Source organism: Phocoena phocoena, chromosome 19 (assembly GCF_963924675.1).
Source record: "Phocoena phocoena chromosome 19, mPhoPho1.1, whole genome shotgun sequence".
Classification (NCBI taxonomy): Eukaryota; Metazoa; Chordata; class Mammalia; order Artiodactyla; family Phocoenidae; genus Phocoena; species Phocoena phocoena.
This window is the reverse complement of record NC_089237.1, coordinates 22,460,155-22,524,831: the sequence shown is the minus strand read 5'-3', so window position 1 is coordinate 22,524,831 and position 64,677 is coordinate 22,460,155. Positions and strand designations below refer to the sequence as shown.

Genomic DNA, 64,677 nt, shown 5'->3' with positions numbered 1-64,677 from the left:
AATACATTTCTCAATGTCCTCAGTACCTGGCAAGTTGCCAAGCTTTTTTCATTGTAAATTCCAGTTGCCAAGTAAGCACCTAAAAAGCCAGTCTCAGACCCAAGAAGAAAACAAGAGCAAACTCACACTAAACCAGCGTTTCTCTGTAGCTGCTTTCTCAGCCACACAAACTCTCGGTAGCGGCGACGCACACAGGAAGTCTTAGCAGTAAAAGCCTTGCTGTTGGTCTACAGGAGGCAGCACATGAAAAGGCTTTAGTGGAAAAGCCCAAGTTCACATGAACTCCCCATCGTCACTCTCACTAAGGACCCAAGCCACCAGGCCACAGTCCTGATCGAGGGCTCCAAGCAGAGCAAGATGCCACCAGGCAGCCTGAAAACAACTCTCAGGCAAACCTCAGGCTCTCTTTCCTCTCCTCCCTCCTTTACTTCTGTCAAAACAACCATAAACAGATTCTGCCTCAAGACTGGCCCTCAGCCCTGGAGGGTGCTGACCCCAATATCAAAATTGGATGCACTTACATGAAGGAATATCTTATAATCCACGTAAGAATTCCCAGGAGCCCTCATTCTGCACGCGGGGGTCCTGAACACGCACAGTGATCACCTCCTGGAGGGAAGAAATGCTCCTTCAGCTTCAGCACAGCCACACAGTAAGGTGGCCTCGGCACAAAGGTTACCAGATTTTTCCACTCAACACCAACTTTCATTCATTTGTTCATTTATTCATTCAGTTCGGCAAATATTTATTGACCACCCTGTATGTGGCAGGCACTGTGCTAAGGCACAACAAGAACAAGAGACAAAAAGCCTTGCCCTTATGAAGCTTACATTCTAGTACATTCCAACGAATGGAGAAGTTAGTGAAAATGGAACCTCATTTCCCAGTAATGCCTTTACTACTGATTTCCCTCTTCTGGCTTGACCTTGAGCTCATCAGAACTACCAAGGTATTAGTGTCAGAAGAACACCACCAAGCAATATCTGAATCTCCCAAATCCCCTCAAACATTTACCCCACCTGTTGCCCAGAGACCACATGCTTACCTCCTGCTCTTGGTTCTCCAACATTCTACACCAAAAGCCCATTGGAAGAAAACATCTGATGAGGGACAGAAGACACAGGATCAATCACTGTTAGTATGCGTCTACTCTTTTCTCTTGGCCAGGACAAAACCCTCTGAAAATTTTTTTTTTTTTTTTTCGGTACGCGGGCCTCTCACAGTTGTGGCCTCTCCTGTCGCGGAGCACAGGCTCCGGACGCGCAGGCTCAGCGGCCATGGCTCACGGGCCCAGCCACTCCCCGGCATGTGGGATCTTCCCGGACCGGGGCATGAACCACTGCGCCACCAGGGAAGCCCGACCCTGAAAATTTTTAATCGACACCCCCCTGGGGAAATCCAGGCAACTTTTTTGTTCTTGTGTAAAACTTAAGAGGAAGCAAAAAAAAGTCCCCTACAGTGAGCTAGGTGCCAAGCTAAAAGCCCTGGAGGATTTGCCTTCCTTCTCAGACCATGACGGGGACCCTGAACCAGGCCACCTCTAGCCAAAACATGTTCAGGTCTACACACTGTCGCCTCAGGCAGCCAGAACAGGCAGGCTGAGTTATAAAACCTTTCTGCCTGAGAACTGCAGGCACAGCAGTGTCTGTGGGCACACACAGCACAGCTCTCTAAGTGAACCTAACATTGCCCACCACCCCCCGCACCCCCCCCCCCCCCCCCCCCCCCGCTGTTTAGAGACAACCAAAACCCCACAAACGCCTTTGCTCCTAGGTCTCTCTTTGTCTTGCTAAGCACAGTCAGTCACCGCCCCAGAGACAGATCTCAGAGTTGGAGAGTGCCGGGGGCACCTGAGTGGGTTGCCCAGTTGTGACCTTCCCTTATCTAATCCCATCTCCAGAACCCAAGCCAATGGTTCTGATCATTTCCTCTCTCGACATGCGGTTTATACCACTGCCCAAGCACCCCACAGCTGCACAAGTCGACTCAGGATGTTTTCCACTCCTTTGCAAAGATTCATTAAAGCCTAAGCCACTGATTTCCCCCAGTGTGGCAGTTTACATGTGCAGCAACATCGCCCACTCCAACAAGGGGACCATGAAGGCTGCAGTACAGGGTTACTCAAGTCCAAAGGCGCCCATGATGTCACCTTCTGTTAAAATACAGCACTGATCTTTTTACTCCTAGAACCACTCCAACAGCACCCACTCTGGCTGCCGCCTCCACCCCATTCTCCTCTCTTAAGAGTGGAACAATAAGGTTTAATTTCCCTTTCCAATTTACCTTGAAATGAAAACTGACTTCAGCCAATATGTACTGCCAACAAATGATCCAGGCTGGCTCCTGGGAAAACAAGACTATCTCTGAGCTCTCCCTCTCCTCTCCCCATGCCCATTTACACACCCACTCATTTTTACAGTCCCACAATTAATTTTAAACACATTCTCTTATTAGTTCTGCCTTACCGTTAGAAGAGTGTGTAATGAGTTTCCTTATGTTGTGCTCACACGGCTAACATTTCAAGAGAAGGGGAACTCATTTACACCATAAAATTAGCAGAGCACACAGCTTTTCCAATCTTTTTCAGTATACCAGAAGGTCTCTTCACACACAGACACTGCACGCAGAGATGAAGCTGCATGATATATGACAAAATTGGGCTACACAGTCGAGTAAACTGGAAATTCTGTGGTTGCAATGCCATCTTCAACAGTATTCTTGCTGACATTCTGATTTTTCAGCTGATGCAGTCACCACTGCAAAGGGGTCCTGAACTGAAAGGCGAGAAATCCCAATTCCGTAACAACTGATGTATAACATCCTGGATGTAAGCAAATGGCTGTGATCAAAAAGAGCAGGCCAACTCACTGTGAACAATTAACCTCCTAAGATTTAAACAAAAATTTTTTTCTCTTCTCTTTTCAGGCATTTGGTAACTTGCCAGCACAGGAGCAGAGTTAAATACACTTTAGTGTCTTTCCACAAAAGTAACCATAGGAGAGATGATGACAAGGAAATCCACACCTCAGTAGAGCTCACACATCTCCAGTGCCTTGAAAGGTTTGCCAAATTCAGAACCATAATTTAGTAACTAAATGGTCATCATTCTCAGGCTCAAGGAGAGTTTGCCTATGGCTCCGAGAGCAAGCTCCTCTCCTTTGGGGCTTATACCACTTAGAAACAAATAGCTATAAACTGGCTTTAAAAAAAGCCTAGGACCCCCCAAGATGCTATATACTTAAAACTAAGTTTAAAGGGCACTAAAAATGTTTCAATTGTAACTTTCCTTAAAAACAATGGAACAAACACAAAAACCTATACTTCAAGTAATAATTTCTAGCAACTACTATTCTCCCAGCTCCCTCCCTGTAGGTGCCACTCCTCAGGAGGAAATGAAGCTCATTTCTACCCTTGGAGGGGAAGGAGGAAGTTCTTAATTTTAGCAGTATGATCTGGAAGATGCATCCATGTGTCATCCAACTAAGGATAGAGTCAGTGATCCTCTCAGCTACTTAATGCAACTCACTCAGCACTAGCTACATTTCCTGGGCCCTTTCAATCACATGTGAAGTTTCCTTTACTTTCTCCACCTGTACCAGCACCAGTATCTCCGGGTAAAATCCAGCTGTTTGCTGTTTACAAAGTAGATTCCTTGTAAAGCTTTCCTATGTCTAAACAATTCAAGGCAGCAGTTCAAGGCTTCAGCTCCACCATTTTCACTCCCATTTAAACTACTTAAAGAGACATGTTAAAAAAACAAATCAGGTGATAACTTTTATATTGAGCCACGGTGGCTCCCATCCTTTCTTACTCATTCTTCAGCCCTTTGGTGCCAGATGGCAACTCAAAAAGCTCTCCTTCCGAAACACCCACAGGTGGTAGAAGCAGCTCCCCTGTCTGACCAAGCTCTGCCTATTCTTTGCTCCATTCTTTTGTTCATGTGTAACTTGCCAGTCTTTCCACTTGCAGATTAAGTAACAAGGCAACCACAATCTAGCACAAGAGCCTTCTGTGTCCCCGTAAAATACCTGCCATTACTCCTAGTCCTAGTGTTTGGGTAAATGTAGCCAAACTCTTTTACTCCGGCCACACACACACACACACACACACACACACACTACGACCCCGTACTCCTAACGAACTAGGAGCAAAAAGGCCATGTGGTCCTTATTCCCCTTTGCCTACTAAACTTGGGGAGTGGGAAGGAAAGATGCTTTATACTTTAAAAATAAATGGAAAAGCTGGGTTTCCTTCCTTGGATCCCAAGTAAGCACCCGCCTTCATCCCGGGAGGTGAGACCGCTCGTTCCCTAGGATGGCCAGCGAGGTCGCCACCCTAAGCGCCACTGCTGACGCTCAAGCCCGCAGCCTGAGCGTAGCGCCCACGTCCCCTCACCTGAGAGCAGCACCCACTCCCCCCGGGCCCGCCCACGCCCCCTCACCTGAGAGCAGAACCCACTCCCCACAGGAACACCGCCAGCGCCCCACTCTACAGTAAGACTCTAGGCTTCTCCTTCCGGGTGAGCGGCCGGCGCCCCGGTGCACGACGGGAGAAGGTTGCCGGCACGCCAATCCCGGGTGCCCAGGACGCCCGGCCCCCGCAGGCCGGGGCTCTTAGTGGCAGCCCCGCTCCCGGGGCGGAGCGCTCGACCCCGCCCAGGCCCTGGTTGGAGTCGGGATCCCGCTCTCACTTGGGACGCTGCTCGGTGGACGCGGGCGAGGGAGGAGAAGGGGCTCTGACGTCCAATCCGGAGCTGCGTCCCTCCCATTGTTGTCAGACCCAGCCAGTCAGCGGCCAGGAAGCGTCCCTAGAGGTCCTAAAGAGGGTCTGAGGGCAGAGATGGTGCTGAGAGTGGGAGGGTTCTGAGCGTGGAAGCCACGCGAAATCTGGAGAGAGTCCCCGGGGAACTGGAACCCGTAGCTTCCAGTTCTCCGGCGGAGTTATCAAGGGGACGCCAACTCAGATTCGAAAACCAGATTGTCCGAACAAAAACCGAACTGAGGACGGTCCAGCAAGCACCAGTTTCACTTGCGATACAAGCCTAAGGAAGGATCGTGTAGCTACTTAATAAGAAAGAAATATCCGTTGACTATGATGAAGACTTTTTTTTAATGTTGTTGAAATGTCTTTTAACTATCTGCTTAAAGGTAATTTTAGCAGAGGTAATTTCAAGGAAAAAGTTATAGTCACAAATACAAGCTCTGGAGTTAGAAAACCGGGGTACAATACCCAGCACTACACTGACCATGTGGCCTTAAACTGGTCTTAAATCTTTATGTCTTAGTTTCCTCTTCTGTAAGGTGGAGCTAGCTGATAAGGTAAGGTGCACGTACCACAAAGCAGCTCTTCTCAAACGTGTTGGTCTCAGGATCCTTTTACATTCTTACAAATGATTAAGGACCCCAAAGAGCTTTTGTTTATGTGGGATGTTCACCAGATTAGAAATTTAAATTGAGAAATTAAAAAACATTTACTAATTCTCCTAAAATTAATAATTAACCATTACATGTGAACATAATATGTTTTATGAAATATAACTACACTTTCCAAAAAAAAATTGAGTAGAGGGGCATTATATTACAATTTTTCAAATCTCTCATGTTTGGCTTAATAGAAGACAGCTGGATTCTCATATTTGCTTCCCCGTTCGCTCTGTTATCCTGTTGTTTTGGACTAGGAAATGCAGAAAATCTGGTCTCACACAGATACATAGCCGGAAAAGGGAGAGGTATCTTTAGCCTTCTCTGATAATTGTGGATACTCTTCTTTTTTAATCCAAAAATGTCATATTATTAGTCACCCTCTGAGCTCTTACATGGGAGCAAGTGGGGTTTGTGTGGGGACCGTTGATGGCAGGGGCCTCTGGGTTGCCAGGGGTAAGTATACCAAGCTCACACTGGACACCAGGCTGTCTACCAGATTGGAGAGATGAAGGAGTTTGGAGAAATTTGTCCTTTTATCTGGAACGATCTGAGGCAGTGTCCTGCTGCCAAGTCTTGGAGCCAGCCATGCCTTTCACCTCCAGTTCGTGTGAGATGCCGTGGGTATCCTCACAGGTGGCCCCAACAGTTCTGTGCTGAAAAGAAAGTTACTATTTCCCAGATGCTACTAACAGTGGAAGAACTACAGGAAAGGTTCCGTGGTGATGGCAGTCAGGTGGGCCCCTGCAGAAGGCTGTCAGGGGAGCATGAGCACCTGTGAGGTGTGGAGTGCCAGCGTCCTCCTCCTCAGAGGGAGGGCAGCCAGGAAGTCATGGAACTCATCTAAGAAGTGTTCTGGATACAGAACTTACTCTAGGCCCCGCTTGGGATGGGGCAGTTTGTTTACTAACTTGCAAGAAGTTACTTCTCAGATTGCTCAGCCATTTCATTTGGATCACTTTTTTGGAATTGAGGCATCAGATTTTCCGAGTGAAAGTATCTCATTCATTAGGGTCAGCCAGAGACCTTTTCAGCATTCTTCCAAACTTGGAGAATGCAGGGAGTGTCTAGCGTCCAGCCACTCTCAGTGGGTCTGCCCACCCCATTTCCATTTTGCTTTTGTTAGAGGCAACAGGGAAGTTGGCCATAGTCTGCTTAGGGCTAGAAAGCATCAGGCTGTTCCTGGAATCTCTATCCAGTTGGAAGAGTGGGACAACCCCATGGGGTACCACAAGGTCAGTCTTGATGTGGAAGACCCCGTTGATGGTGGCTGATTTCTAAGTAGGAGGGCAGTCGGTGCAAGGGGTGTGAGCCTCTATGCTCCCCACCCGTGAGCAGCTCTTTTAACCATCTTATATGCTCAGGATTCACTTAACAAGTTTACAGAAAAAACAGGGACTTCCCTGGTGGTGCAGTGGTTAAGAATCCGCCTGCCAATGCAGGGGACACGGGTCTGAGCCCTGGCCTGGGAGGATCCCACATGCCATGGAGCAACTAAGCCCATGCGCCACAACTACTGAGCCTGCTCTCTAGAGCCTGCAAGCCACAACTACAGAGCCCGAGTGCCACAACTACTGAAGCCCGCATGCCTAGAGTCCATGCTCCGCAACAAGAGAAGCCACCACAATGAGAAACCCGCGCACCGCAACGAAGAGTAGCCCCCGGGGCTTCCCTGGTGGCACAGTGGTTGAGAGTCCGCCTGCCGATGCAGGGGACACGGGTTCGTGCCCCGGTCCGGGAAGATCCCACATGCCGCAGAGCGGCTAGGCCCGTGAGCCATGGCCGCTGAACCTGCGCGTCTGGAGCCTGTGCTCCGCAGCGGTAGAGGCCACAGCAGTGAGAGGCCCGCGTACCACAAAAAAAACATAAGCAGGTTTGGAAAAAAGAATTCCCTTCCTCACACCGAAGTTTTCAGTAAAAGAACAAACAGATCTTTTCTTCTCTCTGGGGCTGGCTTTTTTCAACTGCAAGGCTGGTACTGGCAGGTCCACCATCAAGGGGGAAATAGATTTCCTTAACATTCCTCAGGATCGCATCTCCACTCTGGCTGGAAGGGCTCAGTCCCTGTGGGCTCTTGACATTGCCCAGAGCTCTGGAGACGTGTTTGTCCACTACGCTGCTAGCTGCTAATATCCCCTTGGAAATAGGTGAAAAGGACACAGCAGGAATTCCACTCTGTCTTGATAGGGCTTTGCATCTGGACAGCTGTCTCCCTCACTTCTTCCATCGTGACACGGGGGATCGCTTAATTCTCGACCATCAGCGGAGACAGAGCAAGATGCTATGGCCGGGCAAAAGTGCGTTTTGATGGCCAGAGCTGCGAGAGCTGCTTGAGCCGCTTTAAAGCAGCCCAGACCAAGCAGGGCCTCTGGATACTCTTATTCGATACTAGCAAAACTCAAGAAATGGTAGATTCTTTTAAAAAAATATATTTATTTATTTGGCTGCGTCGGGTCTTAGTTGCGGCATGGGGGATCTTCCGTTGCCGCGTGGAGGATCTTTAGTTGCGGCATGCGGGATCTATTTTCCTGACCAGGGATCGAGCCCGGGCCCCCTGCATTGAGAGCATGGAGTCTTAGCCACTGGACCACCAGGGAAGTCCCTATTCAGTATTTTATTTTATTTTATTATTTTTTAAAATTTATTTATTTATTTTATATTTATTTTTGCTGTGTTGGGTCTTCGTTTCTGTGCGAGGGCTCTCTCAAGTTGCGGCGAGCGGGGGCCACTCTTCATCACGGTGCGCGGGCCTCTCACTATCGTGGCCTCTCTTGTTGTGGAGCACAGGATCCAGATGCGCAGGCTCAGTAGTTGTGGCACACGGGCTTAGTTGCTCTGCGGCATATGGGATCTTCCCGAATCAGGGATCGAACCTGTGCCCCCTGCATTAGCAGGCGGATTCTCAACCACTGCGCCACCAGGGAAGCCCCTAATTCAGTATTTTAAAAATCACATTTATTTAAATCATCACTGATCCCATCCCTCTTGCGAAGACGTCAAAGTCACTGGTGGATACCACATTTTCCTGTAGGATCAGAAAAGTTTTCCCTTCTTTTCTAGGTTCTTTAGCTGGTCCGCTAATTAAATTGAAGTAAGATAAATTAACAGGAGAAAATACAATTTCGTACTTAGGGGAGCTGCATAAAAATGAGACCCAAGGACAAGTTAGGCAATTGAGACTTATATGCCATCCTGAGCTGAAGACTGGGATAGGGGCCTGAGGCTTCAAAAGGGGTAGGGCAATTCACAGGACTAGAAGAAGAACAGATGTTTGGTAATTAGAAGTTTGCCCAACCATGCTGGTAAGTCTTTCAGATAAAAAAGTTATCTCTGGTCGTAGCTCTTTTTCTGATACATACCCTGTATCTAAATTCTATTAGGTAGTTAGGGACAGGTAAAAGTTTTTCCTAAGTCTGCTGGGTGTTACTACCTTCAGCTCGAAATAATCCACAGGCCAAAGTACCATATTTAGGGGTGGCATATTCTGCTCCCCTTCAGCACATATTCCAAAATTATAATTTTGGCTTGAAAGCTCAAATTTTATCATTGGCAGAAATACTTTCTTTTCCTTAAAGTGGTAGTTTAATTTCATTCAAATACCCAAGTCAAATAACCGTAGTTTTTGTCATTCTTTCCCAAAAAATGGTATTCTATGAAAAAAAGCAGCTAGTTCAATTCACACATCTCAGACAATTGCACAATTGTGTACTTCAGTAATTCGCAGAAGTGCTTTATATACATGTCACATTTCATCATGTAGAACATTAAAAAGACACATACTCTAGGAGAGAGATTTCATAAAATTAATCATTTGTACTGCTTCATCAAGGATAGTCTTAAGTGGGACTTCCCTGGTGGTGCAGTGGATAAGACTCCGTGCTCCTAATGCAGGGGCCCTGGATTCGATACCTGGTCAGTGAATTAGATCCCACATGTATGACGCAACTAAGAGTTCGCATGCCACAACTAAGGAGACTGCCTGCCACAACTAAGGCGCCCACGTGCTGCAACTAAGGAGCCTGCTTGCCGCAACTAAAACGTGGCACAACCAAATTAATTAATCAATTAATTATTTTTTTAAAAAAAGGATAGTCTTAAGTGAAAGTGGCTTCTTAATTCTTTTACTGCCTAGGTGTGGCAGTGAAGAATACAAGTATAGGGACTTCCCTGGTGGCACAGTTGTTAAGAATCTGCCTGCTAACGCAGGGGACACAGGTTTGAGCCATGGTCCCGGAAGATCCCACATACTACAGAGCAACTAAGCCTGTGCACCACAACTACTAAAAGCCTGCACTCTAGATCCTGCGAGCCACAACTACTGAGCCTGCATGCTGCAACTACTGAAGTCCACGCGCCTAGAGCCTATGCTCTGCAACAAGAGTAGTCACTGCAGTGAGAAGCCCGCGCAACGCAACGAAGAGTAGCCCCCGCTCGCCACAACTAGAGAAAGCCCGCGCAGCAATGAAGACCCAGCGCAGCCAAAAATAAATAAAAAAAAGAATACAAGTATAGTACAAGTTGGTGCCACACTGCCTTGATTCATCCTAATATGCCAGCAGTTTCATCCACTTTTCCACAATCAGTGAAAATACCAACACAATGAAAAAGAGCAAATAATGTCTTAATATCATTATGAAAATAGTTTTGACCATGCAGACTCCCTGAAACCATCTTAGGCACTCCCAGAGTGTGTGGACTATACTTGGAGAACCACAGAATATATCTGTAGAATGTATCCACTCATTCAACAAACATTTATTGAGCCCTTTCTATGGTCTAGGCACTATTTTAGGCATTAAAAGTAAAGCAGTGAGCCAAATAGGAAAATACCCTGATCTGCTGGAGCTTGACTCAATAAGTGTTTTAAAATAAATTCATTAAATAACTTTAATGAAATATAGGTTTCACAAATAGGCAGTGCCCCATCTCTGGCTCATTTTTTCAACATTAATTCCTAATACTTGGTAATGGGGCCCATCTTTTTTGCACTTGAAATGCTAGCAAATCACAGCACTCCAAGCAGTGATCCCTTCACGTGAGTAAAACCAATCAGTGTCAGGGCTATGGGTGCATGATTTGAGAAGTATAGGTAATTAGAGTCCAGTTACTACCTGGAAGTCACATGAGAATCAGACTGACCAGGGGAGGTAAGAGAGACAGATCGCTCTTAAGTATATTTGCCTTTTAAAAGAGAATGCTTGTTAACCCCAAATGAATAAAACTCTTTAACAATAGAATTTCAAGTAGTAGTCAAAATGAAACAAAGAATCTCATACCCATTAGGATGGCTGCTATCAAACAAAACAAAAAACAAGACAACAAACGTGTGAGGGTATGGAGAAATTGGAGCTGTTGTGCACAGTTGGTGGGAATGTAAAATGGTGCAGCCACTGGAAAACAGTATGGATTTCCTCAAAGAATTAAAAATAGAATTACCAATGATCCAGCAATTGCACTTCTGGGTGTATAACCAAAGTAATTGAAAGCAGGGGCTGGAAGAGATATTTGTATACCCATGATTACCTAAAACCTGGAAGCAACCCAAGTGCCTAACTGAAATGCCCACGGTCACGAGACCCCTCCACAAGACCACCAGAGACAAGAGTCAAAGCCAAACGGCAAGGGTCATTTATTGCAGGTTCGAACCTGGACCTCCGCGCACTCGTTGCCGGTGATGCTAAGAGGTCCCGATGGAGTTTAGTACAGCTCTTTTATAGACAGGTACAAACAAGCTCGCGACCTTCAGGGGTGGGGGGTACTGATTGGCTAACTTTTAAACAAAGACATTAGTCACTGATTGGTTAACTTTTAAACAAAGACACTAGTCACCGTCTGATTGGTTGGATGGTTGCAAAAGGGGGTTCAGCAAGCATAGTTACAGAAGCGAGAGCGGCTGGTTAAGTTTCGGTTTCCTGAGGCTTTGTTTTTCAATTAGGAATACTTAAGATGGGGCCATAGTTACAAACAGTACAAACAGGAAGATCGATGCAATCCTAGCAGCACTACGGCCTAATGGCAGGGCATTAATTCAGTCCTATTTCTACCAAAGTAGAACATAGCCCTTCATAACAACAGATGAATGGATAAGCAAAATTTGATATATACAAATGGTGGGGGCTTCCCTTGGTGGGGGCTTCCCTGGTGGCACAGTGGTTAAGAATCCGCCTGCCAATGCAGGCGACACGGGTTCAAGCCCTGGTCCGGGAAGATCCCACATGCCGCGGAGCAACTAAGCCCGTGCGCCACAAGTACTGAGCCTGTGCTCCAGAGCCCACGAGACACAACTACTGAAACCCGCGCACCCCTGCTCCACAAGAGAAGGCACTGCAATGAGAAGCCCATGCACCGCAACAAAGAATAGCCCCACTAGAGAAAGCCCATGTACAGCAACGAAGACGCAACGAAGACCCAACGCAGCCAAAAATAAAATAAATAAATGTATTTTTTTTAATGGGACATTCTTCAGCCTTAAAAAGGAGGAAATTTTGACGTATGCTATACCATATGTCCATATGAATCTTGAGAACATTATGCTTATGAAATAAGCCACTCACAAAAAGACAAATACTGTTACGATTCCATTTATATGAGTACTTAGAGTAGTCAAAATCATGAGACAGAAAGCAGAATAGTGATTGCCAGGGCCTGGAGGGAGGAATGGGGAGTTATTGTTTAATGGGCATAGTTTCAGTTTTATACGATAAAAAAAGTTATGGAGATGGATGGTGGCAATGGTTGCACAACATTATGAATGTATCTAACTTTTTTATGTTTTATATATTTTACCATAATTTTTTAAATTGTGGAAAAAATTAAAGAATTTCAGACAGTGCAGAGGAAAATATTTTAAAAGTCCTGTATTTCCTCCACTCCTTGAATCACATTTCAGAAGCAGCTATCTACTGTACTTAAAACAACTACTGTGTACTGAGGGCCAGCTATGTGCCATTCCCTTTACACATTACTGTTAATCCTACAGAAATGCTGCATGTTAGGTCTTAAATAATACTTTCATATTTTAGATTTTCATGGAAGCTGCTGAGGCTCAAGAAGTTAAGCGGCTTGTCCAAAGTTACACAGCAGGCAAATAATAGAGACAGAATTGAATCCAGTTCAGCCTGATACCAAGTCCTTGTTCTTTTTTGCAACATCACACTTCCTCCTTTCCCCTCATTCCTGTGATTCTGGAAACTTCATATGACAGACATATTTCCTGTTAGGCATGAGCAATGTCACTTCGAATGTTGTCTTGAGCAAGATCATCATGACTGAGGTGCCGTTACCCTTAGAAAGAAAAGAAACCCTGAAGGTCTGAATAGTTTGAAATGTCATCATTCTTATGGGAAGAGAAAAGAACTAAATCCATTTAATCCCAAAAGACTTTCAAAAAAGATTTTGTTAATGCAGAAACTTGGAGGCTTGAGAGTTTGACATCCATCCCTGGCAGAATTCCAGAACAGATGATTAACAAGAGACCTCTTAGTTGATTGCAGATTAGCATAAACCTGGTGGCGCTCTGCTACCTAAAAAGAGAAGGTGACCTTTGACTCCCTTAATTCAAGAATGATGTAGAGCACCAGGGCCATGATGGCTCCCTCTACTTTGAAATATGCTTATAAGAGGCAGAATTTAACAAACTAGATGTGCTAGATCTGAAACTGTTGTCCTATGATATACAGTTTAAGAAAATGGTGACATTTAGCTTAGAAAAGAGAGACCTTAAGGAACATGAAGGCGGAATTTCAATACTAGAAATACAATATGAAAGAGGAATTAGGTTAACAGAAGAGAACTGTGTGCTGCTACAGAAGCCAGAAGTAAGGAAATAGATGGCATTTACATGGGGAAGCAGAATTCAGCTCAGTATGAGGAATTGGGGATAACAGCATTTTATACAGGCGGAAATATGGTTTTGGAGTTAGAAATAACATCAAATCTTGATTCCAACACTTTCTTGCTTAATGCCATTGGACAGGTTACACAGCCTCTGAGACTTTTCTGCAAAATAGAAATAGCAATTCCACCTCCTGGGGTTGATGTCAGGATTAAATAACATTAATCAAGGACTTAACAAAATTCCTAGCTAGTAGCTAATAGTATTACAACTAAGTTTCTCATCATTAAAATTATTAAAAACAGAATAGGGCACTTCAGGAGGGAATGAATAGATGAATTTTTGCCTCTTCATGGACACCCAACCCAAAAATGTCTCAGGAAGAACTGCCCTCTTCTCTGCTCTCACAGCTCTTTTAGCAAAACTGTTTTATGATATTGCTGGGCTGGGTTTCTTACATGGCAATTCTCTAGAATCCTGCACAGTACCTGGCACAGCAAAACTGCTATATAAATGCAGACTCCTGCATTCTGGGGTGGAGTGCAGTAGACTAGTTGCCTTTTTCCTTTCCCTCTGATTAGGAGGATGTTTGAATTCCAGGTAAGGGGGAAAACGTCACCTTGGTGGTAGAAGTTCTATTTGGTTCCTGATTGGATAAGGAAAAGCAGAGTAAGGCGGGGAGATCGAAAAACCCCACAAATATGATGTGAAGAAAAGAGACGAAGGAAATCTTGATCACCTACATTTTCTGTCAGGTAGGAAAAGAACATATTAATTCATTTAATCATTTAGTCAACAAATGTTGATTGACTACTGTATGCTAGGGATTGACTACTGTATGCTAGGGGCTGAACTGGGCCAAGGTTTCTGCCCTTACTGGAGTGGTGTTTTGAGTCCAAGAGAGAAGACAGACATGACAATAAAGTGGGGTGAATATTACGATGAGACCGAATTCCCACGTGAGCGGGTTTGGGGACGGTAATCTAGTTATTAGAAGAATTAGAACACTTGTCCCAAAGAATAAGAAACATGTTTTTTTGCCTATTTCTGTGTTTCTTTGGGGAGGCTGGGTGAGGGAGGGGTGTTCATGGATAATGGGGGTTTTGTCACTAAAGCCACCCATTGGTGCAGCCAATGAGATACTATGAAGACGCCTACCAGGCGGACCTACCTAGCCTAAGGGGTCAGGGAAGGCCTCGAAAGGGAAGTAGTGTAATCTCAACGCCGAGACGTAGGAGCCTTACAGAGATCTGGTGAGAAACCTGTTATAAGATGCAAAATTTTCAAGGATGTGAACTACTGTCCAGAAGTGGTTGATATTTCAGACCAAGCATCAGACTCTCTTGTAAAACCACACGTTTTAACTTCCTAGGTTGCAGCTTTCTAAACTGCAGTCGCTTCGGCGGCACTAGCTATCGAAGAACTAAGTAAAACTCGAAACCCTAGCAAACTGTGCGTGGCGCCGTGGAAGGCGCGCAGCGCTTCGGGTCTTGTAGTCTGGGACGGACTTCGAGTCCCATAGCGCTGTGCGGCGGGACGTCGCGCCTGCGTGATGCGGGCGGCGGGCAGCGCAGAGTGCGAGGCTCTTTTGTTCGGCTGAGGGGAGGGCCGCTGTCCGGGGCCTGCGGTACGCCGCTTCAGTGAGGGGCTCAACCGCGGTCAACCGGCTTGTTGCTTTTCTGGTCGCCACTCCCCTGGCCAGCCCGACAAGACGCGCTAGTAGCGCGGCAGCGATTTCTCTCGGGCTCGTGGGCGCTGCTCTGAGGTGAAGAGCCCGCTAGAGGCGGGGGAGCGGGGGGGAGGCGCGCGGAGGCGGCGGCGGCGGCGGGAGCCCTGGATGAGGGGCCGCGCGCTCGCGGCGGAGGTCGGGAGCGGGGAGCGTGTCTGAATCCCGCGCCCTTTCCCGCTCCGAGCCCTCCGCCGGGCGCAGTGAGTAGGACGACTGGCGCGAGAAGGATGGAGAGGGCGGGGCGGCGTCTCCTGAGCCAGAAATTCAAGCGATTCTGGGTGGGCCGAGCACTTGCGGGTCGCCCTTCGGGCCTGGGTAGACCAAGACAATGCTCCTAGGGTTGGGTGGGCGGCTGCGGGATTGGGCTGGAGAGAAAACACTGGGTAAATTGGGAAGGGGACGGACGGGGCAGCCTGGATGCTTGGACAAGCGTTGGGAGCGTTGATGACTGCGAGACCCGAGGTTTAGAAATGTAACCTGAGAATATTGGGTCCAGCCGGGGCTGCCAGAGGAATTCCTCTTGCAGGGCTGGGGAACGGTAACTTCGAGGAAATTGTAAGGGTGGGCCGGGCGGCCCAAAGTGTGCTACTGGGGGAAGAGATCTGTTGAATAAATCGAGGAAGGGGCTAGAAGGAGGGGTAGTATTTGCCTGGCTTGGCTCGGGTTGGGGGGCGGGGGGGAGGCGGGGAGAAGCTGTCAGGGCAAGTGGGGCGGAGGTCCCGAGAGCATTTTCTGTGAGGTGTGAAGAAGAAAAGGGGGAAACTGGCCACCCCTTGCTTCCTGGTTGATCGGCAGTAAGAATAATGTGTGAAGAAGAGATGGAACACACTTTTTTCTTTTTTCCAGATTTTCTACTACCTTCACTCCTTGATTCCTTTAGGGAGTTAAAAAGTCCAAGTGCAGCTCTTGCTTTGATTCCTAATTAGTTCCATACGTTTTTATCTGAGATTGTTGCTGGTCACAAGTTCACTGCGGTGAAATTGTAGAAATGTGTAGATGAGTTCATATTTAAGGAATGAAGTTAACTTAGTGAGAGATTATGAGACGGTGTGGGAGGTTGAGAGAGAAAGTGGAAAAGTTCGTAAGATTGTGAGGTTTTTTTCCTTGGGCTCTTAAGTTTTTTAGGCAGCTTGTCCTTGCTGGAAAATTTGAATACGAAGGGAGCAGTACTTTACCCCTTTTCCAAAACTTAAGATGAAGATTTTTCATGGGTTGTTGCTATATTCAGACATGTATTGGTTGAGCTCAATTAAGGTGGAATTTACAAAAAAATCAGTTACACTAGAACCTCTGGCCAGGGGTAAGCTATCCTCAAATGTGTTAAGAATCAGGTCGCCATTTTGGAATAGTTCTAAAAGGTCCAGGGTTTTGGAATGAATGCGGGAATACAATTGGGAAATTAGTGCCAATGCTCCAAGGTGCTTACAGGTATTTACATGGAAAGTGATATGACTGAAGTGCACAGTGTTGGAATCGGCCACACCTTAATAAAGCTTCAAGGCAGTTGAGAATCTTCAGTCATTTCCAATTTTCCCTCTGGTGCCATTTTCTTCATTGGCTGCTATAACCTAAATTGTTTTTCACTAAAAATGTAAATATTGTGTAGCTTGGTGTTTCTAGCTTCTTGATTAAAGGAGACCAAGTAAGGGCACCCTATCCTTCTGCATTTTGACTACAGGATACTAATATTTTTATAATCATCTAAAGAAAGGAAGCAACCATTATATCTTCTGGTGCCCATTTTAGAGACTAGGAAAATGTTTCTTTTTGAATTCACACCACTTAAAGAGAATTGATGAATTTTTGTCATTTTCTAGTAGTTTATCCATTGAAATCTTCCTTTTCCATATACTCTTTCTCGTGGTATAACAGATTTTGCATTAGATTTGATGGCTTTTTTGCATCATAGGTTATTTCGCTGAAGAGATTTTGGAATAAGATGCTAATGGCTAGTTTATGGCCTATATAAGATGGGGCCGTGCCTCTTGTTCATTCAAGTGTCTGACACATAGTTGACCATTCATATTGTTGAATGAATGGATAGGGCTTTGAGATCTTTTCTGAGAATCCCGTATTAGTAGAATGGCCTGATGTGCATTTATGTAATCAATTTGCCTGTTTTTGTTCTATGACGTTAGGCAGAGTAAAACTGTTGCCCTTGGCATGCTTGCCTTAGCCTGTGTTTTTAATATACTCACCCTGGTATTAAATACAGAAAAGGTATGCAGATTGTGCAAGTGGCAGTTTTAAATACCTTAGGCAAGTACTAGGAGAGGACCCAGGTTCTGGGTTTCAACAGCAAGCTATATAGTATTTTGAATATTTTCTGTTATATAAGTATCTTGAAAAATCATTTGTGTCCTTTGTATAGAGTTAATAAGTATTTCTCAATGGCGATGTCTACTGAAAAATTGAATAGCCTTTCCACGGTTAATTGGAGAAGTTGTTTGAATGAGGACAAAATTCTGATCCTGTAAGTATTTGAATAACTTGTTAAATCTTTCCTGCCTTTTAAGCTTTTATGATTTACTGACCAAAAGGGGGCAGCCTAATTTGTCTGTGAAATTGTGCCTTTCTTTAATAATAGCAAACACATTGAGGGCCTAAGAGAACTATGGTATTTGAGAAGTTAATGTCACTGCTCTGGTTTTGTTTTGTTGTCTATGAATCCTTTGGTCTCTGCTCTTATTCTGGTCTTGCTTTCTAATCACTTTTATTTCATTTTAAACTAAAATATTTGCTTCAGGTATCACTGTGTTCTACTAATATTTACAGATCCCTATGGCCTCTAAACCCAAGCCATATCTATAGTTTCATTTCTATCAGCACCACGAAAAGGAGTTAGCCAAGCTTCTGGACACGTCTCAGATAAAATTCTAATTTTATTCACACACTGGTATTCTAGTCCTAGATCCTGGAATTCGAGGACAGGGATTTCTTTAAAAATGAAACTCCTGCCCACCCGGTATGTGGCACAAGTTCTTGTTTTCTGCTCAGTAAAGTTTTCCATCTGGAAAGCATTTGCCTCACAAACAGCCACAGCTAACAAACTGAAAGCAGTTTAGAAACATGAGTTAGGAGGACTACAAACTGAATATACTACACACGGCTTCACCTGCCTTTTGATGACTGGTATGTAGTTGCTAATGCTCAGCAAGGATACTTACTTCTTTGCAGATCCGATTTATTTGCTCATCATTCCCTAAAAAGCTGACAACTTTGGACTTCTGTTCCCTCGTTATCTCAATCTGAGACATCCATTCTTATTGCCCATATAGGGTTCAACACCTTACACTGGGTCCAGACCTACCTTTGAGTGTCTGGGTAAAAATAGAAACAAAATGCTTTGGGAACCACAAGAAGAAGAGAAATAATATTTAGCTAAGTTGGGTAAGCATCATGGGAGAAGTAGCATTTGAGCTAGCTCTTGAAGGAGGGGTAGGATTTTGACTACTAGCCTTGGACAGGAGCACACTTCTTAATAATGAGCAAATCCATGCATGGAGGAAATGTGCAGGATATGTTCAGGTTGTACTTTTCTGTTTTGACAGGAGAATAGGTTTTGTGAGGGAAGTAGGAGTATGGAATGGTTGGATCTAAAGGGTGTTAGATGTACATTGTGGAGTTTGGCCTGCCTTTTAAGAAAGGAGGAGGAGACTTTGTAGAAAAGTTTTTAGCAGTTACCTGCCACTTTCCTAATCAGCGTACTCCCACCCAAACTGGTTTACACACTGTCTGCCTCCGTTGCTTTTGTTAACAATAGTTCCTTGGGCTAAATCGCCTCCCTCCAGTCCAGTTTTTCAAATGCTATTGGAACCTTGCCTCAATCCCAGCTTTTCAAAACCTTTCTAATCACCCTAGCCATTTATTCTTCCAAGCCCCGGTAGTGCTTTGGTGGCGGCTACTTCTTGCTTACATTTCTTTTGCTAATTACTGCATACTCCTGTCATTTCTTCTATTGAAATGAACTTCAATTGCATTTGTACCTTTCTGGTATGTTTTTAATCGTACAGTCCTGGCCCTGTGTCTTACCCTTGAGGGGGGGACTTGGGGAATTTTTCTTTGCTTCGGTAAGCCTTAGTTTCCTCGTTTGTGAAATGGGCTTAGTAGAGATGTCTGAGCATTGAATTAAGTGCCTTTCTATGCATTAAGTGTTAAGTATTCAATAAAAGTTATTTTGTTATTACTAGTCCTTATGGGATTTTCAAAAGCCTCTACTTCCTGTGAGTCTGCATATGCTGCTAGCCTGGCCAAACAGTTCCATTTGCCTGGGTCTGAGGGGATTCCACATTCTGCGATGTGGAGTTTTCAGAAGCTTTCGGTGCTTTAGCTGGGATGAATTGGTCACCCTTTATTCCACCCAGGCTCTTAGTAAATCCTTATTGATTTGATTTGGTTTTTTAATAGATGGTATTAAAAGCTAGTAGAGCTGTAGTTATAAGCTTTTATAGCCATTAACTGACTAGGTGTTAAACCTAAGCTAGAGGCAAAAGATGGGTAAGGAAAACAAGGAATGGAAAAAGGAGCTAGATGAAGGAATGAAGTGGGGAGTGAAATGCACGGTAATTATCATCTGGTCCTTGTCTGCTGCTCCCTCAATATAGCTCTTTCTACCTGGCCACACTTCTGTTCTTCAGATATAGCAAGCTCTTCTCACCCTAGGACTTTGAACCCACTATTCTTTAAATTTGGTACGTTTTTCTGATTTTTGCCGAGTTGTCTCCTTGTCATTTGGGTCTCTGTTTAAATGTTACTTAATCTGAAGATATTTTCTTTATAGCATTTATCACTAATGTTTTCTTGCTTCTTGTCTGTGCCCTACTCTGCACACGCATGCATGCATGCATACACTCCCATTCATGCTGACTCATTTGTCCACATGAGAATATAAACTCTAAGAGACCAGGGATTTTGTCTGTCTTGTTCACCCTATTTGTCTAGTGTCTCACGCATAATAGGCACCCAATATAGGTAATTGTTAAATGAATGAATACTGTAGGAGCATGTTCACAGGAAGAGTTAACCTAAACTTAGTCTGGGGCTTCGGGGAAGCTTCTGATGATGACATTTTTTTAGCTAAGGGAATTAGTCAAGTGAAGAATGGAGCCAAGGGCAAGGTAATTGTGATTGATAGGGTTAGGTGCAGTGGTCTTCAGCTCAAATGCCCACAGATAATGGTATGAAGAGGTCTGCATTTTTACATCAGTGGCTAGTATTGAGAATGAATTGGGTTGGGAGTTATCCAGGCAAGAGATTGTGGTTGCTTGGAATAGGATGGTAGTAGTGGGACTAGACAAATGTATAAATTAAAAGATATTTAAGATATAAAATCAACAGGACCTAGTAAGAGACTGGATATGGGGTTTGAGTGGGGAGAAATCAAGAATGTCATAATTTTGTCTTGAACTCAGTAAAAGCTATATGAATTCTTAGAAAGACCATTCATTTAATTGGGTGATGGGCCTTTTTAAAAAGTATATCTGTAAAATCAGAGCCTGAAATCACAACCTCTGAAGTTTGTTATAGAACTTTACTGTATGAATCATTAAAACTGACTTTTGGTATTTATGTAGTTCTTCAGATATCTTAAAATTCCTTTTGCAAATAATTCTGTTGAAATTTTCCATTGTTTGTATCCAGAATTTACTTCCTTTTTCTCACCTATGTTATCTGTCCTCATAGGAACATAGATTCCTTTTGCCATTTACTACAAGGGCTTTCTTCCTTTGTTTTGCTGCTGGGTGAGACAAAAGGAAGAACATAAGAAATTCCTACACTTTAGGTATATGAAATGTGATTTCTCCGTTTCTGGCAGCTCTTCTATCTCAGTCTTCCAGAAATGAGATCTTGGTTTCTGTTTTATAATTATTGGTCATTCATACCAGTCAGACCTGGGTCCTTCTTGAGTGTGTTCTGGAGCTGCTCTGCTGTTTTGAAAAACCTAGCCAGGGGACTTCCCTGGTGGCACAGTGGTTAAGAATCCGCTTACCAATGCAGGGGACACGGGTTTGATCCCTGGTCCGGGAAGATCCCACATGCCACGGAGCAACTAAGCCCGTGCTCCACAACTACTGAACCTGCGCTCTAGAGCCCGCACGCTCTAGGGCCCACATGCCGCAACTACTAAGCCTGTGTGCTGCAACTGCTGAAGCCTGTGCGCCTAGAGCCCATGCCCCACAACAAGAGAAGCCCACGCACCGCAAGGAAGAGTAGCCCCCACTCGCCACAACTAGAGAAAGTCTGTGCACAGCGATGAAGACCCAACACAGCCAAAATATATTTAAAAAAGAAAGAAAAACCTAGCCATGAATTTCAGCCATATACATAGAACAAAAATGGTATTTTCTTAGAGTTCCTAATGCACTGGATTTCAGAGAGTTATCCTTACGCTTAAAGCAGTAAATAATCTAATGAAGTAGGATATATATGCAAATATGTAAATAGATAATGAATGCCAGAAGGTCATAAAAGCTCACCTCAAAGGAATTCCATGAGAGTTGTTACACCAATTTTACAGATGAGAAAACTGAGTTATGCAGTAAATATATATAACTACCTATAAGCATAAAGTTTTGAGAGGTCAAGGACAGCAAAGATATCATGCTTCTGGTGCTCATACTAGCTTTCTTTTTTATTTATTTATTTATTTATTTATTTATTTATTTTTTTAGCTTTCTTTTGGTGAAAGGAACTGAGAGGACCCTTCAGGCAGTGCTTGTCCAGTTTCATTTCTAGTACAAGAAAGGTCTAGAGTGAATGACGTTGAATGTGATGTAGAGGTTTTGTTTTCAGGAACATCAGTTATTACTTACTGTTCAGCCTTATTCTAAATTTTTATGGAGAAAGTAAAACGTTCACCTACCTTTTAGCTAACTATGAGAATTGATTTATGTCTGCAATAATGTATAATTTCACCTGAGGAATGTAGTTTCTGCCAATCCTTTTACAGCAATGGCTTATATCCAAGGAGTGCATCAGATCACCTAAGGAGCTTTTAAAGATGCAGGTGCCATGGTCAAAGCAACAGTGTTTGCAATAATAATAAATTGGAAACAACCCAAATTTTCATCATTAGGTGGATGGTTAGAGTATGGTGTGTCCATACAAGATGGAATACTATGCAGCTTAAGAATGGAGACCTCGGGCTTCCCTGGTGGCGCAGTGGTTGAGAGTCCGCCTGCCGATGCAGGGGACACGGGTTCGTGCCCCGGTCCGGGAAGATCCCACATGCCGCGGAGCGGCTGGGCCCGTGAGCCATGGCCGCTGAGCCTGCGCGTCCGGAGCCTGTGCTCCGCAACGGGAGAGGCCGCGGCAGTGAGAGGCCCGCGTACCACAAAAAAAAAAAAGAGTGGAGACCTTTATGCAACAATGTCAGAGATGCATTACATTATATTAAAAGGCAAATTATAGAACTATAATATCTATTTTCACATATGTACATCTGGGTCAGTTTACATATAGAAGAACAGCTTTGACAGGTTTTGAGCCAGGGAACTTTGATTCCCTAATTGAATGTGAATACATGTATTATATTACAGTTAGAAAAACAAAATATTTTTTTAAATAATGCACATACACGCACCCTACACTCTGACTCACTGGATCTGGGTATCTGTATTTATAAACTCCATAGGTGATTCTTATTCTCATGTAGGTGAAAGTTCTCTACTCAAGGTCTGCTTTCCTGTGAATTCTTTCTTAGTACAGATGGTCATCTCACCAGACCAGCATTCTAAATGTTTCACCTTAGTGTTTACCTCAAAAGGCCTACTGGTTTGTTTCAGAGGGCTGTAGCTGTTACCTTGTCCTCACATCTGGAATTTGACCTTTCAAGCTGGCAAGAAATCCGTATGGAAGTTCTGGGGTAGCCTATTATAATTCATATTTGTGATGGCAAGCAGGAGCTATGCTCACATTGTCTTCTCAGATCCTTCTCATATCCTTTCACTAGGACCAACTACAGGCATACCTTGTTTTATTACACTTCACTTTATTTGAAGATAGTGCATTTTTTACAAATTGAAGGTTTGTGGCAACCCTGTGTCGAGTAAGTCTATCAGTGCCATTTTTCTAACAACATCTGCTCACTTTATGTCTCTGTGTCACGCTTTGGTAATTCTTGCAATATTTCAGACTTTTTCATTACTATTATATTTGTTATAGTGATCTGTGATCAGTGATCTTTGATATTACTATTGTAATTGTTTTTGGGTGCCACAAACCATGCCCATGTAAGATGGCAAAACTTAATCTGCCAGCTGTTCCCCAGTTTCTCTCCCTTTCCTTAGGCCTCCCTATTCCTTGAGATACAACTAATATTGAAATTAGGCCATTTAATAACACTGCAATGGCCTCTAAGTGTTCTAGTGAAAGGAAAAGTTGTGTCTCTCACTTTAATCAGAATCTAGAAACGATTAAGTTTAATGAGGAAGGCATGTTGAAAACCAAGATACGCCAAAAGGTAGGCGCTGCTTAGCCAAGCTATGAATGCAAAGGAAAAGTTTTTAAAGGAAATTAAAAGTGCTACCCCGGTGAACACATAAATGATAAGAAAACAAAACAGCCTTCTTGCTCATATGTAGAAAGTTTTAATGGCCTGGATAGAAGATTAAACCGGTCACAGCGTTCCCTTAAGGCAAAGTCTAATCCAGAGAAGGCCCTAACTCTCTTCAGTTCTATGAAAGCCTAAAGAGATAAGGTAGCTGCAGAAAAGTTTGAAGCCAGCAGAGGTTGCTTCATAAGATTTAAGGAGGAAAGCCATCTCCATAACATAAAATTGCAAAGTGAAGCAGCAAATGCTGACATAGAAGCTACAGCAAGTTATCCAGAAGATCTAGCTAAAATAATTAATGAAGTTGGATACAGTAAACGACAGATTTTTAGTGTAGACGAAACAGCTTTCTATTGGAAGAAGATGCCATCTAGGACTTCGTCGTAGCTAGAGAGGAGAAGTCAATGCCTGGCTTCAGGGGACAGGCTGAATCTTGTTAGGGGCTAATGCAGCTGGTGACTTTAAGTTGAAGCCAGTACTCATTTACGATTCCAGAAATCTTAGGGCCCTTAAAATCTACTAAATCTACTCTGACTGTGTTCTGTAAATGGAACAACAAAGCCTGGATGACAGCACATCTGTTTACAACGTAGTTTACAGCATGGTCTCCAGCCTCCTTTTTTGGTATTAGCAACATGTGGTCCTTTTTTTCCAGACTGTTCTGTTTTCCAGTTTCCAACAAAAACTCTCTTCAGCTTTTTCTATTGCCCAGTGCATCTCCTTAACAATAACTTTATCATTTTAGATCTTAACTTATTTCACATGAAAAAACTAATACTTGGTGTGAAAAGGGCTGCTGCACACAATAAAGTTATTTTATGCCCACTGTTGAGACCTACTGCTTAGAATAAAATATTCCTTTCAAAATATTACTGCTCATTGACAACATTTGGTCACCAAGAGCTCTGATGGAGATGTACAAGGTTAATGTTTTCATGCCTGCAAACACAGCATCATTCTGCAGCCCGTGGATCAAGGAGTCATTTTGACTTTCAAGTCTTATTATTTAAGAAATACATTTTGTAAGGCTGTAGCTGCCATAGATAGTGATTCCTTTGATGGATCTGGGCAAAGTAAATTGAAAACCTTCTGGAAAGGATTCACCATTCCAGATGCCATTAAGAACATTTGTGATTCATCGGAAGAGGTCAGAATATCAACACTAACAGGTGTTTGAAAGAAGTTAATTCCAAGCCCTCATGGATGATTTTGAGGGGTTCAAGACTTACGTGAAGGAAATAGACGTGGTGGAAGTAGCAAGAGAACTAGAATTAGAAGTGCAGTCTGAAGAGGGACTGAATTGCTGCGGTGTCATAATAAGACTTCAGCAGGTGAGTTGCTTCTTATGGTTGAGCCAAAAAAGTGGTTTCTTGAGACAGAATCTACTCTTGGTGGAGATGCCGTGAAGGCTGTTGAAATGACAACAAAGGATTTCGAATATTATACAAACTCATTTGATAAAGCAGCAGCAGGGTTTGAGAGGACTGACTCCAATTTTGAAAGAAGTTCTGTGGGTAAAAGGTTATCAAACAGCATGAATGCTACAGAGAAATCAGTTCGTGAAAGGAAGAGTCAGTGTGGAGAACTTCATTGTTGTCTTATTTTAGTAAACTGTCACAGCCACCCCATCTTTCAGAATGCACCACCCTAATCATTCTGCAGCCATCAACATCAGGGCAAGACCCTTCCTTCATTAGCAAAAAGGTTGACTTGCTGAAAGTTCAGATGTTGGTTAGCATTTTTCGCAGTGTTCTTTAAGGTGTGTATATTGGTTTTTTAGACATAATGCTATTATTGCCTAGTAGACTACAATATAGTGTAAACTTTTATATGCACTGGGAAACCAGAAAATTTGTGAGTCTCGTTTTATTGCAGGGGTCTGGAGGTCTGCCTGTATTCAAAACCAGAATGCCTAATCCTGTGTCTGATACTTCACTGCCTCTGCTTGCAAGTAGCATTGTTCCTCTTTTCCATTTTCTAGCTCCTAACTGTAGGAGTGGAGGGGGTATCCAGGAGAATTGCAACTGTGCTTTTTCTTTCTCTTAAAAGAACTATGAGTTCATGACTCTTGCTTCAGATTTACACTATTCCTGGATTTATTGGGACACTATAGAAGAATTTGGGGCTCTTAAAATTGGCATTTTCTCAGTAGTTCTCTGGGCTACAAAAATTCAAAACTTCTGCACCATCTAGCACTTGTCAATTTAAAAGACTGAGAAGACTGCTGGGGCCCTAAAAACCAAAGCTTTGCCACTGCCTGCTGATTTAATTAACAATGTATACCTTCCATATTCCAGTAACCAATAAAAAATCATTGGTTTTTAAACACCTATACATATTACAAGGTCTTTTTTGAAAGAAAATCATTATCCGCACTTCCTTATTTACTGATGACAAATTGTAGAGAGGACTGAAGTCAGACCTTTCAGTCCTGTCCTCGTAGAGGCTGGAGGGAAATTTCTCCTGTAGGTGTGTAGCTAGCTCCTAGTTCTGTGTGTGCAGCAGGGCCATTAGCCCAGTCCTGCTGGGAGATGTCCACACTGAAGTGCTGTATTTTTTGTTAATTGTGTGACCTTAGAAGATTTATTTCATGTAAATTTATTGTGTTATCTCTGAGGTGTCAATAACATCTGAATGGCTTAATTTATAGGATTGTTTCAAAGATCAAATGAGATAACATGGTAGCACTTTGTAAACTGTAAAGTGCAATACAAATGTAACGTATTATTTTTCTAGGCATCTTAAAATGTAGCAGACCCGGTAAATATTTAGGTAAAATTGTAGCAGCTTAACTAGGTTAAGGATTTTTTGTCTGAAACATCGTGATGAGCCTTAAGAAGACTTTTTTTTTTTTGGCTACGTTGGGTCTTCGTTGCTGTGTGCAGGCTTCCTCTAGCTGCAGTGAGTGGGGCTACTCTTTGTTGCGGTACGCAGGCTTCTCATTGCGGTGGCTTCTCTTGTTGCGGAGCACGGGCTCTAGGCATGCGGGCTTCAGTAGTTGTGCACAGGCTTAGCTGCTCCGTGGCATGTGGGATCTTCCCGGACCAGGGCTCGAACCCATATCCCTTGCATTGGCAGGCAGATTCTTAACCACTGCGCCACCAGGGAAGTCCCCTTAAGAAGACTTGTCCAAGGATTATTTGCTAATCTTTTTATTTATTTATTTAGGCTGCGCTGGGTCTTCGTTGCGGTGCAAGGGCTTCTCTAGTTGTGGCACGTGGGCTCAGTAGTTGTGGTGCATGGGATGCATTGCGGTATGTGGGATCTTAGTTCCCCGAACAGGTATCAAACCCAGGCCCCCTGCGTAGGGAGCACGGAGCCTTAACCACTGGACCACCAGGGAAGTCCCTAAGATTTCTGAGTTAATTTAGAACTGTTCGCCCTTGTGTACATCTTGTGATGTTCTAGTATATACCTTGACCCTTTGTTCAATGATTATGGCACTTTTTACGCCATAATTTGGTTGCCAGGATATTTAGGGAGAGTGGCAAATAGCATTGACTAAAGGCATTTTTCCATTGTGCTACTACGCTGATCTGAGTTACTTTGAATATCCTTGCCAAGCAATTCCAGTTGAAAGCCCTCCTTCCGGATGTCACTGCTGGTATTTGGAGATTGCCATATTCAGGGAGAGGTGGTCTCTCTTGAAATAATCGATTTGGAAACTATATGCAAATAATTGGCCTGTCATAATATTTAAGGGAGCTCTTGGCTTGTCTGAAGGTGCTATCAATAGATTCTGTAGGAAGAGTGGGTTGTGTATTTATTTACTTCTCTACTGATTTTGACAAATGGTTTATTCAGGACCCCAGAGAAGTACCTATAAATAAGGAAAAAACTCACACTGGGAAGCCTGGCTGAGAGTCTCCAATATAAAGAGAATCCAATCCCTGGAGGTAAATGCTGGGATGAGCCAGTTAAGAAAACTCAAAAGAGAGAAATGGAAGTGTGTTTTCAACATTCTTCACTTCTCATTTGAGTTGCTCTTAGGACAATGAATTTAAGTGAGTAAAGATGAAAATCAAGCGGTCTCACTCTAGATTTCCCTATTTGGGGGTTTTCTTTACCTAACCTAAAGGATTATATTCTCATGCTATGACTTTCTCCTTGAGGCCATGCTAACGATAAAGGGAGGGGAGGCCTGCAGTAGCTAGAGCTGTCCCTACCTTTTTGTTTTGTAGTAACAGGATCAGATGGGCAGGATTCAGTGTTATTTCTTTTTGTAAGACAAATGTAGCTATTAATGTAGATAACACAGAGCCTTCAATATCTCTGAATTCTGAAGCCAGAGTGATAAGACTGCCTTTCCTTTACTTTCTTAAATTTAATTACTTGAGAGAGGGGTTATTAGGGGACAGTTACTGGTTTGGGGTTGTCTGTAATCCGTTGTTTTTCTGTCTGTTGAGAAAGGGAGTAGCTTCCAATTTCTGAGTCCAAACTAATGTAGGGAGTTGTGGTACCCTTTGTTATTGAAAGGTGATTGTCAGTTTATTTTTCTTTGCACATTAACTGATGCATGAATCTTGCCACCCCTTCAACTGACAGTGAAAGGAAGCAAGCAAGGAGTAGCACTTGTTCTTCGGAGCAAACACTACTGCATTTATCCAAAAGAAAAATTAGACTTTTTTTCCTTTCCTTATAACACTTGTCATGGCAATCAGAATTCTGAAAACCTGAAAGTATCTCCCTCCAGGAAGAAGCAACAGGCTCTGAATCAGAGGCACAGTGAAGCTAGCCAATAATTAGCAAAAGGTAACATTCAATACACTGATTAGTCTGTTCAGTAACAATAAAAGGAAAACTCATGGCACTAAAAGATGGGTTGGGGAGGGAAGGAAAGCAGAAACTTTGGTATGTAAATGGAGAGGAACAGTCTCAGCACAGATGTGTGTTTTGAACTGTATGGACAGGGGCATTGGGTGTGGCCTTAGGCCACACTGAGAGCATCTCAGAAAACTTTGTGTGTGTGCCACTCAGCAAAAGTTCAGAATACCTTTAGTGGAAGAGGTATCTATATTTTTTTCTTACCAGACATTAGGTTTCAGGAAGACAGGGACCATTACTTACTCTCTTGAATCTCCAGCCTCCAGCAATGCAGAATTTTCTAGTAGCCAAATGTTTGTTGTTTCAGTAAGTCAGCATTGCTTATATATGCAGACATGAGAATATCTCAGAGTATAAACCTAAATAAGCATCTGTAGATACTATAACTGATTCATATTGATGAGCCCGACTTTTAGTAAAGGTTTGTTATATTTCATATAGTCTATAGATGAACTCTTTCTAAAATACGTTCTGTCTACACGTGCCAATTTAAAACTATTTAGAAGAGCCTACTTTCACTGACTCCCAAGGATGCTAGGAATAACCAGTTTAAACCCCAATTAGCATTGCCTTAAATTCAAACATAAAACATGGTAGTAACTACTTTCTTGTCTTGGATCATCTGCCATACTCTTGATTGTTTGTTATTTCCTTCTGGGCAGCTAATGTATCTATCAATTTGTAGATTGCAGCCAGTTTTGTAGATCAATTTTGTTGTATAGATATCTTATGGCGCCACCTACTGACACATTTGTAATCATAAGGCTTTATGCTTACCAACAGTCAAGAGTTGTATGAAGGACTAAAGAAAACAGATTTATAGGGGACTGGAATTTTAGCACTGGAAAAACCCTTAGAGGTTACCCAGCCTGATGATATATTTTACAAAAGAATAAATTCAGGTTCTGTTATCTGTGATACACACCTTTTTCCCCCCATTTATTTCCAAATTCGTTTAGAGAATCCCATGGTCATTCTGGCATTTTTATGAATCCTTCTCAGCCTTAGAAATAAAAAGTAGAATAAAAAGTTCACAAGAAACTTGAGAATTATAAATTAATGGTGGCATTCAGAAAAGACTACATAAAGAACCTTAAGGGGACTCAAAAGAGATTGTTTAACAATGCAGAAGAATTGCTTATATTATATATGCATATACAGAAGGGAAAATTAAACTAGATGTTTAATAAATAGGACAAGCCATTTCCCTTAGTAAAAATCCAAGTCCAATACTGTGATGAAATTGAAAAACATTCAGAGAATTAGGAGAAAGTATGGATCAGAGGATTATATGTATATAGGTTTGATGTATAGACCTTATTTTTAGGAGGATTGCTTTTTTTCTTTCAAATTAATGTAATATTTTAGATACCATAAGTAAAGGGGTATTGGGAGCTTTTTTAACTTAGGAGGAATGGGTATAAAAGTTTTAAGTGGATATGCAAGAATAAGGAAGTTTTGCTGTGAGATTAGTTGGGGCTGTTTTAGAAAACTAACTTTCTAGCTGAACATAGAAAACTCTTGGGTATTGAAGATGAATAGGCATAACATTTATTGAAGCAGAATGCACTGTTTTTTGTAAGATTTATTTATTACTTATTTATTTTATTATTTTTGGCTGCATTGGGTCTTAGTTGCGGCATGCGGGATCTTCGTTGAGGCATGCAGGCTCTTCGTTGCAGCACACAGGCTTCTCTCTGGTTCTGGCGTGCGGGTTTTGTATCTAGTTGTGGCACTCAGGCTCCAGAGTGTGTGGGCTCTGTAGTTTGCGGCACACAGGCTCTCTAATTGAGGCGCACGAGCTCAGTAGTTGTGGCACATGGGCTTGGTGGCCCCATGGCATGTGGGATCTTAGTCCCCTGACCAGGGATCGAACCCATGTCCCCTGCATTGGAAGGCGGATTCTTTACCACTGGACCACCAGGGAAGTCCCAAGCGTGCACTATTAAAATCATCGATGATGTCCCTGGTTTTATCCAAATATTCTCCTAAGGGTGTACCCTAATGTCCTTTTTATTTCCTTTATCATTTTAGCAGCGTCACCCTTTATACCAGAAAGCTGGCGGGCACTATGGGGAAAAAACAAAACAAGAAGAAAGTGGAGGAGGTGCTAGAAGAAGAAGAAGAAGAATATGTGGTGGAAAAAGTTCTTGACCGTCGAGTGGTAAAGGGCAAAGTGGAGTACCTTCTAAAGTGGAAGGGGTTCTCAGAGTAAGTTTCATTGACCCAGGAAAATCCATTCATTTGGTCACCAACTATTTCTCAGGAGACTGGTAATGTGCATGACCCAGGGTGCACTGATGGGTACATTGTGACTCAGGCCTGGCCTTCACGGCTTATAGTTTAATTAGGAAAATGACCTACATGTACAAAGTGCTATCATGCAAGACTGATTTCTGATGAGCAGTTTTGTGTGTGGCTTTCCACTGATCCAAGTTTGCAAAGAGAGAGTAACTTTCTTTTGAAGGTGGCAAGTTTCTAAGCTTTCAATTTGTACTAAAAAGCCCCCTACTGCCTCCCAAAAAATGTCAACTTTGTCAAGTTCTTGGTCTTGGACAGAATCCAGTTATATTTTATCATTAACTCCTCTGTTCCAAGGACACCAGCTTTTGTCCTCCTGTGCTTCTCCTTAGTGTGAGTGTGCTAACTTTGAGTGGAAAGGGTGACTCGTGTGCCTCTGGTTTCAGTGAGGACAACACATGGGAGCCAGAAGAAAACCTGGATTGCCCCGACCTCATTGCTGAGTTCCTGCAGTCACAGAAAACAGCACACGAGACAGATAAATCAGAGGGAGGCAAGCGCAAAGCTGATTCTGATTCGGAAGATAAGGGGGAGGAGAGCAAACCAAAGAAGAAGAAAGAAGAGGTAAGGCTCGAAGTAAGAATTTTTACTAGCCTAAAATTCATGCTGCTGTCAAAGAAGCTGAAAGATAATTTAAGCACTTTTGTTCTGCTGCTCCTTAGATCTCAGCAGCTGGCTCTCAATCCTTTTGGAATGTTAGATAGGCTAATGCTTTAAAAATGTTTGAGGGGCTTCCCTGGTGGCGCAGTGGTTGGGAGTCCGCCTGTCGATGCAGGGGACACGGGTTCGTGCCCCGGTCCGGGAAGGCCCCACGTGCCGCGGAGCGACGGGGCCCGTGAGCCATGGCCGCTGAGCCTGCGCGTCCAGCACCTGTGCTCCGCAACGGGAGAGGCCACAACAGTGAGAGGCCCGCGTACCGCAAAAAAAAAAAAAAAAAAAGTTTGAGGGTTCAATCTCATGAAGCCACATAATCTACTGTTATTTTATGTGAGGTTCAAGAACAGTAAGTGCAAGGGAATTCATTCCTGTGAGGAGATGGCTGTTAATGTTTTAATCATTACAGGTTTTAATCTATTCAATACCGTAAAGTAAGGTACCTTTTGAGGGTGAAGAACAGTTGTGAACATTTATTTTGCTTGAGATGTGGGTCCCTTTTTACATATGGGGAAACCTCAAACACTTCAAAACTCGATGGAATAATCGCTCAGAAGGATTCTAAAAGGCTTGTGACTTACAGCCAAAGATTTGGTGAAATATTGGCAAAAGGGTTTGATAACATTGTCAGAGAAACAGGAGTTGCTCCAGTCCGGATAACAGTCCCATATAGTTAAAATTGTTCCATCTCTGTGGTTTTTACAGTCAGAAAAGCCACGAGGCTTTGCCCGGGGTTTGGAACCGGAGCGGATTATTGGAGCTACAGACTCCAGTGGAGAACTCATGTTCCTGATGAAATGGTGAGTCTGCCAGTGGCTCTGTGTGGTGGTTTTTTTCTTCTCGACATCTGTTCCATGCCAGAGGAAAAGAGCTGGACCTTCAAAATCCCAGTCGCCCAGGTGTGAAATCTTTAAGATGGCATAGTCCTTCGATAGTGACCCTCGGCCTGACTGCCAACCTGGACTCGTGAGTTACAGGTAGGGGCCCTTAGGATTCTCGGATCTTTGCCCATTTTTTTTAGGAGGTGGGAGACAATCTGGAGTACAGAGGGTATGGGGAGGAATCACATTTCACTCATGTAAATAAAGGGGGAAAAAAAGAAATGTGATTGAACCACCCTCCCCTTCCACCACCTCCTTAATAAAGATCGGGCTGGCCCCGGGATCAGAAATTCTGTTAACTTCTCAGGGTTAGGAAAGAATTTCTGTAGCTCTTCCTTTGTCCTTGACTGTTAGATCCTCTCCAGTTTGTGCAGATTCTACAATTGCAGTATCTGCCAGCAGGGGTCAGCAAGGCCCCTTTACTATACTAAGCATAGAGAGAAGCCTGCTTTTTTCCATTGTAAGTGTAAATACCAGTGGTGGTAGTACTCCATGAAACAGCTTAATGAAAGCAGTTGTCTTGAGAATCTTAAGAACTGTAATTAACCCAAAATTCTCTATAATTTCTCTATTCTCTGTCCAAAAGGAAAGCTTTCTTCCCTTTTTCTTGCTTGTTGGAAGTGCTTGTTCTCCTCCCCCCCAAAGTGGAGCTCAATCATTGTCCTTAAAATATAAATTAGGAGTGAATAATCCTAAGCCTGTGCCAAAGAAGGCAGCATTCTAGGGGCTTTGTCCTTTTGTCAGTCTAGAACCTTCTCGGAAACTCATATCTGTACTAATTCCTCTCCTTTAGAAGGTGGCAGGAGAGGCCTAACTTGAACACTGAAACTGAAAGCCTATGGCACAACCAGTTAAACCTTTTTTTCCCATGCATTCCCTAGGTGTTTACTGACTCTGACCTTCTTTTAGCTTATTTATTGCTAGCCTGTAGGAGAAAAGTTCATTTTTAAGGTGCTGCATATGGGAGAAAGGAATTAATACCAGGACTTATTCAGTCCAACTAGAATACACTTTCTCTGGCTGCATGTGACCAGTCTGAGTAATGGTAGCACCTCCTTATTGCTTGACACTACATTCCTTTGGTTCACTCACTAGTGTGTAAAGATTATAGCTGAATGTAACTCTGCAAGTTAAGATTGGATGTTGATTATTAAACCAAGTTCACTTTAAAGTGATTTTCCTGGAGAATGGAGATACTTGTTCATTTCCCAAAGTAGCTGTTTTTCTGTGCAGTGAAAAGACTGAACTCTTACTTCAAAGGCTGTTGTTGAATTGTCAGCAAGGGGCAGCCTGCTTCAGGTTCCCATACTGTTATACTACTTTTCCTTCCCATTCTCTTGTCTGTTTTTCAAAATCATACCTTACTGGCTTACTCTTCCCTGGTTCCATGGGGCTGTGTGGCTTTGGTTGTACCTGTTGCTGGAGTTCTGGAAGTTTGGGGTAGTGTCTCGTCAGAGATCCCATCATATATATCTATCTGCTGCCTGCCCTATGCTATTGCTTCCATCTAGGATGTTCCCAATGACCTGAAGATAGCTTACTCCTAAGTCCCTTGTAATATGTATGTGGTTTTCAATTTCTGAGAACATTTTAAAATTCAGAAAAAATATGGAGAATTATGTAACTGTCCCTTTATTTTCTATCTCCCAGTTTTGAAGCACCAGTTCAAAGCACCTGGGAGTTGTGGCCTGTCTGTGAGCATGGCACTTGGTAGTGTTAAACAGTATGATTATGAGTAAGCAAGAAAGTGTCCACCTGCATTGGCTCTGGTCAGTGCCAAATTGGTATTAAATCTTACTATCCAACATGGTATTAAATCCTATTACCAAGCCAAGATCTCTCCATGGGCTTTTAGCAGCTGGGATATGGCTTTGGAATAGTATGGTAGCCTCTCTTATTCCCTCAGAGAATCTGAGAGTCATGGTTTTGTATGTGTGTGTGCGGCCTTTCCCAGGGGTTCAGAGTTAGCTTTTGACAAAGATATCTAGAGGGCATTTTCAATGGGAGAAGATCTCTGCAGATATTACTTGGCTAAAAGCTGCTAGTAAATGATGCTTACACCATATTATCATCCTTCCCTGGCCTGCTCTTCTGGAATTAATATTTTATTAATTTACTTTTTTTTAATTTTTTTAAAAATTTATTTTTGGCCGCGTTGGGTCTTCGTTGCTGCGTGTGGGCTTTCTCTAGTTGCGGTGAGCAGGGGCTACTCTTTGTTGCGTTGTGGTGTGCGGGCTTCTCATTATGGTGGCTTCTCTTGTTGCAGAGCCACGGGCTCTAGGCGCGTGGGCTTCGGTATTTGTGGCACACGGGCTCAGTAGTTGTGGCTCACGGGCTCAGTAGTTGTGGCGCACAGGCTTAGTTGCTCTGCAGCATGTGGGATCTTCTGGACCAGGGCTCGAACCCATGTCCCCTGCATTGGCAGGCAGATTCTTAACCACAGCGCCACCAGGGAAGCCTGGAATTAATATTTTAAAAGCCCAAGCCCTTGGGTGATCCAAGTTAGGAGACCACTAGCACCTGGTCTCAAAGTCTCTTTGTGCTTTGTTCTGCAGGAAAAACTCTGATGAGGCTGACCTGGTCCCTGCCAAGGAAGCCAATGTCAAGTGCCCACAGGTTGTCATATCCTTCTATGAGGAAAGGCTGACGTGGCATTCCTACCCCTCGGAGGATGACGACAAAAAAGATGACAAGAATTAACTCTCCTGAGTACCAGCCCCTGTCACATCTGACTGTGGGTTTCAGGTGGGGAAAGAAGGAGTTCTACTTGTCTTGACACCGTAGAGGGGGCTTGAGAAGATGTCCTTTGAAGAGCCAGTATAGTTTCTGTGCCCTACAGCAGCCCAAGTGCTTTAAAGCCGCTCCATGCTGTATAGTTTGCACACCCATCCCAGTGGAGGGGAAGGAGGGTCAGTGCTTCAAGGCAACACATTCTGAACTTTGCTGAGAAAAGCAAAGGGCCTTCTATGAAGGACAAAACTTGCAGAATGCGATGTGGGAGAGCAAAAGATACTGCAGATCTTCAAAGAGCATCTCCACAACCCACAGCCTTCTTCCCAATAGTGTTAACTCTGCATTTTTACAGCGTAGCATGTATGTAGTTTTTGGCTATTTCTGGTGTGTTATTTGGGGTGGGAGGGATGGGGTGGGGAAGAAGGGAGATGGGTTAGGATCATTTTTGTTAAAATTTGGGGCCTGTTGGGGGGAAATGGTGAAAGAAAGGAAAGAACAACTAATGATGATTTGGTTCTGTGTCCAGAATATTTCATCCTTTCAAAAACTGTCATTGGCAACCTAAATGAGGACTGTGAGAGACTGTTTAAAAGCTGTGAATGCCTGAAACTTAGAAGCCAAGGTGTTGCCTGCCTGAGCTTAATGCTGTTCCCAAAAAGCATTAAGCTTTGGTAACTTCTTAACTTCCCAATTCAGAAGTTACCAAAGCTGCCATTTGGGGGATGGAAACTGGTTGAGGAAAAGTCTTATTGGAGTGTATACACAGGCAGATCATTCTGTCTTAGAGGTGCTAATTCTTGAAATCGACAAGAAGACCCTTTCTTTTCCAATTTTGAAGTTATAAATGTCAGCTTCTCCACCCAGGCCACTGGCTCTGAAGTATTTGGGGAAGGGCAGAGGGTGGTATAGGAGATGGGAGAGTAGGCAAAGACAAGGGCCGGTGCTCTTAGGGTGGAAAACTCTTGGAGCCTCTGTTTTTTGAACTTTGAAACCATTGGTGGCAGGGTTCAGTCACTGACAGCACAAGTTCACTGAGTCACTTCAAGAGTTGAATGATTTCTGAAGCCCTGGTCTCAGGAGATTAAATTTTCATACTGGGGCAGTGGTTCACTTTAAAACAAAACACATTTTTTTAATCCTAAGAATTAACTAAAACCCAAAATGCTGTCTTGAATCATGAGATCCATCAGTTCTTGACATCATTTAGACCTGCATCTAGAACTCCGTTGTAAAATCTTTTTAGGCATGTGTTAGGTTTCTGTGAAAACTTTTGTTTTTAAATGTTAAACTTCATACCAACACTGTCAGTTTTTGTCTTAATAAAACTATAGATTTATAATCCTTGATTTTTGTCTTGTCTTGCCAGAAACACTCCTTGCCTTATTATTATTTTATAGATTGAGCCTCTTTGGGAACAACTTCCACACTTGAATGGTTTTATTTCTTAAATACTGTAGGCTTGAAAATCTAGTGTATGGTATGACTCTTTCTTTGACACTGAGATTTATAATTGATACAGAGATTATAAAGATTGTCGCATCATTCTGTCTTCATACTGCTCAAAGTTCGTTCAGCACTCTGACCTGATAGCACTTCCAAAATATGATACGTTTGGAAATACAGGTTTTTGGGTTAGGTTTAGATCCTGGCTCAGGTATTTCATAGATCTGTGTGACCGTAGCTAAAGTTAGCTTCTCCAAACTTTTCAGGAATTGGTCCTGTGTTTGATCAGTGAATTAAAACGTCATCCATTTTCTTAACATCATTTTCTGCCTATAATTCTAGAGCCAAAATGGGACTATATTCTTGTCAGTTATAAAAGGGGAAATAGGATTTCCACTGAGATCAGTTCAGCTCTACGCACTAGTGCAAAGCATTTGTTCCAAATAAACTGAGTGTAGATATACTTTTTTCAAAAAGCCTCCTAGGAGTTTAGGGAGACATAAATGGAGCTGGAGAGGTCTTCCTCTGCAGAGGTCTGAGTGTGTCCTTGTAGTTGGCAGCAGCAGAGCAGTCTGTAGCTAGTTAAGAGAGTTGGGGTGGGCAGATATATCTGGTTCTGTTCTCCATCATCAGATGCACCGAAATTAGCCTTCGGTCTTGGTGCTTGTCCAAGATGGGGTGCTATTCAGCTTTAGCCTTAACCTTTGGAACCTATTTCACTGTCACTGCTGGCATTCCTGAGCTCTTTTAAAACCGTATCATTCTTCCCCATGGAAGACACTGAAATTGATAATGCACGTTGAAGTGAAATATGCAATTTTGTTATCTTTAAAAGCCAATTATCACACATTTCTAGATTCAAGGGTTAAGGATAAATTTTTCTCAAGTGATCGTTGAAGCCACAAATGCATGCAGAAATGTCAGGGGAAAAAATATACATAGGCACAACAAATCTTAAGTCTGCTTTCAGAAAGTATTCGTAGAGCATTTCTTTAGGAAATACAAAAACACATCAGATGCCTTCAACAAAACTGCATCATATTAGACCTCTAGCCCAGGAGTTGAGGAGATACAGATTGTTACCTTAGTTACCATTACAAAAGAACAAGAGCTTACTAATTTGGTGACAGAATCATTGTCAGCTGTCCTACACTGGCAAAGCCAGTCAAATACCTTGTTCCTTCACTGCCTTCAGTTGAGTTTCAAGCTAATACAGTAAATACAGAAACACTCTTGTCAACTGACAGTGCTCAGGAATAATTGTTTCTGCTTTCCAATGGCATTTGAAAGTTTTGACTACCAATTTTAAATAATGTTTAATAGTTGATTTTTAAGTACTTATTTTCTGGTATAATCTTACATTCCAGAACTCAGATTCAGCTCAACTTGATTTTAACCCTTGGCTATTTAGTGTCTGAACATGTGTACACAGCACATCTTTATAGTCTATAGCCTGTGGCATTGGGAATCTGTATTACAAGGTAATTATTTTCCTCATAGAGAAAAGGGGGGGGGGTAGTGCTAGAACAAATCGCTACTCCAAAATAATTTGGTGGAATTGAAACTCTGAAATCCAAATTTCTGCAATGGCTCCAAATCCTGAACTATGTATGGAGCTGAGTTCTGTTTGAGATCAAATTTATCTGATCAAGTCATACTAATCTGATATGCAAGTTGGGCCTTCTCATGGACACCATGAGGATGTTCTCATTTAAAACTCAGAACTGATAGGAATGAACTAAGTCCAGGCTCACTGTTTTCCCCTCTGCTAGAATTTATTTTTTTTATTTTTATTTATTTCTATTTTTGGCTGCATTGCTGCGCGTGGGCTTTCTCTAGTTGCGGTGCGCGGGCTTCTCATTGTGGTGGCTTCTCTTGTTGCGGAGCACAGGCTCTAGGTGTGCAGGCTCAGTAGTTGTGGCACGCAGGTTCAGTAGTTGTGGCACACAGGCTTAGTTGCTCCGTGGCAAGAGGGGTCTTCCTGGACCAGGGCTCGAAACCATGTCCCCTGCATTGGCAGGTGGATTCCTAACCACTGCACCACCAGGGAAGTCCCCTCTGCTAGAATTTGATTGAAATACAAATACCACTACCAGGCCAGCATTCAGCTTATTAAAGGAAGGAGTCTTGGCTTCCTTCACCTTGCCTTTTAGCGATAGGTAGAGACACCCTGGTGTTCTGATATGTGGTAAGAAGTTTGATATAGGAGCTTAAGGTCCTCAGACAACTGTCAGTCTCTGATCTGCACATCACCTTGGTTTGACTGTCCAGCAATGAGGTTTTCTCCAAAAGTTGCTGCTTTCCTAGCCGATGTGTTCAGGGTTGCTTATCTCTCGTACGGATGATTTTTAATCGACTTTGGCCTTGGGCACTCCCCGTTGAGTAAATTGATGAATATTGAAAGCAAATGAAATGTGAAATAAAATCATCCTGCTGGGATGAAAGGCATAGTTGGCCCTGCTCTATGGGGCAAGTAGAGTAAGGAGTCGGTTTCTAAGGCTTTTTTTTTTGCTTAGGCCAGTTAGGTGGCAGAACTCTGAGGCAAGGCTGAAATGTTAGGTTTACAATCATGCTGACTGGTTTTTGTTGATACTAAATAGCTTGTGTTAATTCACCAGCAGGTCTGAGTCTGCATTCTGACCTTACTGGTTTGCATGTGATTTACCAAAGTACTACTTGTGATAGTACCAAAGCCATTGTTTACCCCACATGGATTTTAAAATCCTAGTTGACTTTGACCAATCCTGCCCTGTTTACTGTTTGCATAGTCACAGGTCAGGCTGGACTACTTTGGGGCCTGGCTCTGGGACATGGGCCCAGTTTCAGTTACTGCTTCAGCCCCTAGCTGAAGACTGGAAGGCTTATTAAGACAACTGAATTAGCCTCATTAAATCTGTGTTTAAAACAAAAGGCAGAGCCCCAACTCTTGGTCTTTTCTCCACCTCTCCCCAAGTGAACTACGTTTTGCTTCCTTGGTTGAAACAGCATTTGGAATTAAGTAACAAATACTGTACAACCTATTCCATTCTGCAGTTAGACTGGAAAAGAACCAGCTTTAAGACTTTTATTGATATTTCTGCACACTCAAAAAGGAAGACAAGGATTTCTATCCAACTGATTTTGAAAACACACTTCTTCACAAAGGCCCATATTCTCACTCCACTGGAGACAACTTGTACACTAGATTCTGATTCTCAACTAATTCAGGCAGACATGAACTTTCAAAGAAATCCTAGACAGAAAAAGGACCAGAACTCAAATCACGTGTTAAGTTTCACACGTATCGCCAGAGTCCCCACATGCTCACTCTCTTACTCTATAAAGTTCAGAACTAGACGGAGGCTAACTGACCTCTGTGGGAGAAGTAAAAGTGAAAGAGGTTCTTGGTGCACTGACAAAAGGACAAGTTGAAGGTCTATGGTTCCCTTTCACTTCCCAGATGGATCAGGAATAGGAAAACAAGGCTTAACCACTCATAATAATCAAACACATGGATTTTGCTAGAGAATGCCTACACTTGGTTGGGAAAATGACTTCCAGAGAGGCAGACACCAACCTGGTACCCATTTTTGTACATGGATAGTATCAAGGAAATGGGCTCTTGCTGGTAGTGCCCTAAAACTATATATTTAGTCTGAGTTTCTGAAGCTGTTGCCCTAGGTCAGTCCCTACTGGATGAGGTAGAACTATGGTGGTGGGGATGTTCTTTTTTCTGCAAGGCACTTGTTTTCCAGCTATGTGCCAAACAGATCTGAAGAGCAGCAAGGTCTGGTGTAGCTGTGGGTGGTCAAAGCAGGGATGAAGGCAGCCTGAGGAAGGCAGGACTCCATGGAAAGTACCTCCTCATTCACTGGCTGTTTTTAATTGCTGTTCAGCTTTCCCTAGGAAGGGCAAGAAGTCAGCCGTGGAGGCCAGGTCTTGATGACACTGAGCATGTCTCTAGATCTCTACTTTCCCTCAGTTCTGTATTTTTTCTATTTTTGTTGATTCTGAAATAGCCCTGGCTTCACTGGTGAGATCGTATGTGGGGCAGAGATTGAAACAGTGGATCTGGGACTTCCTTGGCAGTCCAGTGGTTAGGACTCTGTGCTTCCACTGCAGGGGGCACGGGTTCAATCCCTGGTCAGGGAACTAAGATCCCACAGGCCATGTGGTGCAGCCTTAAAAAAAAAAACCACAATGGGGCTTTCCCTGGTGGCGCAGAGGTTGGGAGTCCGCCTGCCGATGCAGGGGACGTGGGTTCGTGCCCCATGGTCTGGAAGATCCCACATGCCGCGAAGCGGCTGGGCCCGTGAGCCATGGCCGCTGGGCCTGCACGTCCGGAGCCTGTGCTTCGCAACGGGAGAGGCCGCAACAGTGAGAGGCCCGCGTACCGCAAAAAAACCCCAAACACAATGGATCTGTTTCCGTCGCCTTACATGATTTAAAATGTGTGGGAAAATCAGTTTGAATGACGCCTAGGACTAAAGTCAAGACAAAGCAAGCCTTCGACCCCTACCCAATCACGTCACCCAGAAGTTTGGTCCTGAGGTCTGCTCATCTCCCTGCGAAATCTAGGACCTCGTCTCACTTCCTGTCTCAGGTGTAGCAGCCTTCACAGTCCTTACTTGAGGTCTCGTATCTTCTTCCTGCCAGAAAAAGCCTTGAAGCTGGAACACCCACTCCACCTGCCAACAGCAAAAAGAGGTCAGCCCCACAGCAGTGCTGACCAACTTGGCCCAAAGCCCCAGCTAATCAGCAAGCTCCCAGACACAACTGTACATTTCTCCATAAGGGGACATGGGGGAAGGGGGTGACCAAAACACACTTTCTCAGACCAGAGGCAACACTAGCAAAGGGGAAGGTGAGAGGACTTTTTCTTAAAATCTTTAAAATCTGTTTGAAAAGTTGCAAAACAAGATAAAAGTTACAGCCTAATTGTGTACTAAACAAAAATATACACATTTCTAGAAAGTATACAAAAACATTACTCTGAATTTTACTTGTCACAGTTTTCTGTATATAACTTGTATTTTTTATCAGCATAAATTAGTTTTTCTGACTTAATTTTTAGCCTTTTTTTAAAGAATCTTCGTTTTATTTGGCTTACAGTCGTAAGTTAATTACTAATTAGGAAAGAGCTCTTGTTTGATAGGACCAACCCGTTCCAACTAGATGGGGGGGCAAAAGCCATTGTAAATTGAAACAAAAAAGAACTCAGTGTTATTCCCAGAATTCTATTCACCCCATAGGATAAACTCTAGTAGCATCATTAAAGGACTGGGCTAAGCCAGGTCATACAGTGGTACATGGGGAGTTCAAGATCACAGGTTTCATGAGGAGGATCACAGCTTCCAGTCCTAAACGTCATCTGGTAATCTCACAGAGACTGCCAGGTGGGCATTCATTACTTGGACATTTGTTAGGTACCTACCCCTAGATGCACACGTGGCTGTTCCAGCAACCGTCCAGTACCTTAAAGCATTCAACTCTTTACAGGCTTTTTGTATTATTTTGAGGGAGAACAGATTCTGGTCACCTCAGCTGGAGAGCTTTCAAATGCCTTAAACCCTGGGGTCTAGCTTTCTGTTCTCTGGTTCCGTGGCCCTGCTGTTACAGTGGAGTACTTGGCGTGTGCTGGTCCTGTAGATCTCTTGGGTTTCTGCCATCACCGTCATCACTGCGACTACGCTCCAAAGCTCTGCACCCCCTTGGTAGGTGGGGCCACCAGAGAAATAACAGCACAATCAATATTAAAAATGCAGTTTGCCACAGGAAGACAGGTAAGGAGCTGGGCCAGGTGACAACACCCACATAGTCTAGCCCTACGAGAAAGGCCAAAAAGGATTCTGAATCCTGCGTCTAAAAGGATTCAGCTGGCAAACCCTACAGAAAGGTACATAACCCCTGTTTGGAAGCTTTAATACAGTATTTAAGACTTCTGTCTTTCTAAATTCTTCACTGTCAGCCTCCTCTGCTCTCCACCCACTTTCCCCTAAGAGCTCTGCCTTAGCCACACAATGGCCAGTCCTCTCCTCATGGGGCCTGTTTCCTTTACTCTCAATTTAAATTCAAAATAGGGAAAAACTGCACTTGAGAATAAATCATCCATTTTATTTTATTTTATTTTGTCATGTGCTCACAGCATCTCTCTCTCCTCTCCCTGGCAGGTCACAGAGATAAATTAAAAATAAAATCTACAAGGAAAATAATTTATAAAAGCACTTCCCAGGCTCGTGCCTTCTATCCCTACTGCTCAGTTAGAATGCCTCCCCACCTAAGCAGGGAGGAGAATCAGTGCTTCCCCACTTCAACTCATTCCTGCTAGCCTGGGGCAGACAATGCTCCAGACCCAGGCCGAGGTGGGGACAGCAGTGGCAACAGTTAGAGACACTGTGGTCCTGGAACCACCTGGCCACCTTGGCGCTCCCCTCTCTGCCTCCCCCAGGCGGTCCTCCAGGAGCCCTTGCTAAACTGGGGGTGTGGAGAAGCTGCCTGTGGCCAAGAGCCTGAGGGAGGGGTACCCTCAGCCCCCGTTACATGCACTTCTCATTCTCCTAAAAAGAAACCCAAAAAAGAAAGACAGAGACCTCGGGACAGAGGAGAAAAATCCCAAGTGTTCACACGGTTACACGGAGTCTTTATGGCAAAGAGAACATTTAGCAGCTTTGAATATTGGTATCTCCTTTTTACTCAACACAAGCATTCTAGACCCTATAAGTGAAACAGGGCTCAAGCCCTAAAAAAATCAAAGCGCAAGAAACTCTAAGAGGACTAGTTTTTGTTGTTGCTGCTGGGTTTTGTAGGTTTTTGTCTTTCCAGTGACAAAGCCCAGTTGTTGGTAGGGGAGGCCTGAGGGAAGGGTCACTCCCCAGTGTTGTGCTGAATACTGCCTGGCTTCTCCACATCATCCCCCTGCCTCAGAGCAGCTCCCAGGAGGCCGCAGGCCCAGCCCTGTGGGCACTGCCAGCACCCCAGCTCCAGAAGAGCTCCAGGCAGCTGGTGAGGGGCGGGGGCACACGGGTGGGAAGAGAACAGCATTCGCATGCAGGCTCTGATGGAGACGTGGCAGCCTCAGCTCAGGGGTGACTGGGCACAGAGGAAGATGTATGGCAGGGCAGTGAGTGACATGCTTGGTGTTGGGGCTGCTGCAGCATGAGGCCTCACGACCCCTGCCTGTTGACTCTACCCTTGGATCCTAACCCTCCAAGCCAGTGTCGGGTCCCAGGGGCTCCCCTCTGATGGAAACCTCACAGGAGATATCATCCGAGAGCTCCCCGTCAGGGATGCCAAAGTGCAGGAGCAGGAAGAGTTCACAGGCCCCTCTCAGAACCGACTCCGTGTTCCACCCCTCCCCTAGGCTAAAGTGGGGTTTACTCACACCAGTAATCTAGTCCCCTCTAAAACCTGCTGCCTGGAATCCTGGCCAGAGCCAACTTAACCTGCCCTCTGATTTTCTTCCCGCTTTGATTTTTCTGGGTTTTCTGTTTTCCTTCCTTCCTTCCTTCCTTCCTTCCAGGAATGAGACTTTCTACTACTTTCCTCTCCTCTCACAAGTCCCTTACTTTCCCTTTTTCGGCCTCCAGCAATGCCAGCACCACCCTTCCCTCAAAGGAAAGGGGTAGGGGTGAGGACCCTGTCCACCCAAACAGTCTGGCCACTTCCACCCCCCTCAGTGGGGGAAGCTGAGCCAGACAGCGCCTGCGCCTGCCTCTTCCTGTCCACTGACCCGCAGTCATCCCATCTGAGATCTATTGGATAAGAAGGCATTAAAGTCCCCGCTGTAGGTCCAGGTCCAGGCCCAGCCCTTCTCCAGTTTCCATCTCGGTGAGCGTCAACCCCCTTCCTCCCCAGGCTCACTTTCTCCGGTCCTTCGGCTTCCTCTCCTGCCGCCGGGCCTGCTGGTCAGCCAAGGTGCGGGGAATGAGGAGGACGCTGCCATCCCCGGCATACTGCAGCGCATACTGACTGGGCGAGTAGGGCCGCCCGTTCTCATCCCGCAGCCGCCCAAACACTTCCTGGTACAAGCTCTGGACCTTCTGCTTCATCTGCCGCAGGGACCGGAGGAACTCAACCTTCTCCCGCAGCAGCCGGGCTTTATCGCGCTGCAGGTCCTCCACATCCCGCTCCAGGTTCAGGATGGTGTCCAGCTTGCGCTTGCGGCAGTTCTGCGCCGCCATCTTGTTCTTGCCACGGCGCCGGATGTCACGGATGAGGCTCAGCTGGGCTTCGCTCAGCTGGTACTTGGACAGCAGCTCGTTGAACTCCTCCACAGGCAGGTTGATGATCTTGTCGTTGGTGAAAGGGATCTTCATGGCTCGGGCTCGATGCTCATCCCGGCTCATCTGTTTGTCCAGGAAGTCGGCCTGCTTCTCCTTGCTGCCCTTCTTGAGGGTGCTGGGTGGTGGCAGGTCAGCAGAGTCGAGGGCACTGGGCGCCATGTTGTATGTGTGGTTGTGGCCCACATGCTCCAAATAGGGCAGGCAGGAGAGCTGAGCTGGGTCCTGGTAGCTCATGCGGCAGAACTTGGAATACTCGGGCTGGTAGCCCACAGCGCCCTCGGCCTCTTCCAGATCCAAGGTCTCAGAGTCAGAACTGTAGCCAACTGCACCTTCCTCAGAAAAGGAGGAAGAGGCTGAGGAAGAAGTAGAGGAAGAGGACGAGGAAGAAGAGGAGGAGGAGGACGAGGAGGAGGAAGAACTACCTTCAGAGCTGCTCAGGGAGGAAGGGCTATGGCTGGAGTCCAAGGAGAGGCCTGAGTCAGAGTCAAATTCCTCTTCGAGCTGGGAGGCCTGCACGGGGTTAAAGCCTTCTTCAATGGCCAGGTCCATCAGGCTGATCTCATCTAGCATGGCTTCATCTAACAGACCCCCGAGTGGGTCAGGCAGCTCAGGGCCCGCTGTGTCATTGGCTGTGCCATTCAGCTGGGGTGGAAAGAAGAGCCCTGCCAGGTTGGTGGAACCAAAGGTGGAGTTGAGGCTGGTGGAATTGCTGGGGACCAGCGGGAGCAGCGTGGAGCTGCCGGCCACAGGCAGGCTCTCCACCTCCGGGCTGAAGAGTGAGAAGTCCTGGCTGCAGCCCCCCAGGGACGCCTGATGCAGGCTGACATTCTGATTGATGGGAGTGTTGGGGGCAAGGCTGTAGTTGGTGCTCAGTGGGTCTCCTGGAGGGGCATCGTACAGGATTTCACTTGTTGATGTGTTCACTTCCATGGCCTGGGAGGGGAGAAGAGCATCACCGTTCACTTAGCGCAGACTCCATCCCCAGGTGTGGCTGGGGGCTCACGATAGCAGGCACCCAACATAGGCACAGCTGCATGGGTGTAAAGGCAAGAGACAGGAAACCACAGCCCACAGCATCAGCTCCTGGCCCCGCTTGATCCATCATGCCTGGCAGAGACGGGTTCCTCCCTGTGGACTCCACCCCAAGGCAGGACTGATCAGCTCCAGGTCATGTTTGGCCCAGACTTCCCCATCATGGAGGAGAGGAAAAAAGCACCTAACACTGCAGAATCAGCACAGTGAAAAGTACACCCAGCCTTGGAGTAAGAAAGCCTAGCTGCACCACTTGCTGTAAGACCAGGAGCATTTCACTCAGTCTCTCTTTGAGATTCAGTGTCCTCACGTTTAAAATAATAAAGGGCTGACTAGATGATCCCGAGGGCCAAGTGAGATGACAATGGCTGTAAAGCACTACAATAATGTCAGCTTTTATTAATGCTAAACCTAGGCAACACCCAGCCCAGTGATTATCTGCCTGAAGGGAAAGAAGGAGGCGCACCTAGGAGGCAGGCCTGCTTTAGAAGCCTCAGCCCCGGGGCTTTAACCCAAACCCCAATCCTGACTCCACCACCTACTGACACGTGGACAGTTACCTCTCAGTGTCCCCACTTTCCTATGGATCAGAAAGGTGTTACTCTCTCTTTTCCCAGAAGTGGAAAAGCAACTGAGTATGAAGACACCCCACACAAAGTCCGAGAAGTTTGTGCCTGGTTCTGATAATCCTACCTGCATTTCCATGATGGACATGAGATCTTGCCACTGCTGTTCCAAATCAAATGGAGACTCTGTCCCCGTCAGGAGAGGAGACAAAAGATTGTTTTGAAGACCTGGGGGCTCACTCTCACTAGGCACTGCTTCTGTTATGCTGGAAATGTCTGCTGGAAACTAGGGCAAAACACAGAGGGTTTAACAGGGGAGGAGGAAAGACCACCTTCTGCTTTCCTCCCCGAGACTACCACCTGAGGTTCTGTTTCTTCCTTCCTCTGAATTCACCCCCAGCAGCCAGGACAAGGCCAACACCAAAAGCCGGCCCCTCAGGCAGCCACAGAGAGACACACTGTGTGCAGGCTGCCCTGCTGACTCAGTGGGCTCTCCCTGGAGTCCTGCTCACCTCAGCATTCTCCCCAAAGGGGCAGGTGGCCTCCAGCAGCCTAAGGCACTCTTCCAAGGACAGGGCTGTCTGGTCCTCCCCACCAGGCACCTGTGGCAACAGCAACTGTTAAGTCTGACTGACCCGGGCCTTGGCTGCCTGTGGGCCAAAGCCCCTTCCCCAGCCTTTCCAAGGGGAAGCTTGAGGGAGGCCCTGCATGGTTGCAGGCCTACACTCTCCCTCCATTCCCAGGCTGTCGGCTGGCCCTGAGTCCCAAACTCCAGGGGAGAAGAGAGTGGGGGGTTCTGACGCAAGCAGAAAGCCGCTAGGTGCTCTGCCTCCCATGTGCTGCTCGTTACCAAGGCGCGGCCCCTCCGCTGCTGCTGCTCTTCTACTCCCGCTTCCTCAGCCACCACTGTGACTTAGAGACCCCAACCCAAGATACACATTCAGGCCCATCCCACAGGCATAACCTGCCTTCTCTAAAGAGAAGTTTCTAGAAGTGGGCAGAGGCAGGAGTACCTGTGCAGGGAAGCTCTCCCCAGTCTCTCCATCCACTAGCAGGTTTCGCGCCAGAGCTTCTGCACCCTCGCCTGGCCAGGTGTCCTCCTGCTCTGCTCCACCTTGCAGCTCCTTATCCACATCCTGCTCCTTCTGGCGATGACTGTAGTCAAAAATCTCACGCCCAGCCCCCAGGTCAATATCCTGTCGCCAAAGGATGTCAATCAGATCTATGTCCTAGAAGACAGAGCATCGTGACTTTAGCTCTGGGGTCCAGGGGCCCCTCCCTGTCCTGCCCCTCAGAGGTTAGCATCACCCCAACTTCTCCCGGGTGGGGCCCCTCCCAATCTACACCTGCCAGACTCTACCCTCTGTCCCCTCCGTACCAGCACGGCTTCATTCATCCATTTCCAGACACCAGCCTCCAAAAAAAAAAAAGCTAGCGAAAACCACTAGCACAACCATCACCATACCGGTCTGCGGGCTTAGGATCTGGACCAGAGGCACAGCCAGGCCAAAAGGCAGGGCCACCTTACCACTACTTAAGAAGAAAGGGGGAAGCAGGAGACACTTCTCATTTCCGGAATGGGAATCCCTTAAAACGTGGTTTGTAGAAAGCTGGCCGTGGCAAGCAAGAGTGAACTGTCAAGCAAAACTGCTTCGCAGTGGCCAGGCTTGCATCAGCCTGTGGTGCCATTTCGTTTGCATAAAGGGGTGGGGTGGGCTGGAGAGGGAACCCCTGCATTTGCAACCACCTGATGCAACCAATGACACGGCAGGCCATCCAGCCCTTCCCACAGCCGTTCCCCCTTCCCTGGGTGAGGCAGGAGTAAGGCTGAACACCCACAATTCAGTCCAGGCTCACCTCAAGATCCATCCCTGCCACAACAGAATGCCCACTCTCAGCTGATCCCAGCAAGCTGCCTCAATCCCCGGAGAGCCTCAGGCAGTCAGGTGATCCTCACTGGACACCCCACCCCTGCCAAGGCCAGCCCCACGGTGTCCCCACAAACCAGTGCTCTCACTCCCTTACCACACCCCAGGACTCACTGACTCCCATCAGGCAACCCACTCAAGGACATAGCCCCCATCACTGCCCAGCCACAACTGCCGCCCCGGGCACCAAAATGCCTCCCTCTCTCTCTACGCTGGCGGCTCCTGATGAGTTCCGGCTCCACCTGCTACCCCCAATGCCACCAGCGTACAACCCCAATAAATACGAGGCGTTCAGGTTTCCTGTACATGCCACCCCCTGCAGTTAGAGAAACCCTAAACTGTTGCCTTCCAGTCAGAGATTTAAAGGCTGACACTTTCCAGAAAGCAGTATCCTTAGCTTAGACCCACCTCCCTAGCTCTGACCAGGTATCCCTCTCCCACAGTAAGCCTCCCTGATCCTAAGACCTCCCAGGTGTACCTCTCCCTGCAGTCTCCCCACATATACCAACCTGAACAGAAGCCCTGGACCCAGGAGCAGAGGGGGGCTGGGCCACCCGGTGACCAGCCACCAAAGAGTTAAGGGGCCGGCTCCCTTTGGCATGGCCCCCACCACTGTGAGAGCTGCGGTCCAGGCGGGTCATGGTGTGCGAGATGAGCCCCAGGGCAGCTGGTGCCGGGCAGCCGGACAGGGGGCTCCAAGGAGCTCTTGGCTCGCAGGGAGCACACCAGGCTGGAAGGGTGGCCCCTTGCTAGCTCCGAGGGGCCCAAGGAGGGTGCCCCGCCCGTGCTGCTGCCTGGGCGGCCCAGCCCAGCCCCCTTCCTCCATCCTGGAGCAGCCCCCTCCCACCTCACAACCCCAGTTCCACTCAGGCGCCCGGCAGCCCCCACCCTGAGCTCACCGCAGAGGCTGCAGTGAGATGGGACTCCCACCCCATGCTCCGTGCTCAAGCTGCAGAGGAAAGCAAGCTCCCTCCTGGGCCTATCCTCCCGCTCCTCCCTCTCTCCCCCTCCCCACGCCCCCCAAACTTGTTACCTAGGCTGCAGCAAGGAGCCAATCCCCTCCCCCTCCCACCCCGCAGGTCACTGCTGAGGCTGCAGAGAGCCAATCCCCTCCCCCAGGTCAGCAGCTGGGCTGCGGAAAGAGCCAATCCCCTCCCACTGTCGTTACCTAGGCTGCGACGAGAGCCAATCTCCTCCCCCAAGTCTCCGCTGGAGATGCGGAAGGAGCCAATCCCCTCCCACCGCCTGTTACCTAGCTGCAGCCGGGAGCCAATCTCTGCACCAAGGCAGCTGGAGAAGCTGCCGCAAGGAACCAGCCCATCCCCGGCCGCCTCCGTCTCCTCAAGGAGACGCACCCAGGGGCGGGCAGCCCCACCCAGCCCAGTCAGCCAGCCGGGGTGGCGCAGTGAGAGCGCCCTGGGGGGAAGGGGTGCCACTCTCCCTCCTGTCGCATCCTGCTTACCCAGCCCACTCAGGACTGGGACTCAGGACTGGGCAGACACTCACTCCTCCCACAGCTTCTCCGGGAATCTAAGTTCTTCCCTGGAAGTGTAAGGAGTTTTCCCGTTCCTCAGGAGGGCTGTGGCCAGTCGTCCTCAAGCCCAAGGCTCAAAAAGCTAGCCTGGGCAGGAACCCAGTGCACCCAGATCCACTGGGAACCAGGGGCTTTGTCACCCTACAACAAGCTAGACAAGAGGAAGGGGGAAATCCATCTGCACAAATGCAGGGATGTCACAGTGCCGGCCAGGCCTAGCCCCAGGCAAGAGGAGGGAGACAGGAGCCAGAACGCCAGCACTGAAGGAGACAGGTGCTCCGCAACGTCCTGGACACAAACATGTCCCCCCCGCCCCCCACTTTCTTTTTACCCCAGGCTTTGTTCAAGAGCCATCTCTGCCTGAGCCCCGGCTTACATCTCTCAAGCAGGAAGAATGCCCCTGACAGAACCAGGGTCACAATTCTGGCTCCCATTCTCACTGCTGCTCCCCTTGAGCCTAAGGTCAGGTCAGGGACAGCATGTTCTCCTTGGTCGCAGAGTGCTCCTCCTCGCCTGCAAAGAGCTGTACACAGGCCACCCCCCTCTCTGGGCAGAGTGCCAACCTCGAGGGGAATCCTATCCCTGACAAGGGCCTGGGCTATAGCTGTCCATCGAACAGGCCTGGCAGCAGGGGAGTGCTGCCACCCAGGGATAATACCAGCTCCAGCAGTGCCTGTCACATGCTCTGGACCTGGGTATTTTTATCCCTGAGTTGCTGAGGAAATAATGTTCTAGACACACAAAAATCCTCCCTTCCCCCATACCCAGCCTGGGCCCCTAACGCTAACCCACCCCCAATCTCCAAAGGGAGCAGTGAAAGCCTGGGGTCAGGGAAAGCACAAACTTCATGAAGATCAAGAAATGGAGGCAAGCAGGGTCAAAGTCCCATCCCATTCCACCCCAACCCATCCAATTACATTGAAAACATCCCATCCCACCCCATCCCAGGAGAGATCCCTGCAGGAAGAGGAATGAAGCTATGCCTGCTGGGTTACCAGCAGCAGGGTTCCCAAGCCCAATTACATCTACCCCTTGAGGAGCTACCGTGGGTGGGATGATGGAAGAGGAGGCCGGGAGGCATACTTCTTCAGACCACTGTGCCAAGCCTGGAGTCCAGTTGAAGGTAAATAACACAGGAAGCAGAAGAGAGGTGGCACTGTAAGGATCTCAGAAAAGAGGCACCGCAAGGCAAGAAGTGCTCATGACTCCCCCACTCAGGTAGTGCTAGTCTCTCTCAAAGTAGAGCCCATGTGAGCCAGCTAAGCACAGAGCAACCCTGGCACTACTGACATTTGGGGCCAGATCAATCTGTTATTTAGGGGCTGTCCTATGCTTTTTAGGAAGTTCGGCAGCATCCCATGCCTCTCTCCACTAGATGCCAATAACACCTTCTCCAGTTGTGACAACCAAAGCTGTCTCTAGACACTGCCACATGTTCCCTGGTGGACAAAATCATCCCCAGTTGAGGACCACTGGCCCAGAGAAAGCCACATGATTTGACAGTCACTAACATCCAGAGAACCGAGCTCAGGAACAGGCTTCAACGCGGGATGGTAGGCAAAACCTGGTCTGATTGGTATGCAGAAAGAGCCAAGTTCTACAGCATCTGTAAAACTTTTAACATACCTCCACACCCCCTCTTCCCAAACACTCCCCCCATGCACCCCCGCCTCAAGACGCAGCTCTGGAAAACCCAGCCCAGTGCAATCCAGCCTCCTCCTTCCCTAATGGAAGCGACTGAACTGGATCTTTTCCCAAGCTCCGTAAGACTGAGTGGCAAGACAGGTCCAAACGCAGAGCTCAAGGCAGTCTTATCACATTGGTGGGGGAGGGGTAGCAGAAACCATTTAACATGGTTAGAGGCGACTGCACCACCTTCTGCCCAGAACAGTGTGTCAGCCGCTCGTCAGTTCAGACCTCTGACAGCTCAGAGCAAGCTGCCTTCAGCAGCAGAATGCAATTTCTCTTCTAGTTCCCATCCATCCCTCCCGTCCCTACTCGCTGCAGTGGGCCTTCAGCAAAGAATGGGAGCCTTGGCCCTCTCCTGGCCAAGAATAACTATCTAAATCTACCCCTTGGCCCAGACCCAGGAGAGGAGACTTATCAGGACCTTACCACCACAACAGGCCTGACCACAAAGGAGGAGAACTTCAGAATACATATGTGTGTTTTGATGTGGGGGGAGGTACAAGGCAACAGTCCACAAAATATTTGTGTCTTAGCAACGAACATACACCGCATCAAAGCCCATCATAACATGACTCCCTCCCCCACCCCGGGCCTCCAGGAGTCATGTTGAAATCCAAGCAGTAAACACACAGGCATGTTCTAAGGACCTCCCACTGCCCTGACAGTTCATTTAGAGGTGGGTCAATAGTTCAACACAAGGAAATGCTCCCAACCCAAAATCTTAGTCAGACAATCTAGCCCACTCCTATCCCAGAACAATGCCTGAGACCCCCCGGAACCTCTCTGGTTCTTTACAGGGCTTACTACTATTACTACACTCCTTCAGGACCAGCCCACCCCCGCAACCCCAGACCCTTCCCACCCTCCCCTCCACGTCACCACTAACCTCTTTGGTTAAGTCTCCACTGACTGGAGGGGCTACAGCCCCCAAATCCTCCAAATCTTCACTGAATCCCTGCTCCGTTTCGCTTTCTCGCACCCCGTTGTCTGGGCCTGTCACATCTTGGAGACCACTGGAACTCTCGAGGGCGAGGCCCGAGCTGGGCTGGCTGCCAGAGACAGACCCCTCCGGATCCCGGTGGACCAGCCAGGCGTTAACCTCAGTGGTTGGCACCTGGAACCTGTCCAGGGCCCTCACCTGACTGAGGAGCCGCCGGGCAGTGAAGTAATTGTCCAGGTCTATGCTCTTGGGGTGGATACCATAGCCATCCAAGGTATTCCTCAGGTTGTGGAACTGGGTCTGAGTATAGGCAGAACTGGGCCCCAGGATGATCTCCCGGAGCGGGGGGAGCTGCGAGGTCAGGTAAGTATCCACGTCCACCCGCACCCCGATCAAACTCAGCAGAATGGTGAACTGGAGGAGTCCTTCCGTTAAGTATTTCTTCAGAGAAAGCATTGCTGAAGGACCAGAATGTTTATGCTTTTTGGTTTTTAAATCTTCCAAAAGACAAATCAAGGCCACTGCTCTGCTGCTCCAGCCAGCAAGTTACCCTCCTCAGTGCCAAACCCTGTACCCCACCCTGGCAGAACACAGGGGCTGAGCTTCCTGACAGCCTCAGAGGAAAGCACACCCCTTGGAGCCAAGGCCACACTCCAGACCACATTCACTTTTCCCTTCTTGACACCTCACCTCTGAAAGTACAACTGTTTCCTAACCCAGTCCAGGCCCTCAGGGCCCACGTGACTTACTGTCTCCACAGTCCACATACAGTCACTTCCTCACTCACATTAGTTGTCCTCTCTGTAAATTTCACTGCAGGTTGTTCTCGGGAACAGGTGATGGATATTTTTTTTCCTTCTCTCTCCTAAGGTTTATTTCCTTTGGCTGGAGCTACAGGCCTTTTTGTCTTGGGTCAGAGTGTCCCGCCTCCTCCACACTTACCAGGGGGGTTTCCAAAGAAACCTGAAATGGGAATCACAAAAGCAACAGGATAAGATTCCATAATTTTCATGCCATGACCAAGGCAGAGGTAGGAAACACATTAAAAGGCCACTTTTATTTTTTATTTAAAAATAAATTTTAAAAAAAATCAGTTATTATACTCCAAGAAAAACAAAACATGAAAACCTGTTACAGACAGAACAACTATGAGAGGAAGGTATTGCTCACAAGGGATCTCAGTTTCTGGATATTAATTCTGCAGTACCCTAAAAGGTAGCTCATTTTGGATAAGCAGATAATGCCCACGGCATCCAAAATACTTTACACGTTGTCTGATTTACCAACCCTCCCCCCACCCCATACACACTATCCAGCTTCTATTTTTAGCGTGAGAAGTCCATTTCCTATCTTAAAGTTTGTTTCTCCTCTCTCAGTAGAAAACTGCCTACAATTCTTGTGCCTTCAAGTTCTAAAAGGGAGGGAGAGATTATTAATGGGTGAGAGAGTAAAAGGACAAGAAGACAACCACCACATCATAGAAAAGAATAATGCCTTTTGTTTTTCCAACTTTAAAATCTGATTTCCCTTTCCTATCACTCTCAAATTTTTAAAAAAATGGGGGTACTGACGAGATGGGGGGCCCTGAGGCAGGATTATTAGGTCCAGAATTTGAATAGGCAGTTTTTATTTTCATTCACGTGATCTTCTGATCCAAAGCAGAAGGATATGGCCAAGTCTTCAACCCAGATAGCCAAGTGGGGAGGGAGTAAAGCTGCCTTTCACTTTCTAGTCTCTACTTCTGAGCTTCCATTAACCTCATAAACCACGACATAGCTCTCTCCTGTTCACTGCTGTGACCCATCTACGAACTTCATCCTAAAGGGAAAGAGGGATATATACACATACACACACACACACACGCCCTTATCTGGTTGGAGTAAACATAATTGCGACCCAGAATTCCTGCTTACACTTCCCTCCAGTTCTCACGCAATTTACTACTAAAAACCTCCCAAGAGCCAATTAAGTTCGAGAAACCGGACAAGGTCCCTTAAAGATCGAGTAAGGCCAGGCCTGAGCCCGGTCCCACCCTGCCCCGGATACCCGAGTCCGGCTGGGACCAAGTCGCCATGCCGCTCCTGGCGCCTCGACTTCTAGCCTCTGGGCAGCAGCTAGCAAGTGTACTTTCCCGGCCTTGACCCACCCTGACGGCCAAACCCCACCCCGCCCTCCGCCCTTATGGCCCCACCCCGCTCCCAAGCCTGGGCCTAACACCACGCCTTCTCAGGCCCTCAGCCCTCCCCAGTCCAACCCACCCCGGAGATGCTTTCTCCACGGCCTCTCGGCCCCTCCCTGCCAGGCCCAGGGCCCGGCCCCGACGCGAACTCCGCTCGGCCGCCCGCTCCCGCCTCCTGCCCCTCAGCTCCACCCCGCCGCCCTTCACCCCGTAAGCCTCGGCCCCGCGGCGCTGCGCCCCTCCCGTTAGGGAAAGAAATGTGCTTTATACCCTCTGCTGATCTCGGCGTCCGCCGCTGCCGCCACAGCAGGCGCTCAGCCCGAGGCCAGGCCTTGCCGCCGCCACCGCCGGCCGGCCTACAGCTCGCCAGCCTCCGCTTCCCTCCCCGCCCCCTCCTTCTACCTCACACGGAAGCCCGCCCTACGCGTACTCCCCCGGGACACGTTTCTCCAATCAACGAGCGGAGACATTGGCCGTCGCCGGATGTCGCTTTGATTGACAGCAGAGAGAACCCAATGGCTGAGTGCGCCTCCTTCTCCCTTTACCGATTTCCCAAGACTGACACGGTCCACGGCCCAATGGGCATGTAGGCCCGCCCCACGGCATGGGCCCACCAATAAAGTGGGGCGAAGGCCCTATCGCCCGGCGTTCGGGACCCCTCGGCCGTGCGCCCGTCGCTCGCCGGCTGCAGGAGGTATTACAGGCTGGGCACGGAGTGAAGTTAATAGGCTGAGCGCTTCCAGTGCATTCTTTGGCGAGGGTATAAGGGCTTAGGGCTGGGAATGGGAGGTGGTATCGCCGCCGGAGTGCGGGGTCCCCCCCTTGAGGGTTCCCACGGTGACTTGCAAAAGTCCAGTGAGACCTGAGATGCGGCACAGAGCATGTGTTTCGCATGGTGGGGACGCTCGTGCCGCCATTTTGGGTGCTGGCAGCGGAAACCGCTCTCTCAGCTTCCGCTCCGTGCGGGCTGCGCGTTGGGCCCCTTGCCAGTCAGGGATCCTTACGCCGCCTGTCCCAGGCAAACCCTGCGGACGGCTTGCCACGACGGTGGTGGGACGTTGGGGTTATGAGGGATGTGACATAATTAGTTATTTTTGTCATAATACAAACACCCTTCTCCTCTGTCTGTACCAACCTCCCCACACACCCCCTCTGCCCAGCCTCCCACGCAGGTTAGTTTTGCTTTTCAGGAACTTTCCTCAGTTTCTAGTGTTCTCCAGTCTCTTCTAGCCGACATCTTTGTGATTTCCAAACATTGGTTTACCTCCAGCATCACCTTGGGAAGTTGTTGAACTTGCACATTTTGAGGCACCGCACCAGAGGTTCTGATTCTTACCCTGGGGTGGCAGCCTGATAACCTTGCCCGTTTATTAAACAACTCGGGTAGTTTTCATACAACTGGTGCAAAGACCACTTTTAGGCTGTCACTGAGTTGGCGGCGTTTGTAGTAAGTTGTTCCTAGCTGTGGGACAAAAAGAGGCATTGACTCAAATTCTTGACTTCCTGGAAGATCCTGCTAATCTAGTGGGCGAGCCATTGGGCCTTATACAACCAAGGACAAGGCCAACTGGTAATTTATTTGATGAGAACACCCAGTCCATCATGTGTTTGGAGAATTAGGCGGCTTAATTCTGGGTGGTTCACAGGTTATAACGCACTTTCACCATGTAGGAGTATACTGCGTTGAATCCTCAGAAAACTAGTTACTCATTTCAAAGACAGATTAAGGGGCCCTCCCTGGTGGTGCAGTGGTTAAGAATCCACCTGCCAATGCAGGGAACATAGGTTTGAGCCCTGGTCGGGGAAGATCCCACATGCCACTACTGAGCCCGAGTGCCACAACTACTGAAGCCCACGCCCCTAGAGCCCTTGCTCCGCAACAAGAGAAGCCACTGCAACGAGAAGCCTGTGCACAGCAACAAAGAGTAGCCCCCGTTCCCCACAACTAGAGAGAGCCATTGCGTAGCCAAAAATAAATAATTAACAAAAAAAAAGATGGGTTCAGAGAGCACATGTTTTATTTATTCATTTTACTATTTGTCACCCAGAAAATGCTAAAATAGAAAACCCATGAGGACTAGAATTTTGTGCATTAACTGTTGAGTCTTCAAAACCTAGGACAGTGCCTGCAATAGCAGATACTTAATACTTGCCAGGAGTTCCCTGGTGGTCTTGTGGTTAGGATTCCAGACTTTCACTGCCATGGCCTGAGTTCAATCCCTGGTCAGGGAACTGAGATCCCACAAGCCCACAGTATGGCCAAAAATAAATAAATAACATCTCGACTTTAAAAAATAAATAAGGAACTTCCCTGGTGCCGCAGTGGTTAAGACTCTGCACTTCCCATGCGAGGGGCCTGGGTTCAATCCCTGGTCAGGGAACTAGATACCACATGCATGCTGCAGCTAAGAGGTCACATGCCACAACTAAGGAGCTGGCGAGCCACAGCTAAGGAGCCCGCCTGCCACAACTAAGACCCGGTACTACCAAACAAATAAGTAAAATATTTTATGGAAGTTCCCTGGTGGGCTAGTGCTTAGGATTCCACGCTTTCACTGAGGAGGCCAGGGTTCAATCCCTGGTTGGAGAACCATCCCACGTGCCGCCAGAATACAAGAAATAAAATAAAACGTTTTTTAAATAAATAAAAAGTACTTGCTGAATAACTGAAGGGGAACTCAAGCAGGCCTGTGATTAAAAGTTGCTGTTAAAAGCAGAAATCAATAATTGGAGGAGGTGTGGTTTTGAAGGATATGGCATATTATCTAAAAAAATGGATGACCATTCAGCCCCTGAATAAGACCATGAAGGTAAATACTGCTGTTGGATAAGAAAAGAGGAGAAATTAAGGTGTAATCAGTAACTCTAAAAATATATCAAGGGGGTTGAGAAGGAAATATTTTAAAACCATAGCACTAAAAGATATCAAGACTAGACTAAAGTTACCAGGCTAAAATACAAGACTATTTTGAGAAGATAGAAGGAGAAATTGCATACTAAGAGTGGCCATCTGTTTGACACAGCAAATAGAGAACAATTTTAAACCTTGACACAGTTCTGAAAAAACAACAACTGGGCAATCGTTTATCTATGGGGAGTCAGGGAACCTTAGCACCAACAAAACTGAGTGTTTTGGACAGTCCATTTGTACTTTACAAGTTTCTTTTGAGCTGCATAGCAGGGTACCAGGTGCCTGGGATGAGAAATAAAGTTATGTAGTACATATAAGACTAACATGAAATCAAGATAAACATTCACTGAAATGGCAACTGTGGGTGGGACAGCCACACTGAGGAGATAACCATGTGATACTCTCACATCACTGTGAAAGCCTAAATTCATTTGGTCACTTTTTAATGACTCACAAGTTTGCTAAGATAGCTCTCTTACCCATCCTCTTCTTTCCTTTCTCTCCTTTCTGGGGTCCTGGGTGTGGAGAGAGTTACAGGCACTGAGAATAGGAGGGGCTCCATGTTAATCCTTAGAGAAACATGGGGAGGGGGAAGGGTAAGCTGGGACAAAGTGAGAGAGTGGCATGGACATATATACACTACCAAATGTAAAACCAATAGCTAGTGGAAAGCAGCCGCATAGCACAGGGAGATCAGCTTGGTGCTTTGTGAACACCTAGAGGGGTGGGATAGGGAGGGTGGGAGGGAGACGCAAGAGGGAAGAGATATGGGGATATATGTATATGTATAGCTGATTCACTTTCTTATAAAGCAGAAACTAACACACCATTGTAAAGCAATTATACTCCAATAAAGATGTTAAAAAAAAAAATCCTTAGAGAAGGGGTGGGAAAGGTGTGGAGAGGTCTTTTGCCCACACTATCGTGTTCCCTTTCTTTTGCCTCCCAACTTCAAGTGCTATGTTTAAATGTGTATAATAATTACTTGAGTGTAAAGTGGGAGAGAGCTGGATCAGGAACTTTATTATTGGGTTAAAGAATGACTAGGAGAAAAAAAAAAAGAATGACTAGGAGAAAAAAAAAAAGAATGACTAGGAGAAAAAAAAAAAGAATGACTAGGAGAAAAAAAAAAGAATGACTAGGGTAGTTAGAAAAAGTTTTCTGCTTAGCAGTTACGGAAAGGTGGGAAGAAAAATGGGAAAGACAAAGAATCGCTAGCCCATTTCAAGGGCTGAGGAGAACAGAGACGTAGAGAAAATCTCAGCAGCCGGCAGTGAGGCCTGGCAGGGTGTAGGCACCCGGGATATTTAATAGTACTCTGTGTAGGGAGTGGAGATCGAAAGACCGTCTTCCACGCTGTCTAGAGTTCCAGGTCAAGTCTGAGCAGGTGTAAGCCTCCTTCCCAGAACCCACTGATTAACCTTGTAAAATCCAGGGTGTGTCCTTCTTCACCCGGGAAGCCACCCTCCTCCCCGCCCCCCACACACACACCCTCCTTTCCCGGGAACAGCTGTTAATAGGACAATTACCCAAGAAGCAAAAGAAAGATCCCATGCTGATGTGTCATCAGTCCTGGTATATCCATTAAATCAGACTGAGAAGACCACTGGAAAAAGTGAGTGCATATGCACTTGCTCCCTGAGGGAGAGGCTGAGAGCCAACAGTGGAACCAGGTCTTGCCAGGGAGGCTCCAGGCTGCTCAGGAGAGAAGGCAGTGGGAAGCCAGGAAGTTGGTTAGTTCTAATGCACAGGGATTTGGGGTCATGAAAGAAAGCCAGCTAACTACACTGAAATCCTACTCGTCCCAGTGATATCTACGTTGACCCACCTTCCTCTGTAGGAAAAGCTGTTGCTGCCATCGGGCAGGCACATCCATCCTCCAAACATCCTGTGATGATGACTCCTGTCCAGAAACCCTCGGAGAAGGGTATGTGGGAAGGCAGACTGGCTGTGGTTTGGAGTTCTTCCGGAATAGCAGGAATTGCTTTTTCCCCAAAGGGGAAACCCAATCTTTCTGCTATTCTGCTCACCCATTAGTTTTCCTTTCTTTAAAAATGTTTTTAAATGTTGTTAACCTATATAAATATTTCTCACTCTCCAATTTCCAACTAATCAAGGGGAATGGATAAAATGACTGCCTGAGATTTCCTTAACGCCCTTCTGAGAGATTCTAGCATTACATCCCGTCAATACCCCCTTTCTTACACGGTAAACATGATTAGCAAGCTTGTTACCATTAAACCATCAAAAGAGGTGCTACAAGCCAGTCTCTTCCCTGTGCACCTCTCCCATGGCTGTCTTAGAAGATTGCTTCTCAACCCTGGCTGCACATTAGAATCACCTGGGGGGCTTGCCCAGGTCCCATCCCCCCAACCAATTAAATCAGAGTCTCCCAGAGCAGCCCTGGACATCAGGATTTTGTAAAAGCTCTTTAGGTGATTCTTATGTGCAGCCAGAGTAGAGAATCAGTAGCTTGGGGGCAAGAATCCAAGTTGAGTAAAAAAGCACAGCAGCGGTAATCATGAGTGCGGACCAGAATCACCACCTGATTGTACGACGTGCTCTTTCTCAGTCCTAACGTGTTCTCTTCCTGGACCTACCCAATAAAAACGCTTCTTTGGTCATTCATGTTGTCATGCTCTCAGTGTGGCACGTCACAGTCAGTGAGGTGCTATTGTGAGGTGGGAAAAGCGGGTGTTTTGGACTCAGAGCTGCGTTCCAAAACTTACTAGTTGGGCCCATCCTGAGCTAAAATGGAGATAACAATATACATATTCACAAAGTTTAAAAATCGGATCCTGTGTATAAAGTCATTCGTGCATGGGTAGAGCTAAGCGTGAGGTCCCTTTCTTGCCCAGCTCTCTCTCCACCCACCCTACAACCTTGTTATCCCAGAGAAAGCCAAGCACGTTGAAGAAATGAGTGCTGTCTTTAGGATGGTCAACTGGAAACTCATCCTGCAGACAGAGCGTGGAAGCTTTCGTTTTCTCTCTGGAGGATGCCACAAGCACACACAACCACACCTCACATTGCACACACACCTCCCCCTCTTGACATTATAGCAGGAAGGAGAGAGAAAGGCTGTTACCCAAGGGAGCTGTTTCTTCTTGTCACACAAGAACAGATGCTGAAATCCTAGGACAGACAGCACAGAAATGTGGCAGCAGGAGGGTGAGTCAGAGGAAATGGAATGGTCTCACCTTCAAGATACATCAAGGCCCAGAGGGGAACCACTAACCTCCTGGAGACTCCAAAGGGCAGAGACATATGTGTGTGTGTGTGTGTGTGTGTGTGTGTGTGTGTGTTTAGGACCAATTCTGAGTCCAGCTTCTCCACAGACCCCAGCTGCTTAGAGATGCGCACAGCACCGCCTCCCGGGGCACCCCGCCCCTTCTCAAGGAAGGAGGGAACAGGGAAACAGCAAGCGGCTTTCTTTTTGAACCCAGCTCTGGCTTCCTCATTCTGAGAAGCTCACCAGCAGCTTCTTTTCTGCTGTACTTGCAGGCTTCCCACGTGCTGCCAGCCTTACACTGTAAGGCTGTGCTCTGTGGGGGACATTGTCCTGACACCGTGTACACTGAACTTGTATGTTTACACAGAATCCCCACTAAAGGGGCAGCCCAGGTTGAGGGACCCTGAGGAAGGAAAGGAGTCCTGGGGTCTCTGTTGAGGGAGTTTGGGAAGGAGCCATCATAGGAGGAAATCTCTTCCTTGAGAAGTTCAACTTGAGTGCCCTGGATTTACTTATTCACCACGGCACTTAAGCTGTAAAGCGATCCTGACAATGATAACGATAGCAACCCTGGTGGTGGTGGTGGTGGTGGTGGTGCTGCTGCTGAGGATTTTTCGGTTCCTAAGCTTCCTTCCCTGGCCTTCTCTCTCATCCCCAGCCCCTCTGCCCCCCTCAGTGCCTCTCAGCCACTCTGCTGTAACTAATTCCTCCCCCTCCTCTCCCCAGAACCACTCCTGCTCTCTAAGTCCCCTGTCTTCCCAGGTCTTCCTCTCCTTCTGCAAGCTGACCCTCTCCCACTGTGGGTACCATTCACTACACAGAGGCTAGGAAATGCCCCTGGAGGCTTTTTGGTGCTGTCGTTGTAAATATGAGCTAATAATGGACGAGCTCACAGAAATATTAAAGCATCGAAATAATCAAATCAGTACTTTTTTAAAATTTATTTTATTTTTGGCTGCTTTGGGTCTTTGCTGCATGTGGGCTTTCTCTAGCTGCAGCAAGTGGGAGCCACTCTTCACTGTGGTGCGTGGGCTTCTCACTGCAGTGGCCTCCCTTGCTGCGGAGCACCGGCTCCAGGCACGCGGGCCTCAGTAATCGTGGCACACGGGCTCAGTAGCTGTGGCTTGCAGGCTGTAGAGCACAGGCTTAGTAGTTGTGGCCCACGGGCCTAGTTGCTCCGCGACACATGGAATCTTCCCGGACCAGGGCTCGAATCCGTGTCCTCTGCCTTGGCAGGCAGATTCCTAACCACTGTGCCACCAGGGAAGCCCCAAATTAGTATTTTTAATAACATTGAGCCGGCATGACCACTGACATAACTTCTGATCATCTGGAATCCAAGCAATTAAAATACTGTCTTTTCCTCCATTATACCAAATAGCATTGATTAATGTTCATTATTATAACTCTGGTAGCCTGCAGGGAAGATTCAGATGTGCCTTCTAAATCATCGTAAAGAGGTTCAGTAGACGTTTCCTCAGACACGTGTGGCTCGCCCCCTCACTTCCTTCAGCTCTTTGTTTAAATGTCACCTTCTTGAAGGCTTTCTCAAATGACCCTAATGAAAACGGCATTTTTCCCTGCCTCTCCCCAACCCCTCACATTCCTGATACCCATTCCTGATCTATATTTCTTCATAGTGCTTACCAGCAATTCAAATAATATCTATTTGATTCATTTATCTGCGTATTATGTCTTGCACAGAAATGCACACACACACACACACACACACACACACAAACACTTGAATAAGCTCCATGAGAGCAAAGATTTTGTTTACCTTGGCTATTGTTGCATCCCAGTGACTAAAAAAGTAACTGGCACATAGGAAGCACTCAAATATTTGTATAGCACATAAAACACGGTTTCACTGGACCTGTCATGTGTCCTCTTTGGGGCACCAGGGATTCCACAGGCACATTATCTCTATTTTTGTAGTACACAATGCCTGATGCAGAGAAGGACCACACACATTTGTAAACAAATTAGTAAAAATGGTATTTGGAGATTAAATACAACAAAAGAAATATGTAGGGTGCTGAGACAGAGAATGTGACAGCAGAGACCTACCAAGTCAGATTCGGCGGTTGTCAGAGAAGGCCTTTTGGTGATGACATTGAAGTTGAGATGAAGAATGAGATGGCTTGAAACCATTCAGCAGAGGAAACCCCCATTCCCCAGTCACCTGGGATGAGTGAGTGTGGTACCCAACGTCAAAGGACCTGAAGAGAAGAATGGAGAAGAAATTCTTAATCTGAATTTCTGGGTTCCACCTCCATTCAACTGTTGATTAGCTGAAGGATCTTGAAAGATCACACAAACTCTGAGTCTCCCTTTGCTTAAAATGGGGATGAGAACACCTACCTCACAGGTGTAAGTTATATCAGATAATGTACGTGAAAAGTGTTAAGTGTAAAATGCATGCCTGGTATTGTGATAAGTAAATGGATAAGTACTGTAAACTCTGTACCGTTGGAGTGTGAATTTCCCGCTGGCCTTGAGGACGCCGAAGCTAAAGCTTGTCCTCTGGTGTACTTAGGCCAAAGGAACCAAAGCGTGGCAAAGCCTGATGCCATTCACTGGTGAAGCCTTTGTGCTGCTAGGCATCTGTCCTGGTTCAGATTATGTCGTGTCTGTGTCTTGGGAGACTTCTGCCACGGCGTCCGGGCGCCATGGCTCCCTAACCCAAGTCGCGTGAGAGGAGTGGGAGAAACTCTTCTATGCAGAGGGGTCTCTCTAAGAGCTGCCCTCATCTGCTCCCACTGCTAGAACCTGTCTCTGAGACCCAAAGGATGACCTGATATATTTGTCCCAACGGTACCTACCAGGAGTCAAAAGACAAACTGGACTTTGCCTGTGTTTTCTGCTGGCCTCAGGACAGCCTGCGGACGTCGGTGCAAAGCAAACCCACAAGTCAGAGAGAAGGCAGGAGGGGAAAGAGGGGCCGGTCCTGGGACAAACGGAGGATGCGGGGAGCTGTGGGCTTTGAGGAGACGAGGAGGGCGAGGGGAAGGAGAGGTGGGGGAAGGAGCGCTGGGGTGTGGGCGCAAAGCGGAGAGGGCGGGAACGGAGAGGAGAGGAGGGAGGACGAGGAGGGAAGGGCCGCGGGGAAAGGAAGGACACGCGCAGACGGGCAGAGAGGGGCGGACGCGAGGCCGGCGGCTGCCGGGGAGGAGCGGGCGGCGGCCCCGGGGGGCGCGGGGCGGGGTGGGGCGGCGCTGTCAGCGCGAGGCGGCGAGCGGAATGCAGCGGCCGGAGGCCTGGCCACGTCCGCACCCGGGGGAGGGGGCCGCAGCCGCCCCGGCCGGGGGCCCGGTGCCGCCCGCCCGAGGCCGGGAGCCCGCGGGGCTGCGGGTACGGAGCGGGCGGCACCGGGGGCCGAGCGGGCGGCGCCAGCTCACAAGTCGCCCGGTGGGCGCTGGGGAACTTGGTGCCGCCCGGACCGGCCGGGGAGGAGCGGCGCCCGCGCAGGCAGAAAAGTTCCTCCGCGCGGACTTGGGAGGAGGCCGGTCTGGCGTCCGCTTGGACGAAGTTCTGGAGCAGTCGGCGCGGGCGGGGGCACGGCTCGGCGGGGCTGGATTGCGATTCTCCCGGAGGGTTAGGGAGCCGCGGGGCCGCCCCGGGCCTCGGGCTGACGTGCGTGCTTCTGGAGTCCGACGGGCCGGGGGCTGGGGGCGCGCGGAGAGCGCGGGTCCAGCCTCGGCCGCTGGCCGCTGGAGGAGGAGGCTCGGCGCCGCTGTCCCCCAGGCCCAGGTTCTGTGATACACTCCGACTCGGGCTCTGGAGCAGTCAGTGCATGACAGAACTTGGACCCGGACGGACCTTCCGCACCCAGTGGGCACAGCGCCCACCCGGGGCCTGCAGTGGACCATCTGCCTGGGAGGGGAGCGGGCACCCGAGTGGCCCATGTGGCACAGGGTTGAGCCGGAACCAGCTGTGGACCTTTGGGGTTGGGGTCGCTGGAGCCTGAGGATTGACTCTTGGGACCAGAAGGTCCCGTAGAGCCAATGACAGGAGGTCTACCCTGAATTAGGG

At 46.8% G+C, this 64,677-nt stretch overlaps 4 protein-coding genes and 1 long non-coding RNA gene across 8 annotated transcripts in view; 2 read left to right on the top strand and 3 right to left on the bottom strand.

The window, feature by feature from the left end:
* Positions 1 to 1,087, bottom strand: part of SNX11 (sorting nexin 11) — a 2,161-nt gene extending 1,074 nt beyond the window's left edge. The window contains 4 exon segments of the mRNA XM_065897985.1: positions 127 to 227; positions 522 to 554; positions 556 to 609; positions 1,046 to 1,087. Of these exon segments, the coding sequence (XP_065754057.1) occupies positions 127 to 227; positions 522 to 554; positions 556 to 609; positions 1,046 to 1,087 (230 nt within the window).
* Positions 1,088 to 14,830: 13,743 nt separating this feature from the next.
* Positions 14,831 to 35,015, top strand: CBX1 (chromobox 1). The gene is made up of 5 exons (XM_065897334.1): positions 14,831 to 15,019; positions 30,393 to 30,569; positions 31,046 to 31,223; positions 32,019 to 32,113; positions 34,750 to 35,015. The coding sequence occupies exons 2-5, from the start codon at positions 30,430 to 30,432 to the stop codon at positions 34,892 to 34,894; spliced, it is 558 nt and encodes a 185-aa protein (XP_065753406.1). The 5' UTR covers positions 14,831 to 15,019; positions 30,393 to 30,429; the 3' UTR covers positions 34,895 to 35,015.
* Positions 35,016 to 41,479: 6,464 nt separating this feature from the next.
* Positions 41,480 to 53,159, bottom strand: NFE2L1 (NFE2 like bZIP transcription factor 1). Of its 3 annotated transcripts, none has more exons than XM_065896936.1 (5): positions 52,267 to 53,159; positions 47,243 to 47,425; positions 46,742 to 46,831; positions 46,357 to 46,515; positions 41,480 to 45,564 (listed from the first exon to the last, which is right to left on the bottom strand). In XM_065896936.1, exons 1-5 carry the CDS (start codon positions 52,774 to 52,776, stop codon positions 44,206 to 44,208), a joined length of 2,301 nt encoding a protein of 766 aa, XP_065753008.1. In that variant the 5' UTR covers positions 52,777 to 53,159; the 3' UTR covers positions 41,480 to 44,205. The 3 variants fall into 3 exon arrangements, with proteins under 3 accessions (XP_065753008.1, XP_065753007.1, XP_065753009.1); XM_065896935.1 differs by having other exon boundaries at positions 44,206 to 45,564; positions 47,243 to 47,458; positions 52,267 to 52,776; XM_065896937.1 differs by lacking the exon at positions 46,742 to 46,831 and having other exon boundaries at positions 44,206 to 45,564; positions 47,243 to 47,458; positions 52,267 to 52,776.
* A 7-nt stretch (positions 53,160 to 53,166) lies between these two features.
* On the bottom strand, positions 53,167 to 54,443 carry LOC136138285 (uncharacterized). Its single transcript, XR_010656783.1, has 2 exons — positions 54,367 to 54,443; positions 53,167 to 53,283 (listed from the first exon to the last, which is right to left on the bottom strand). It is a non-coding gene; the product is annotated as an uncharacterized lncRNA (long non-coding RNA).
* A 9,137-nt stretch (positions 54,444 to 63,580) lies between these two features.
* Positions 63,581 to 64,677, top strand: part of COPZ2 (COPI coat complex subunit zeta 2) — a 9,843-nt gene continuing 8,746 nt past the window's right edge. The window contains exon 1 of one of the 2 annotated variants that reach the window (XM_065897025.1): positions 63,581 to 63,680. In XM_065897025.1, coding sequence (XP_065753097.1) covers positions 63,609 to 63,680 — 72 coding nt within the window. In that variant the 5' untranslated portion in view covers positions 63,581 to 63,608. Of the gene's footprint in view, positions 63,681 to 63,880; positions 63,997 to 64,677 lie in introns of those variants that run through there. The other variant, XM_065897024.1, reaches the window with a different exon arrangement.

Coding starts and splice junctions, on each gene's coding strand:
- CBX1 (XM_065897334.1), top strand. CDS start 30,430: ATGGGGAAAAAACAAAACAAGAAGAAAGTGGAGGAGGTGCTAGAAGAA. Junction 31,224..32,018: donor CAAAGAAGAAGAAAGAAGAG/GTAAGGCTCGAA, acceptor TGGTTTTTACAG/TCAGAAAAGCCACGAGGCTT. Junction 32,114..34,749: donor CTCATGTTCCTGATGAAATG/GTGAGTCTGCCA, acceptor TTTGTTCTGCAG/GAAAAACTCTGATGAGGCTG.
- NFE2L1 (XM_065896935.1), bottom strand. CDS start 52,776: ATGCTTTCTCTGAAGAAATACTTAACGGAAGGACTCCTCCAGTTCACC. Junction 46,516..46,741: donor CCTTTGGGGAGAATGCTGAG/GTGAGCAGGACT, acceptor GTTTTGCCCTAG/TTTCCAGCAGACATTTCCAG. Junction 45,565..46,356: donor TGTCCATCATGGAAATGCAG/GTAGGATTATCA, acceptor CTCCCCTCCCAG/GCCATGGAAGTGAACACATC.